This window comes from Gymnoscopelus braueri (assembly GCF_963280865.1).
Source record: "Gymnoscopelus braueri genome assembly, chromosome: 10".
Taxonomy (NCBI): domain Eukaryota; kingdom Metazoa; phylum Chordata; class Actinopteri; order Myctophiformes; family Myctophidae; genus Gymnoscopelus; species Gymnoscopelus braueri.
Window position 1 is genome coordinate 10,467,733 of NC_137611.1, and position 72,089 is coordinate 10,539,821.

The 72,089-nt window shown below is 43.4% G+C and overlaps 4 protein-coding genes and 1 long non-coding RNA gene across 5 annotated transcripts in view; 4 read left to right on the forward strand and 1 right to left on the reverse strand.

Moving 5' to 3' along the window:
* Positions 1-15,053: 15,053 nt before the first annotated feature.
* Positions 15,054-17,870, forward strand: LOC308093351 (integrator complex subunit 7-like; the record flags this gene model as incomplete). The annotated part of the gene is made up of 1 exon (XM_080439686.1): positions 15,054-17,870. The coding sequence occupies one exon, from the start codon at positions 15,054-15,056 to the stop codon at positions 17,868-17,870; it is 2,817 nt and encodes a 938-aa protein (XP_080295812.1).
* A 2,741-nt stretch (positions 17,871-20,611) lies between these two features.
* On the forward strand, positions 20,612-21,307 carry LOC308093352 (E3 ubiquitin-protein ligase RNF185-like; the record flags this gene model as incomplete). The annotated part of the gene is made up of 1 exon (XM_080439687.1): positions 20,612-21,307. The coding sequence occupies one exon, from the start codon at positions 20,612-20,614 to the stop codon at positions 21,305-21,307; it is 696 nt and encodes a 231-aa protein (XP_080295813.1).
* A 7,976-nt stretch (positions 21,308-29,283) lies between these two features.
* On the forward strand, positions 29,284-30,924 carry LOC308094255 (T-complex protein 1 subunit theta-like; the record flags this gene model as incomplete). The annotated part of the gene is made up of 1 exon (XM_080440792.1): positions 29,284-30,924. One exon carries the CDS (start codon positions 29,284-29,286, stop codon positions 30,922-30,924), a length of 1,641 nt encoding a protein of 546 aa, XP_080296918.1.
* A 25,938-nt stretch (positions 30,925-56,862) lies between these two features.
* Positions 56,863-57,378, reverse strand: LOC308093909. Its single transcript, XR_013933910.1, has 2 exons — positions 57,273-57,378; positions 56,863-57,240 (listed from the first exon to the last, which is right to left on the reverse strand). It is a non-coding gene; the product is annotated as an uncharacterized lncRNA (long non-coding RNA).
* Positions 57,234-72,089, forward strand: part of map2k2b (mitogen-activated protein kinase kinase 2b) — a 16,238-nt gene continuing 1,382 nt past the window's right edge. The window contains exons 1-10 of the mRNA XM_080440304.1: positions 57,234-57,426; positions 58,695-58,905; positions 60,634-60,780; positions 64,855-64,932; positions 65,114-65,165; positions 66,271-66,395; positions 68,031-68,253; positions 69,746-69,798; positions 70,129-70,190; positions 70,620-70,665. Of these exons, the coding sequence (XP_080296430.1) occupies positions 57,335-57,426; positions 58,695-58,905; positions 60,634-60,780; positions 64,855-64,932; positions 65,114-65,165; positions 66,271-66,395; positions 68,031-68,253; positions 69,746-69,798; positions 70,129-70,190; positions 70,620-70,665 (1,089 nt within the window). The 5' untranslated portion in view covers positions 57,234-57,334. The remainder of the gene's footprint in view (positions 57,427-58,694; positions 58,906-60,633; positions 60,781-64,854; positions 64,933-65,113; positions 65,166-66,270; positions 66,396-68,030; positions 68,254-69,745; positions 69,799-70,128; positions 70,191-70,619; positions 70,666-72,089) is intronic.

The following is a 72,089-nucleotide window of genomic DNA, read 5'->3' on the forward strand; positions in this document are numbered from 1 at the left end:
TAAGCATATTCCTCTGGTACCACACTTTAAAGAAACAGAACTTGATTCTTACTTTGACACTTTTGAGCGCATTGCAATGTAGCGGACATGGGGTAATAATTATGGGAAACAATAATGATAATTATGAAAATATTGAAAATATTTTCTGAAAAATCAAAATATGAATTTTCACCAAAAATTAAGGAATTGTGCAAATTAAGGGATTAATTTGCACCTCAACACAACCATGAAAAAGGCTACGCAAGAATCTTTGACACAGTATGATGCATGGGTTCTGGTTAGGGAATAATTGGAAATATTTGCTTGAAATCATTTGGAAAAAGGACCTTCGTTTATATCAAAATAATGTGTTTATTAAGATAAATCCTAGGATAGTAAAACAACCAATGAAATGGGGAAAAGAACAATAGATCAGTACTTCATAAGGTGATGAAACCGGTTAAAATCTCAACAATATACAACATAACAGATCTACAATCTGATCAGATCGAATGGCCACATTTTAATATACTAAAGGAGAAGAAGGGATTACAGTCATAAAGAAAAAAGAAAGATCAATGGTTAAAAATAGCTAATCTGCCCTCAAAACTACACTCAGTTGCCACCCCACATGTGAAATGCATTATGCTCGCCTGTCCATTGGGGGAGGGGCGAAGATGATTCTTTGGTCTCTGGTGGAGAGACCATGAGGCTGTGGCTAGCAGGTTTAGCTAGTGTCCAGGCAGTTGTCATCTAGGAGCATCTGGCTTTGGCTGGAGAGCGTCCTCAGTCTCCACTCAACTCGGATTGAGGAGACAGGATGTGTGGCTTTTGGCCCACGTGTTAGAAGGAGCGGAGCAGCTTTTCCGCAGGAGCAGGAGCAGGAGCAGGCATCTGGCTTTGGCTGGACGTAGGCCCGTGGTTCTTCTCGTGGGGTGGACCTGAGGCGTTGGCTAGCATGGATAGCTAGTGTCTGTGCAGTAGTGTAGAACAGGGTGTCACCCGTGTGGAGAGGGGGAAGGGACTTCTCGTCGACCTTCTGTTGTTGCGTTGTCGTCAGGAGAGAAGCGTGGGGGGATTTGGCACCCCGGAGAGAGCAGAAAGAAGGGACTCAGGGATGAGTCGACCCCCTGGTCATCGAGAGCGTGGTGGAAGAGAGCGCGGTGGGAGAGAGAGAGAGAACTGGGTGACCAGTCCTCTTTATAGTTGGAAGGAGGGGTCTTCCTCCTTCTTGGCCCATTGGGGGCGTGTTGAAGGCGGCTGTGTGTGGCAACCTTCCTTACTATTATGAAAAACTAAACTTATCTGCTAACTATCTTGAGGCCCTTCTACTAATACATTTGACCGGATATTTGGAATCCCAATGAATTAAGAATTGCCTAGATATTAAACATGACGGCATTATGTAAAACAGCAAGCAGTTAAACATTGAAGTCTAATTTACCAGAAAAGCATCACATTTAGAAACACCAAAGTTCATATTTTTGTTGTAGTCAGTACAGGACAATAATTATATATTTTAAAGTGACAAAACATGACACGAAAACAGTTTATTTCACATTCGCTTGTTGCTCACTGTCTTGGCTATAGGCAGTTAGTGTGTCACACTGTGGCAGAAGAGCAAGACATTCTTTTCATGTCATAAAAGTTTAAGGTTTCCCTTATCTAGCAAGACAGAGAGAGAGAGAGAGAGAGCATGTGTGTGTCTTCTGGCTGAAGGCATGCCATTGAGTAATAAAGGCTTCCCCCTTTATCTCAAAGCAGGATCCTTTACAGATTGGTGTCCAAAGGGGGAGGGGGGGGGTCTTTGCGATGAGCCAACCCGTCCACTTGGTTATGAACTGGAAACCATATTTAATTTGACTTCTATGTTCATACTTGGTCCGCCATCATCTCTACAGACCTCCCCTAGTTATCAATGTCAGACGAAACGGAACGTTGACGTCACGACCTTTGATAACACAAAAGAAAATGTGAGAGGACAACAGGAACATAGAAATCATAGCATCTGCATTCACATGTCAATGGCAACTCTTTCCTTAAGCTGATCTAGTGACACTGGATCCGACTGTTTGAAAGAAAATTACCTATTAGGCATTGGCAGTCACTGTCTGACTACTATTTTCTGAGAGGGCTTTTAGGATAATCACAAGCACCTAAGAAAACATTATAAATCGGAGAACAAAAAGGGAAAAACTCCTAAACATTCACACAACGATTATATGTAGTTTTGTCTTCACAGGTAGGCTTTGGGTTACCTATAGTGAAATGGGCCTAAGTGTACTGCTCACGATGGTGTGAGTGGAAATGTGGCGGTACAGGTACAGGTTAAAGTTTGTATGTTTTTTAGCTAAGGTTAAGAAGTTGCTGCAGATTTGAGAACCTATATAACAAGGGTCTTGCTCCTCCCCTTAGTCACATCCTGTGTGCAGAGACAAGAATTTCTATATAGCTGAATTGACTGAACAACACTACAAGTCTTAGTTGGTCCAGTTCCTGTTAACTGGGTTCTTGTAGCAACCATCATACATCACTATCAGTGTAATACACTTTTGGTAGGATAAAGAGGGGAAATCACACTAAATGTGGGTGGAGTTACAGTGTACTTTGTTAGTAGCATGCTTTTAATCCACCTAGGGTTAGTAAAATATTCAAGCACACAAACCAGACAGTGTTCATTATCATAGAATGACTGAGGAGGTTAGTTAGGTGAGACACAAAATGAACTTGTTAAGCGTCTTGGGGAGAGGCCATGTTATTTTGAGTAACCTGATCTACCTTTTATGAACACATTTGACTGTTGACTCTTTACTATTTTACCAGTTTGATGGGGTGCATTTATACATTTGTTTGTATGTCAATGCAGTTTTGCTGCATGTCTATAAACATTGCAACCTGTTAACGCCAATGGAATGGAATCAAGCAGTTAACTTGACAAAAAGTTTTAAATTTTGAAAACACAGACATATATATACCGGACCCCCCTGATGTTACAGATGAAACACGAACTGTTGTGAAGTGTTGTCATCTGAAACATACATTGAGAATAGTCACCGTGTTTTTGGTTTTTATCAAGGTGAGCTAAACGCGATTAGGACTTCTCCAATTCTTGTTGTCACGGACTGGGCTTGAATTTTGTGTGGCAGCGTGTGCGCGTGCCTTTCTTTGCCGTCGTGATTGTTTGGGGATCTCAGCTGGGAGCTGTTTTACACACTCAACAGGGTTCTCATGTTTTGTCCCAGAGTTATCCCGTGAGGGAGGGCGACCGCGGTCGTTTGAGGAGGACCGAGCACATCTCCAGGAGGGAGCTTGGTGGTCGTCCCCCCTGTATAAACCATGGTCGTCCTGTCTCTTGGGCTGCCAACTATCGATTTGGGCGTCAACAATTTTATGCGATGCCCTTTGAGGTTCATTGCATTCTCTATCAAAAGCTTGCCGTGCCAGATTGCGTAAATCAGCTGCACGCTTTTTAGAATTGATTCCAATAGGAATGTGCTTTTTAATGGAAGGGTGTAAATTATTCAAGAACAAATCCTTGAAATTCACATTTTCCTCCATATCCGGGACATTTTTGTTACCAAAAAATGCAATCCTCAAACGGTTATAAAAGAGATTAACTTTTTCACCTTCGTGTTGACAGACGGACACGGCGGACAAGAGACCTCCTAAAGCTTGGTGGTCAGCAAATTCTTCAATTATCGCTTGACACAGAACGGGCCAATTTGCTCGGACCTCGTCTGTCTGTCGCCTGATAAAGCCAGTTACCTCGCGGTTTGCGGTTTGATAAATCAATTTAACCTTGGTATCTGTGTCACTTACACCACATTCTGCTAAGTGATAATCTATATCATCTAAGTAAATGTGTGTGTCTTTAGATTCACCGGGCTTTGGGTCGAAATTTGGGATGAATTTCGCAACTTTGGCTAAGTCGGTATTACTCAGCAGATGTGCCGGCTCGCACCCCCCCGTGGTTTGAGGTAGGGGTACTGGTGCATTCAATGCTGCATAACCCCAGGCATATGGCTCGAGGGCAGGTTGCCCGACCGCCGGAGGTATGTTCTGAAAAGATTGGAAAGACGGTAACATGGCGGGCAAGCCATTTGAGGCGTGTCCTTGGACATAGTGTTCAGCTCGAATGGGTGGTCTATCTACCAGAGGCTGCTGCTTTGTCACAGGGTAATGATCAGAGTGAGGCTGACCAGAGAGTGCTTGTGATTGGCCTTGGAGGTCATGGAACCTTTTAGCAAAGTCATTCTCACTGATCCAATCACCCTTCTCGAGGAGCTCAGTTCTATCCTGCAATTGAGTGACACTGTCTTGTGCTATTTGTAACTTCACACTGTTTTGCATGAAGTTTTCTGCGATGAGTAGTTGTAGTTCAATGACAGTGTCTTGCAGTTGACCAATTTGCTGTTTGGCTAAGGTTATCTCACCATTTTGTTGCGTTTTCGCTTGCTCCAATCCTATGTTAAGGTTCTGTAGCATGGTGATGTAGCCTGTTGCCGCATTCAGCATAGCTGTGTGCTGTTGTGTGGCCTGTAAGGCTGCATCCAACATTGCAGTTTGCTGTTTTATTTGGTGTTGTGCCACTTCTAACTGAGTATTTTGCTGGCCTAAATCGGCTCTCAGCATTGTGTTGGTTTGTAGAGCACATCCCGTCTGTTCTATGTCTGTTTGACCTTTAGCTGTTTTAAAAGGTGTAACCAGGTGACATGCTCCAGTCTGACTCATATCTCTATCAAAGTCAAATTGAACAGTGTCTTGCAGTTTAGGGTCAAGGCTGTCTGTTAGAAACTCCAAGGCACGTTTTATTGTGTATACAATTGAGTGTAACACGTGACGTAGCCCTTTTAAAGGATCTACGTATATTAAAACTAACCCCAATATCACTGTAAACAATGTTATTAACTGCCCGATTATATCGGTGTAGCTGGGTGGAGTGGAGGGCTCAGACATCTTGTTGCGTTACTCGCTCTTTCTATGACTAATCAGTCGGACTCGACAGGGAAGTCTCACTTATGGGAAGTAAACTCCAAAAATTAATCCAAAAAAAAACTTCAATAAAATAAAAAAAATTAAATTTTTTTTTTCATTCAAATAATTTTATCCATTTATAAAAACCTCAGAATAAACGTGAACAATCTGCAAACGATCTTTGGAAAGCGAGACATTGAAAAATTAACGCAATTATAACCGAAAATCGTTTGCAATCGCCAGATTTACTGTGTTGTTTCACAAAAGGGGAAATAATTTGTACAATACTACAGGTTAGTCTTAGAATAGAGTTAGAACGAGAAACTATACCCAAACTCAAAGTGTATTAACCTTTAAATAACATCGGCCCTTTACCATAGAAGTGTTTACACTGCCAAAGTATGGACTATTAGTTACTACAAGCCAGTCACTAGTATGAACAAAACAAAGGTGGTCTACTGTTTGTCTCTGCCTGTGGTTTTATGACATGCAAGACAAGGACCAGGCTTCCTCGCCCCCCCCCCTTCTGTTCCTGTTTAAGGGGTGTTCAAAAGGGGATGGGCTAGGTATGTGTGTACCGCTATGTGTCACTAAGTTACAACTGGCGCACAAGTCTGCTTGTATCCAGTTAAAAAAAAAATAAGTGTGACACAGTCTCACTTCTACCTACCAACTTTAGCAGTTTAATTATTGGTAGTTATTGGTTACACTAAGGATTAGTTAGTTAATTTTGTTTTTACTCTACAGGAAGTGAAGAATGCTGTATTTCAAACTTCCTCAACAATGGAGAGGGGCATCCAGTAATTACAATATCAAACTAAATTCAATGCAGATATATTAATCAATGTATCAAATGTAGGATATTTGACATTACTATTCTAGTAACGGATTTGTTCACGCCACTAGGGTATACACACGGAGGGAGACTCCATGGACTTAAATTTAGCTCTTTGTCAGATCGCTATTCCAACAGGCTTGATGATTCCGCAAGACCCCTAACTCACGAGCTTCAGATTATTCTGCAAGTTGGCCACTAGATGATGCCAGCATGAGTTCTCTAAATATCTGTGGGGGTGGAGAGAAGGGGCACGGTTAAAGTGCCCTTTGTTCTCTTATCACCACAGGAATTTAGATGTTTAGGGAGACCTATTTTAAACAAAAGATTTTCTCTGGCAATTTTTCCAAGATTTCCAAATTTTCCAATTATTCTCTAACCAGACATCAGGGACTGTGCCTCACAACGGGGCACCACTTTATGTAGCGGACATGGGGTAATAATTATGGGAAATAATAATGATAATTTATGAAAATATTGAAAATATTTTCTGAAAAATCAAAATATCAATTTTCACCAAAAATTAAGGAATTGTGCAAATTAAGGGATTAATTTGCACCTCAACACAACCATGAAAAAGGCTACGCAAGAATCTTTGACACAGTATGATGCATGGGTTCTGGTTAGGGAATGATTGGAAATATTTGCTTGAAATCATTTGGAAAAAGGACCTTCGTTTATATCAAAATAATGTGTTTATTAAGATAAATCCTAGGATAGTAAAACAACCAATGAAATGGGGAAAAGAACAATAGATCAGTACTTCATAAGGTGATGAAACCGGTTAAAATCTCAACAATATACAACATAACAGATCTACAATCTGATCAGATCGAATGGCCACATTTTAATATACTAAAGGAGAAGAAGGGATTACAGTCATAAAGAAAAAAGAAAGATCAATGGTTAAAAATAGCTAATCTGCCCTCAAAACTACACTCAGTTGCCACCCCACATGTGAAATGCATTATGCTCGCCTGTCCATTGGGGGAGGGGCGAAGATGATTCTTTGGTCTCTGGTGGAGAGACCATGAGGCTGTGGCTAGCAGGTTTAGCTAGTGTCCAGGCAGTTGTCATCTAGGAGCATCTGGCTTTGGCTGGAGAGCGTCCTCAGTCTCCACTCAACTCGGATTGAGGAGACAGGATGTGTGGTTTTTGGCCCACGTGTTAGAAGGAGCGGAGCAGCTTTTCCGCAGGAGCAGGAGCAGGAGCAGGCATCTGGCTTTGGCTGGACGTAGGCCCGTGGTTCTTCTCGTGGGGTGGACCTGAGGCGTTGGCTAGCATGGATAGCTAGTGTCTGTGCAGTAGTGTAGAACAGGGTGTCACCCGTGTGGAGAGGGGGAAGGGACTTCTCGTCGACCTTCTGTTGTTGCGTTGTCGTCAGGAGAGAAGCGTGGGGGGATTTGGCACCCCGGAGAGAGCAGAAAGAAGGGACTCAGGGATGAGTCGACCCCCTGGTCATCGAGAGCGTGGTGGAAGAGAGCGCGGTGGGAGAGAGAGAGAGAACTGGGTGACCAGTCCTCTTTATAGTTGGAAGGAGGGGTCTTCCTCCTTCTTGGCCCATTGGGGGCGTGTTGAAGGCGGCTGTGTGTGGCAACCTTCCTTACTATTATGAAAAACTAAACTTATCTGCTAACTATCTTGAGGCCCTTCTACTAATACATTTGACCGGATATTTGGAATCCCAATGAATTAAGAATTGCCTAGATATTAAACATGACGGCATTATGTAAAACAGCAAGCAGTTAAACATTGAAGTCTAATTTACCAGAAAAGCATCACATTTAGAAACACCAAAGTTCATATTTTTGTTGTAGTCAGTACAGGACAATAATTATATATTTTAAAGTGACAAAACATGACACGAAAACAGTTTATTTCACATTCGCTTGTTGCTCACTGTCTTGGCTATAGGCAGTTAGTGTGTCACACTGTGGCAGAAGAGCAAGACATTCTTTTCATGTCATAAAAGTTTAAGGTTTCCCTTATCTAGCAAGACAGAGAGAGAGAGAGAGAGAGCATGTGTGTGTCTTCTGGCTGAAGGCATGCCATTGAGTAATAAAGGCTTCCCCCTTTATCTCAAAGCAGGATCCTTTACAGATTGGTGTCCAAAGGGGGAGGGGGGGGGTCTTTGCGATGAGCCAACCCGTCCACTTGGTTATGAACTGGAAACCATATTTAATTTGACTTCTATGTTCATACTTGGTCCGCCATCATCTCTACAGCAACCACGGTGAAATGGCCTAAGAATATGTGGAGTCTATTACTGCAATGCAAATTAGTGGGAAAAGCTCGGGATGTGTGTGCAGCCTTAACTGTTGAAGAGAGCCGCAAGTATGACGTTGTAAAAGAAACCATACTACGGGCATATGAGTTAGTGCCGGAGGCGTATCGCCAAAGGTTTAGGTCTTGCGAAAAGACTGCCAACCAAACACATGTGGAATTTTCCAGGGAGAAAAGTGTCTTGTTTGACAAATGGTGCACTGCGAACAAGGTATTGACTATTCACCAGCTTCGTGATTTGGTATTATTAGAGGAATTTAAATCCTGTCTACCTGAGCGTATTGTTGTCTACTTAAACGAGCAGAAGGTAGATAATGTGGTTAAAGCTGCGGTGTGCGCCGATGAGTTTGTTTTGACACACCGATCTGTGTTTTCTGCTCCCTCTGCACGCCGCAATCCTATGGGCGGCAGAGTGGGGGGGAATCAAAAATGTTCTGTGTCAAAAAGCCCACCTCGTTCTGGATCTAATGTTGTCTCTGGTTCGGAGACTCGTGATTGTTTCTATTGTCATGAAAAGGGTCACCTCATTTCGGCATGTCCCACTCTACAGCGAAAAGAAACTCAGAGTCCGAAAAAAGCAAAAGCTGTTGGGTTCATTCAGTCCATTCCTCCTCCACTTTCCTCTGGCACAGGGGCGCCTGTGTCAGACGAAATGGAGGAATGTTTTGGGCCCTTCCTTCTGAAAGGTTCAGTGTCCCTATCAGGTCAGGATATAGATCAGGTGCCGATCACAATTCTACGTGATACGGGAGCGTCACAGTCTCTCATTTTATATGATGTGTTGCCTTTCTCGAATAAGTCCTTTTGTGGATCTGATGCTCTACTGTTGGGGGTGGAGATGAATTCATTACGCGCTCCGTTGCATTCTGTGTTTTTGCGTTCGCCCCTGGTCTCCGTTTTTGTGCATGTGGGTACTCGCGCTCAGTTACCAGTCGGCGGCGTTTCGTTAATTCTCGGCAATGACTTGGCAGGGGAGAGTTTTCCCAACGCCAGAAATTGTCGAGAATCCTGTGATCGATTTGGATCAGTCTATGGGCACCTCGGTATTGTTCCCTGCCTGCGCTGTGACCCGTGCACAGGCAAGGAAGGGCTGTGATGAGAACATTAGTTTGAAGGACACTTTTATGTGTTCTGAGCAACCAGTGAATCTTCCTGCCGCCATGGTTAAGCAGAAGATGGTTGATGTGATGCCAATAAAGACTGAATTTGTGTTTGATGTCGATAAAGATGCTTTCGTTTCGGCACAGCAAAATGATCCATCCCTCACTGTTTGCTGGGGAGCCGCTCATGCGCAGGATGCGCAGAGTGCGTACAGTGTAGTGGATGGCATTTTGATGCGCACTTGGTTCCCGCCCGGCGCTGGCAACCTCGGGTGGAACTCCGTTCAGCAGGTAGTTGTACCTGAACCTTTTCGTTCTCAAGTCCTTAGTCTCGCACATGACAATTTGTCTGGTCATTTAGGTATTCGTAAAACGTATCACCGCATTTTGCGTTATTTTTATTGGCCAGGGTTAAAATCTGATGTGTCAAATTTTTGCCGTTCGTGTCATGTTTGCCAAATGATGGGGAAACCTAATCAGGTTATTCCTCCTGCTCCTTTATTACCTATTCCGGTGATGGGAGAGCCCTTCGAACATATCATTATTGACTGTGTTGGCCCACTTCCCAAAACGAAGTCAGGTCATCAGTATTTGTTGACTTTAATGTGTGCTGCCACTCGTTATCCTGAGGCGATTCCATTGCGCACATTAAAGGCAAAAACTGTGATTAAAGCTCTGGTTAATTTTTTCTCTATTTTCGTTCTACCCAAGTCCATCCAATCGGACAGGGGTACGAATTTCACTTCTAAAGTTTTCGCTCAGGTTATCGCTTCCTTGTCCATCGAACACAAAAAGTCTAGTGCTTATCATCCTGAATCTCAGGGCGCTCTTGAGCGGTTCCATCAAACGCTCAAGTCTATGATGAAAAAGTACTGTTCTGAAACTGGCAAGTCTTGGGATGAGGGTTTACCTTTTCTGCTCATGGCGGTGCGGGAAAGTGTACAAGAATCACTTGGTTTTAGCCCTTCTGAGCTGGTGTTCGGGCATAGTGTACGTGGTCCTCTCCGGGTGCTCCGTGATCGTTTGTTGGTGAAATCCACTGTTCCATCCTCAAATGTGTTGGATTATGTGTCAAAATTTAGAGACCGCCTGCACAAGGCTTGTGACATCGCACGCAGCGCATTGACTGCGTCCCAAGGGAAAATGAAAAAACATTTTGATCGCAAATCGGTTAAACGTGCGTTTAATGTGGGTGATAGGGTGCTAATTTTGCTTCCGTTTCTCACTTCAGCCCTTCAGGCTAAGTTCTGTGGCCCATATGTCATAGAAAAAAAGCTAAGCGAGACTGATTATGTAGTTGCGACCCCAGACCGCCGGAGTAAGACCAGAGTGTGCCATGTTAATATGCTCAAACCCTATTTTGATCGTTCTGAGAGTGTTGCGCCTTCAGTTCTACCCACCTCGGTAGCTTCAGTTGTGTCCATAGCACCTTCTCTATATTCCCCAGAGAGTGATGGCTTGCATTCAAAGAGCTCTGCTGGCTCTCGTCTGCAAAATTCTGAAATTCTGAAAAATCTGCCTGATTATTTGCAGCACTTGGATTCAGTAGCTCAAGCAGACATAGTTAATTTGATTGAAAATAACCCCATTTTATTTTCAGACATACCTTCCCGCACTACTATCCTATCACATGATGTGGAAGTAGGTGTGAATCCTCCTATTAAACAACATGCTTATCGGGTGAATCCTACTAAACGCTCATTGTTTAAAAAGGAGGTTGATTATTTGCTAGATAATGGCCTTGCCATTCCCAGCTCTAGCGCGTGGAGTTCGCCTTGTCTGCTCGTGCCAAAATCAGACGGCAGTCAACGCTTCTGCACAGATTACAGGAAGGTAAATAATGTTACCAAACCTGATTCGTATCCTCTGCCTCGCATGGAGGACTGTGTAGACCGTGTTGGTGCTGCTAAATTCGTTACAAAACTTGATTTACTTAAAGGGTACTGGCAGGTCCCTTTAACTGCTCGTGCTTCAGATATCTCTGCCTTTGTTACCCCCGATGGTCTATATCAGTATACTGTTATGCCATTCGGACTCCGTAATGCACCTGCTACGTTCCAACGGCTTATGCACAATGTGTTGGCTGGGGTGGAAAATTGTGAGGTGTACCTCGATGATGTTGTTGCTTTTTCTGATACGTGGCCTGAGCACATGCACACTCTTGGTTTAATCTTCGGTAGGTTGGCGGGCGCTAATCTAACTCTAAATTTGTCAAAGTGTGAATTTGGTCGTGCCACCGTTACGTATCTAGGCAAAGAGGTAGGTCAGGGTCAAGTTCGGGCCATCGATGCCAAGGTCAAGGCCATAGTGGACTACCCTGTACCTACGTCACGCCGTAGTCTTCGCCGTTTTCTAGGAATGTCGAGCTACTATCGTGCCTTCTGTAAAAATTTCGCTGATGTAGTTGCTCCCCTTACCAGTTTGACCAGTGTGAAAAAGCCTTATGTCTGGTCGCCTGCTTGCCAGCATGCTTTTGAGTCCTGTAAGGCTCTCCTTTGCAGCACTCCTGTCCTGGCTGCCCCAAACTTCAAAATGCCTTTTAAGTTGGAGGTGGATGCGAGTGGAAGTGGAGCCGGAGCAGTACTGCTGCAGGAGGATGGCGCAGGTATTGACCATCCAAACTGTTATTTCTCAAAGAAATTTAATGCACCTCAGACCAATTACAGTACTATTGAAAAAGAGGCTCTCTCTTTATTGCTTGCTCTGCAATTTTTTGAGGTTTACGTGGGATCTAGCCCATTGCCTGTAGTTGTTTATACTGATCATAACCCTTTGGTTTTTCTGAGACAGATGAAAAATTCGAATCAAAGGCTCATGCGATGGTCATTACTGGTACAGGATTTCAACTTAGAGATTCGTCACAAGAAAGGAGTTGATAATGTCTTGGCAGATGCCCTTTCTCGTGTTTATGCCCCAGCTTAAAAAAACTTCTTTTTTTGGGGGGGGAGGTTTTCTTTAAGGAGGGGGGTGTTACGGCCCTAGCCGTATGGTTATGTTATGTGTGGTTATATTTTGGGTATATTTTTGTGCTATGTGTGGCTTGTATTATATTGTTATGTTTCTGTGTTCCATATAAGGTCATGAGTGGTGGTGGAAGCTGTGAGTGAGTCTGGGTGTGGTGCTGGTATGAGTGAGTGAGTGATTGACTTCCAGCTGTCCAGCTTGACAGGTCCAGCCTCTGGCCCTGTTTCCCCTGCTCCCATTCGTCGTCCCTTTGTCTCCGCCCAAGCCAGGGTTGGCTGTTCTCTGAAGCTCACCTACAAAAGCTCATTCTGCCCTGACTGTCATGGGGACTGGTTGCTCTCATTTGAAAGAGCTAGCAGAGATTCAATCCCTCTGTCTCCCCGAACCCATGTAGCCTGTTTTGTTGTGTTTTGTTTTGTTCTTGCTTTGTTCTGTTTGTTCATTTGTCCTTCAGTGACTTTTGATACGATCAGTTATTTTGTTTGCCCTTCAGTTGACTTATTTCAGTTTATTATTTTGAGTTAAGAGTTTTCTGTATATATTTGTCATTTCTATTAAGTATTGTATTTATCTGTTCACTCGCCTTGTAGGGGTGTTTGGTCTTTTTGTTTGGTTCAACCATTTCTCTACTTGTTTTTGTATATTCTTTAGTTAGGTAAGTGAGTTTAGTAAATGTATATTTTTCTTTGGTTAGGTTTAGGTTAGGGGGTAATTTTCTTTATTAGTTAGCCTTTTTACAAATGTAAACCGGCACCCTGAAGTTTCTGGCACTGGTGAAAAAAAGACAAAAAGAGTTTGAGATCTCTGCATAAAAAAAGGAAAATAAAATCAATTCATCTTTGAAAGCGACTTTGTCCTCCATCATTATGTCGCCTCCCCTACCCTAGACAGGGGGTCGTAACAGTGTGTGTGTGTGTGTGTTTTGCAGGCTGTTGTGCATTGTAATCAGAGCATTGTCTAAATTCCTGCACTCTGGCACACTCGGGTGGCTGCTTACAGGCAGTGCACGCATGTGAGTCACATGGGTGCATGCAGCCAATGAGAGCGTGACTGCACACAGAACACAGAGAGACTCACACACAAGCCGAGCACGGTTTCATAGTAAGCTCCACTTCCGCTGCGTTCGCAATAATACAGGTTGTTAAAGGAGGAGTTCACCCAAAAAATGACTTATTTTCTATCAATTGCACACCCTATGAAGCCTTGAATCCATGGATTATTTTTTGTTTTTGTCGCATTCCTAAGCTAATAATTTGATTCCCGTCTCCTACCGGCTAATGTATCCGGTAGGAGACACAAAGTAGATTATTTGTGTCTCCTACCGGAAATACACACGGTCATCAAATTATTGTCTTAGGAATGCCACAAAAACAAAAATAAATCCATGAAATCAAGGCTTCATGGGGTGTGTAATTGATAGAACATAACTAATTTTTTGGGTGAACTCCTCCTTTAACCACTTAAACCCTCTAGTAAACTGGACCTGAGTTGTCTCTGTACTAAAGAAATAGCAGATCTACAAGCGTTTTTTTTTGGCTAATGTTCCCCCCAGAATATGGATGCTGGTGTTCACAGAAACTGTACATAATACAGTATACAGTAAGTCTTTATATGTTTTAGGCGTCCCTGATTCAAGAACAAATCAGGACTTCTCTTAAAGGAGTAGTTCACCCCAATTACACACCCCATGAACCATTGAATTCATGGAGATTTTTTTGTTTTTTGGTCACATTCCTGAGCCAATAATTTGATGATAATAATAAAGATGCCAATGTATCCGGCGGTGTCTCCTACCAGAGTGTACTTTTTCCACCACTGCTTATCAATACAAAAACAATCAATAGTCTGTTGACATTAGACACCGATCAAGGGTGAGTTCTATCATTGAATTGTATGATATTTATTTGTTTTTTTGCATGTTTTCTGTCTCCAGGAATGCAAGGTGATTGTGATGGTGATTATTACGGCTGGTTTGTGGACATACTCCTCGGTAATGTCACGCCTGAAGACCTTGGGTAAGCAACTTGCAAATCTATCTTGTTGTTCTGTACAAGCAAGCCATCTAAAGCAGTGCTTCTCAAGCATTTTAATGTCAAGGACCCCCATATTGATATGTGTTTGGCCGCGGACCCCCATTTGAAAATATGTTGTGCCAAGGGCCCCATAAGAGAAGATTTGTAAGAAATATATACTCTATATTAATCCTAAGCCCTTCAAATTCTTTCAAAAATTGTCAAAAATAGCAGATCTACAAGCTCACAACGTGTTACAACAAAATGAGTTAATGTAGCATCAAAATGTATTTTTTTAAAAATACCCCCCACCCAAATAGCCGATCTACAAGCTCACAACACATCCGTCTGTCTGTGTCTATTTTATGCCCATGTATGGAGGTCCCTGATGTCACCAATATAATGTCATACTGACGTCATAGACTGGCCTCCAAGTGTAAAACAGGTGCAATGGTTACTCTTGACAGCGAGTACAATGGGTACAACGGGTATTGCATAACCGGAGAGCATGTGTTGCCATCGGGCATCATTATAAATGGGTCCGGAATGCTCTTGGTTTGGCCCGGAGTCCAGAGTCCTTCCCATATAAGGTGCTCTAGCAGCAAGAGCTAAGCACCATATATGGGCAGGGATACATCATCAACACGTCATGAAGTGTCACCTCTGCAGTTGTATGGCATCTGGTAAAATACACAACACACAACTCTTTCAACTTAATGACCTAAAATGGACCAGAGTGGTGACTCTTCACCGAGCAGCTATAGCTACAGCACATCATCATATACATATACGGGAAGGCCTACGTCACCATTAGTCTCTGTAAAGAGCCACGTGTTCGCTTTCAGGCCCTTGTAATAAGAATTTACCGAACGGTTTGAGGTACAACTCAGACACACACTAACATTGATGTTGCTTTCAACTCAACAGTCGTTCTTGTCGGAGGCCGGTTATGGACAACAAGAACAGGACGCCAACTCCGCTCTCATGGAGCTGGACAAAGGACTGAGGTCTGGGAACCTCGGACAGCAGTGTGAGGCCGTGGTGCTCTTCCCCAAACTCTTCCAGAAGTACCCGTTCCCCTTCCTCGTCAACTCTGCCTTCCTCAAGCTAGCGGACGTCTTCACGTCTTCACTCGGGAACAACTTCCTGCGCCTCTGCGTGTTGAAGGTCGCCCAGCAGAGCGAGAAGCATTTGGAGAAGATCCTCAACCTGGATGAGTTTGTCAACAGGGTGTTTTCTGTCATCCATAGCAATGACCCCGTGGCCAGAGCCATCACCCTCAGGATGCTCGGTAGTCTGGCCTCCATCATCCCAGACAGGAAGAACGCCCACCATAGCATTCGCCAGAGTCTGGATTCTCACGACAACGTAGAGGTGGAGGCGGCCATATTCGCCGCTGCAAGCTTCTCTGCGCAGTCCAAGGACTTTGCGGCTGCCATCTCCAACAAGGTCAGGGAGATGATCCAAGGTCTGGAAACTCCGGTAGACCTGAAGCTGAAGTTGATCCCTGTGATGCAGCACATGTACCACGACGCCAGCCTGGCTTCCAGCAGCAGAAAGCTTCTACAGCATCTGGTCAACTCGTACCCGTCTACCCCCATGGTCATCGTCATCCTGCACACCCTCACCCAGCTGGCTGCCTCCTCTCTCATCCACATCCCTGAGCAGTTGCAGCTTCTTTTCCACTACTTGAAAGACGACCCGAGAAAAGCCGTGAAGAGGCTGGCAATTCAGGACTTGATGCTCTTGGCCAAGAAGACTCCTCACCTCTGGAGCAGAGAATGCACTCAGACCCTGAGTGAGTGTGCACTGAGTAGCCCCTACATCCGCTTGAAGCTGGGAATGTTGGCTGTCCTCGCCACGCTCTCTGGAACCATTGCCATCAAGCAGTACTCAGTTCCTCCTCAGCTCAATGAGCTCGTTAAGCTGGCACAGGAATGCTGTTACCACAGCAACCTAGCGGTGGTCACACAGGGGGTCGTCATTCTTACCAACATCACCGTTTCCTGTCCAGAGAAAGACATGGTACAACTGGAACAGGACTCACTGTTGGGAGTGCAGAGTCTTCTGGTGCTTTGCAGTCAAGACCACAGCGCTAGAGCACACGCCGCACTCAAGACGGCCCTCACCTGCCTGGTTCAGTTGGTGAAGAGTCGACCACACCTCAGCCAGGCGGCGGTGGAGTTCCTGCTCTGTCAGCTCCACTCTTCCTGTGACTCCTGTCGTGTTTTCATGTGCCACGCTCTGTGTGCCATCGCCACCCATCTGCCGGTGCTCGGGGATGGCTTGCTGGGAGATCTGGTGGACCTGTACAGGGTGGCCAGTCACTCCACGGCGGACAAGCGGCAGCGGGCACCTTTGTCATCTCTGTCGGCCGAAGTGGAGTCAGTCATCAAGCAGCAGCTGGAGAAGGTGGCAAACGGCTGGACGGTGTACCGCATCGCACGCCAAGCCTCACGAATGGGATGCCACGAGTTCTCTGGCGAGCTGTATGGGAGCCTGAAGACCTGCGTGGCTTCGGAGCATTTCTACTTCTGGCTGAACAGCCTGAAGGAGTTCTCCCTGGCCGAGAGTTGCCTGAGTCGCGTGCGGGACGGAGACTACGGCGCTGCCGTGGGCGCCGTCGCAGAGGCCCTGTGCTCGTACCAGAAGGGCATCGCCTCGCTTGCGGCGGCGAGCACCCCTCTGAGCCCCCTGTCCTTCCAGCGGGACTTTGTGAAGCTGCGTATCGACACCCTGCGAGCCCTGTTACAGCTCCTCTGCACATGCAACAGCCTGAAGACCAACCCTCCTCCCGCCATCGCCGCCACCGCCAAGGTCCCCTTGGGAAGCGAGCTGCCGCACTACGGACACATCTCCACGCAGATGAAAGGTTCCATGGAGGAGTTCTGGAACCTCGCCGCTCGCTACGCTGACTTGCATCGGTCATCGTTCAATGCAGACTGCGCCACCCTCCGCAACGTGGAGCTGCAACAGCAGAGCTGCTTGCTTGTCTCTCATGTCATAGAAGCTCTGATACTGGACCCACAGTCGGACGGTTTTCAGGAGTTCGGCGGCACGCTCGGGTCATTCCAGGCAGAGAGCGAGTACGAGAGGCGTATGATGTCAGTATTCAACCGTGTTCTGGAAGAAGTAGAAGGACTGAGCAAGAGGCATCCTCTTGTCTCTTATATAAATACAGGTTGCCTCTGCGACGCTGTCGTAGCTTTGCTCAAGGTGCCACTGTCCTTCCAACGGTATTTCTTCCAAAAGCTCCAGTCGACCAGCGTTAAGCTCACCCTCTCACCGTCCCAGCGGACACCAAGCGAGCCGATCCCAGTTCAGAGCGGCCAACTCTTGACCCTGAAGGTGGAGGGGGTGGTGCACAATGGATCCACCCCACGACTCTTCCGTAAGATCCGGTTGGTCTGCATCACTGTCACTTCCACTCTCCAGGGTAGAACCGGGCCTGACAACAGGACTCCACTGGACACCACCAATGAGATTGAGCAGCGAGTACAACCTCACAGCGACTACTTCAGCACCCGTTTCCTGCTCGGCTTCTCCGACCTAGGAACCCACGTCGTCACCGTCGAGGCGTCGGTGGTGGACGAAAGTGGCGCGGAGTGGAAGACTGGGCCGAAGGTGACTGTGTTGGTCAGGTCCTTAGAAGAGCCGTACTCCCAACAGCAACAGGCCAGAGCCCAGACTGCTTCACAACAGAATGTGTACGGACGCTGTTGACCTAGAGAGACCTGTGTGACTCTTTTCTCTCATTCCGCCCACTTGATTATTATCTGCTGCTCCTAGCCTCGCGTGGCCAGACGATATCACACGACACACTGCGTGGATATTAGTCTGGTCCCTATCAACGATAGATTTTTTTCCAAGGGGCGGTTACAAAAAGATCCAAACGGACTCTATTGGTTAGACCTAAACCAATCAGAGCAGTGCTTCCTTGTACGAACCAATCAGAGCAGTGCTTCCTTGTACGTCATTGCTCCAAATAAGGTGATAAGCCCGCCCACATTTGGATACTGGGCTCTGATTGGTCCCTCACGACTTCGGAGGGAGAGAAATGAAGGGTGCGTTCGGAAATTGCGCACCGGAGCACACTCGCCTATTAGTTTGTATTGGCCAGTGCGCTCAGTGCTGTATTTTCGAACGTACCCGAAATCTCTATTGAGGGGGGCCAGACCTAATCTGCCGAGGGCTAAAGTGCGATGCAATTTTGCAAAGGCAGATTTGTCTGGAACCAGGCTATGCTGCTCCCATAATGGGGTTCAACCCGCAGTTCAACCCGCAGATTATTTTTCACCGCCTGTTCATGCTCGTAGAGTTTGACTACCGCCTGCTCCTGCAATATTTTCATTGGGACCCAAATACAAAGAGAAAGACCGCCTGGGGGAGGGGGGCAGGATTTGACCATTTCAGCACCATAGACAGACACAGCGGGCTGGACCAACTGCTGATTGGTATAATAAATAAAATGTCTATTTGGGTTGCGTTCTCGACATGACCAAAAGAAATGTCTCATTATGCGTCCATTTGGTCAGTGGTTCTCAACCTGTGGGTTGGGCCCATTGGTGGGCCGTGCCCGTGAGGAAACTGCAAGTGGCCCCCCCCCCAAAATTGCCAAAACGCTACAATTTTAATAATATAAATTAATGTAAGAATAAATAAAGTCGTTTTTTTCTTCCAAACCCTTAAAGAAATTAAGGGTAACCATTACATAGGAACTTAATGCGTGCTACGTTAGTTCCATTGATCCAAGCCAGAACACAATCGATTGATTTACTTAACACGACAGCCGAATGGCATGCGGTAAGGCATGCCCCTCCACAGCTGTATCCATTGTACCCGCTGTCAGAGGACCCGTCACACCCAACCGTCTGTGTCTGTTTTATGCCCATATACTATATAAATCTCGGTATATACATTTGGTTTAACCCATTAAAACCGCATATGTGCAACCATTTTCACCATTATTTTATACTTTGGCTTTACAAAAAGAGCAGATATAAAAGCTCATAGCGCGGCACTCGGTGCCGCGCTATGAGCTTGTATATCTGCTATTTATTTTTAATCGTGAACATTTTTGGAAATCTTTGAATATACCGTATATATATTTTTAAAGCGAACATTTGTAACTCAAATATTTGCTTCTGGGGGGTCCCTGGAACAAAACATTTTGAGATGGGGTTCCGCAGTCAAATACATAATCTAAAAATGTTTTCTAAATCCTAACAGTATGTTGCTATATCAGTGGTACTCCAACTCTTTTCATGTCAAGGACCCCCAAAATGATATGTATTTGGCCGCGGACCCCCATCTCAAAATATTTAGTTCCAGGGACCACCCCCCAGAAGCAAACATTTGAGTTACCAATGTCTGCTTTAAAAAATATATATTCAAAGATTTGCAAGCATTTTCATCTAAAATAGCAGATCTAGCTCATAGGGCGGCACTCAGTGCCGCGCTATGAGCTTGTATATTAATGGGTTAAAATAGCTCAGAGTTGTAAACAGACCTGCAGTTTTTCTGGGAGTTTGCTCCAGACATGTGGTGCATACAAACTGAACGTTTAGTTGTGATTCTGGGGACAGAAACAGAAAGCAGACCTGTCCCAGATGACCCGAGAGGTCTGGATGGTTCATGATATATCGCTAAAAGGTCAGAAATTTATTTTTGGCCCTAAGCCATTCAACGCTTTATAAACAAACCAACGGTAGTATTTTTAAATAAATTCTTTGACATATACACAGAGCAAGTGTAAAGGAAAAAAATCTGTTGTTTCCCTTTCGTAAACACTCCTGTTCTGCTTGACGAGTTGTTACTCATTAAGTTGACTACATGTTTGCACCCCTAGGAGCTAGCATGAGGCATACTGTACACATAGCCAGTACAGCCTTCACTGCATGGCTTCCACGATTACATGACCTTTCAACACTTACAGTAGCAAGTCATTTGTTTTGTCAATCACGCCACTGGAATGGGTTATGAAGAGCAGATGGGACCATAATTATTTTACAGAATACAATCAATCAATCAATCAATCAATCAATCAATCAATCAACCATAAAGTCCCAGGCAAACTTCAGAATGCTCCTACATTACATCAGTGATACTCAAGCTATTATAATATAGGCCTTACTGTACATTAGGCGACAGACTTCCTTATGATAAGTTTTTTTATCGTCTCTTGGACCCCGCTTTACACTGCAAAATCCTCAGTGTTAATTTAACTCTGAGAGTGTACCAATGGGACTGGATTGGGCAAGCTTCGCGTGACATCACAATTGACAATATAAGAGGGTAGCGCGCAATAACAGTAACTTCTTCAAACTGCTGCTCTTGTAACTGGATGAATGTGGAATAGTAGCAGGCTCAAATCAATAGCGTACCTGCTTCTGTGATTTAATCAGCTTCGTACATCCAAGCCAGCTGTGTTACCATCAGCCTATACCTCTCGTTTGTGGATCTAAATGGAGAACTCCTCTCTCGCCTCGGGCTCTGCGACCGCCCAGAGCCCGCACCCCTTCTGCCCAAGCTGCGCCTCGTCCGGGCGCGACGACGGCGATGGCGGCCAGGACGGCACCTTCGAATGCAACATCTGCCTGGACACCGCCAGGGACGCGGTGATCAGCCTCTGCGGACACCTGTTCTGTTGGCCCTGCCTGCACCAGTGGCTGGAGACCAGGCCCAACAGACAGGTGTGTCCCGTGTGCACCGCCGGCGTCAACAGAGACAAGGTCATACCCCTGTACGGACGGGGGAGCACGGCGGGCCAGCAGGACCCCAGAGACAAGACGCCGCCGCGACCGCAAGGACTGAGGCCCGAGCCGGAAAGCCAGGGCGGATATCAAGGCTTCGCCTTCGGCGAGGTCCAAATGTCGTTTGGGATCTCCGCCATTCCGTTTCCCGACGGCACTAATCATCCGGACGCCCACGGGGGGGCGTCACGGTTGGGCTTCAGGCAGCGGGATAGGCGGGATTCGTGGGGACCACCGCTTCGACACGTGGAGCAGTGCGGCATGCATATGCCACCGTGGGTGGCCGGGCATGGCACACATGCACGCAGGCCGCCTCGACGCGCGCATGCTCATGCGTGGCAGCGTGACACGCCCGACGCCCCCCAGCGCAGACACACACCACCCTCCTCAGATGAGGACATGTTATGAAGATAATGGCCTGTGTGTTAGCCACCCCCCCCCGCCCCCACAGGACAAAGAGGAAATAGACTCTTTAGATGGTGGAAATGTGGAATGATGGCAAACAGTAGGGCGGACAGGAAGGCTGCACGATATATTGAAAATGTACCTTCATCGCGATGTCATCAGCGATATAAGTATCAAAAACAGGCGGCTTGAACTGCGTTAATTGGTATTGTGTGCCAAAATGCATGCATTCACACTGCATCAATACATCTGGCCGGTCAAGTCGCCTGAGCCCTGTTGCTTTAAAATGGCCTCACAATGGATCACAGGTTTACAGGTGTAAATGGGTGGGTGAAATTAGTTTTTGTTTTTTCCAGAGAAAAGATTAAAAAAAGAGAAAGGGGGGGCGGGAATCAGAAGAAAAACTAAAAGCTATCTACATATTTACATATATCATATCCATCGTATGTGCATGAAGTCTAGACATAAGGTGCATGGGTATAGCAGCAGGTATATTATACTGTAGATGATATAGACATTTAGGTGTGTTGTACACGAGATGCGAGTGGGAGTGTCTGAGGTAAAGCTTCTGAGGGGGGATACCGGTAAAACAAGCAAGAAGAACACGTGTTTAAAATGAAATATAAAAATATTATCTGGCACTATTTTTGGATACAAGAGAAATGATGTGTTACAAACACAGGTACTATGCAAGAACCAAAGGAGAGATGACCAATCTCCATAGCCACAACACTAACACAACCGGAGAACTATCTGAAGAGTTCAAATAACGTCGAACGTTAGGATAACTTACGTTAAGTAGCAGCAAAACAGTCCAACGGACGTCCATTCATCACTTTTGCAAGATTGACTCCCTTTCTAGAAAACCTTCAAGTGCCACAGACAAAGAACAAAGGCCATGGCATTATCATTTGGACATGATGCCTCTGAATACAGTGAGCAGAGAGTCTGATAAACACATTGGACCTACAGTATAAGATTCCAGATTCCATCACGGAATTATGTTTTTCCCCAAGTTAGACTTCAATGTTCAGGCGACTGGCTGCACCTCTTGCCATCAGTGAGTGTTTAAATGGCATGGGGAATAAATTAATCTGGGTGACACTGTAACGTTGTAGGCTGTATTGCAGTTTTATTATAACTTGAATAGGCCGAGTTATTAATTGACAACATGATAATAGATACTATGCCCAGTTCGTAAGGTGTTCTTATTAGCTCATGAGTTTGATTCAGTGAGAGGAGAAGGGAGGACAGGACTGGAGGAGGGTAAAATGTCTAGCATGTCTAGCATGTTATAGCATGTAGCCAATAGATTTTAAGCTCACACGCGCGCACACACACACACACACACACACACACACACACACACACACACACACACACACACACACACACACACACACACACACACACACACACACACACACACACTAGACTAATACACTGTGTGATCACGCTTAACACTAACACTAGTCAACTATAGTTGACTTTAACCAATATTCTGTGCATTGTTCCTCATTCTAGTTTTCATGGCCAGGATATAATGCATTGAATCTCTTTTTATTCAGTGTTTGCATGCTATTCATTGTCTGGGATATATGTCAGCCGTGGACCTAAACGCATGCATTAAAACAATATACTGCAATATCACTTTTTTGTTGTTACTTTTTTTGACTTACCTAGTCATAATGTTATCGAGGAATTCAATGATGTTATGAAATATCGCATGCTTTCCAGCCTTAGTGATCAGTAACTACTGTACGTACATTTTACTTACTAGTCTTTTCCTTTCGGCTGTTCCCTTCAGGGGTTGCCACAGCGAATCATCTGCCTCCATCTCACCCTGTCCTCTGCCTCCTCTTCTCTCACACCAATTTTATGAGTACTGTAAATTTGTGGATGTTTTTTTTTATTAAAAATTTATAAAAAATTCAAGCACTTGACTTTCACTCTACTACTACATCACGCTACATTTCAAATAGAAAAATTGAACTTTTGACTCCACTACATTTTTCTAGGAAGGGACTCTTGGGACTCAAACTTTCAGATTATTTTTTTATGTTCTAAAATTAAATACAGCAATGCAGTAATATTAAAAGAAAAAAAAACATACTTTGTAATTTCTACTTTTGAAAAATGTTGTCCACCGCTGATTGAAGTGCATGGGATGAAGGCAGTTTGTTAGCTATACAGTCTGTTAGCTACGCCACACTAAAAGACCAGGAGCAGTGGTGGGATAATAACATAGTACGGTACATTTCAGTATGGTACATAAGTAGAATCTCTTTTTTTTATAAGATTTTTACTACATTTTAAAGACATAATATATTGTTCTCTTGACTCCTTGGCGTTACTTGTTACTGAAGGGTAAGCATAGTTTTGAAGTCAACTGTAGATTATTATTTACATTTTTTTTCTAAAATGAAATTCAGTCCCTCTCCTAGGTAAATAATAAAGCCTCTGGAACAGGGGTGGGCGACTTTGATGATTGAGAGGGCCACTATATTTCCACACTCACTCCAGAGGGCCACATTGCATATACTGTCGGGCCATTCTATATGTCACACAAAAGTACAAAACTATTTTTGAATTGAAATTCTGATATTTCTTTTTTGCAATTTTTGTATTGGAATCCTAAAAAAATAAATGTTTTATTTATTTCAAATGCATTTAGTTATACTTATGTTAACTTTATGAACTTAAATACAAACTAGAAAAAGTGCTCCTCGGAGCACAGGTCTCCGCCAGGTCAGGTAGGTTATTGTGGCCTCATGGTGGTGCTATAATAGGCCAACGTGAAAAGGGTGCCATTTGTTCTTAGGCCTTTCACGGCAATCGGACATTCATGCATTCATGATTTGAGGCATTTTGTTCCAAAAATATGTTGTGTTAAATTAGACCTGCTGGTGGCGCTATAACAGGCCAATGTGAAAAGGGTGGCATTTCTTCCTCTACCTAGTGGGAATGTGTGTGTAAAAATTCACAGAAATCGCACACTGCGCGCATGATTTGAGGCATTTTGTTGTAAACGGACCTCTCCTGCAAACTTTGGAAGCCATTTTTAGCCAATCAGGATGGAATATGAAAAACCTGAAAGACCCGTTTTGTTTCATGACTATAGAGATACTGTGTACCGATTTGCAAGATTTTTGGACAAAATCTGTGGGAGTACGGTCAAAAAATATGTTTTGCACAAAGCGGCCTCCTGGTGGCGCTATAAAAGACCCATGTGAAAAATTTGGGGCAGAGGTTCTGCTGTGACATCCAGGGAGTGTGTGTGCACAGTTTCGCTGCGATCAAGCCAACGGTGCCGGAGATTAGCTGTACACAGACAGAATGACACACACACGGACGGACACACGGACGGACGGACGGAGGGCAAAACATACTCTCTCGCCATGCCTTTCGGCCTGGCGGAGACAATAATGGACATAAAAAAGACAATAGAATTTTAATACTAGTCATTAAGCTACTAATATAGACTGAAGTAATTAAAGCGGGTCATGTTTTCAAGTTTGCAATTGTAACAACTGAAATCAATAATATATCAGTATTCCGATATTAACCCGTAGGCTATAGCTCCAAACCCCAGTCCTTTGCTGAGCCGCATAAAGGCTATTTCTTTCTTCCCCCCATTTTTTTTACTAAGAAGTTGTATAAGCCTTGTATAACCATATAGAATAATAGCACAAGCGACTGACCAAGCAGCAGGCCGCTAGCTATTTATACTAAAATTGGCCGGTCAAGTCGCCTGAGCCCTGTTGCTTTAAAATGGCCTCACAATGGATCACAGGTTTACAGGTGTAAATGGGTGGGGGAAATTAGTTTTTGTTTTTTCCAGAGAAAAGATTAAAAAAAGAGAAAGGGGGGGCGGGAATCAGAAGAAAAACTAAAAGCTATCTACATATTTACACATATCATATTCATCGTATGTGCATGAAGTCTAGACATAAGGTGCATGGGTATAACAGCAGGTATATTATACTGTAGATGATATAGACATTTAGGTGTGTTGTACACGAGATGCGAGTGGGAGTGTCTAGGGTAAAGCTTCTGGGGGGGGGGATACCGGTAAAACAAGCAAGAACACGTGTTTAAAATGAAATATCAAAATATTATCTGGCACTATTTTTGGATACAAGAGAAATGATGTGTTACAAACACAGGTACTATGCAAGAACCAAAGGAGAGATGACCAATCTCCATAGCCACAACACTAACACAGCCGGAGAACTATCTGAAGAGTTCAAATAACGTCGAACGTTAGGATAACTTACGTTAAGTAGCAGCAAAACAGTCCAACGGACGTCCATTCATCACTTTTGCAAGATTGACTCCCTTTCTAGAAAACCTTCAAGTGCCACAGACAAAGAACAAAGGCCATGGCATTATCATTTGGACATGATGCCTCTGAATACAGTGAGCAGAGAGTCTGATAAACACATTGGACCTACAGTATAAGATTCCAGATTCCATCACGGAATTATGTTTTTCCCCAAGTTAGACTTCAATGTTCAGGCGACTGGCTGCACCTCTTGCCATCAGTGAGTGTTTAAATGGCATGGGGAATAAATTAATCTGGGTGACACTGTAACGTTGTAGGCTGTATTGCAGTTTTATTATAACTTGAATAGGCCGAGTTATTAATTGACAACATGATAATAGATACTATGCCCAGTTCGTAAGGTGTTCTTATTAGCTCATGAGTTTGATTCAGTGAGAGGAGAAGGGAGGACAGGACTGGAGGAGGGTAAAATGTCTAGCATGTCTAGCATGTTATAGCATGTAGCCAATAGATTTTAAGCTCACACGCGCGCACACACACACACACACACACACACACACACACACACACACACACACACACACACACACACACACACACACACACACACACACACACACACACTAGACTAATACACTGTGTGATCACGCTTAACACTAACACTAGTCAACTATAGTTGACTTTAACCAATATTCTGTGCATTGTTCCTCATTCTAGTTTTCATGGCCAGGATATAATGCATTGAATCTCTTTTTATTCAGTGTTTGCATGCTATTCATTGTCTGGGATATATGTCAGCCGTGGACCTAAACGCATGCATTAAAACAATATACTGCAATATCACTTTTTTGTTGTTACTTTTTTTGACTTACCTAGTCATAATGTTATCGAGGAATTCAATGATGTTATGAAATATCGCATGCTTTCCAGCCTTAGTGATCAGTAACTACTGTACGTACATTTTACTTACTAGTCTTTTCCTTTCGGCTGTTCCCTTCAGGGGTTGCCACAGCGAATCATCTGCCTCCATCTCACCCTGTCCTCTGCCTCCTCTTCTCTCACACCAATTTTATGAGTACTGTAAATTTGTGGATGTTTTTTTTTATTAAAAATTTATAAAAAATTCAAGCACTTGACTTTCACTCTACTACTACATCACGCTACATTTCAAATAGAAAAATTGAACTTTTGACTCCACTACATTTTTCTAGGAAGGGACTCTTGGGACTCAAACTTTCAGATTATTTTTTTATGTTCTAAAATTAAATACAGCAATGCAGTAATATTAAAAGAAAAAAAAACATACTTTGTAATTTCTACTTTTGAAAAATGTTGTCCACCGCTGATTGAAGTGCATGGGATGAAGGCAGTTTGTTAGCTATACAGTCTGTTAGCTACGCCACACTAAAAGACCAGGAGCAGTGGTGGGATAATAACATAGTACGGTACATTTCAGTATGGTACATAAGTAGAATCTCTTTTTTTTATAAGATTTTTACTACATTTTAAAGACATAATATATTGTTCTCTTGACTCCTTGGCGTTACTTGTTACTGAAGGGTAAGCATAGTTTTGAAGTCAACTGTAGATTATTATTTACATTTTTTTTCTAAAATGAAATTCAGTCCCTCTCCTAGGTAAATAATAAAGCCTCTGGAACAGGGGTGGGCGACTTTGATGATTGAGAGGGCCACTATATTTCCACACTCACTCCAGAGGGCCACATTGCATATACTGTCGGGCCATTCTATATGTCACACAAAAGTACAAAACTATTTTTGAATTGAAATTCTGATATTTCTTTTTTGCAATTTTTGTATTGGAATCCTAAAAAAATAAATGTTTTATTTATTTCAAATGCATTTAGTTATACTTATGTTAACTTTACGAACTTAAATACAAACTAGAAAAAGTGCTCCTCGGAGCACAGGTCTCCGCCAGGTCAGGTAGGTTATTGTGGCCTCATGGTGGTGCTATAATAGGCCAACGTGAAAAGGGTGCCATTTGTTCTTAGGCCTTTCACGGCAATCGGACATTCATGCATTCATGATTTGAGGCATTTTGTTCCAAAAATATGTTGTGTTAAATTAGACCTGCTGGTGGCGCTATAACAGGCCAATGTGAAAAGGGTGGCATTTCTTCCTCTACCTAGTGGGAATGTGTGTGTAAAAATTCACAGAAATCGCACACTGCGCGCATGATTTGAGGCATTTTGTTGTAAACGGACCTCTCCTGCAAACTTTGGAAGCCATTTTTAGCCAATCAGGATGGAATATGAAAAACCTGAAAGACCCGTTTTGTTTCATGACTATAGAGATACTGTGTACCGATTTGCAAGATTTTTGGACAAAATCTGTGGGAGTACGGTCAAAAAATATGTTTTGCACAAAGCGGCCTCCTGGTGGCGCTATAAAAGACCCATGTGAAAAATTTGGGGCAGAGGTTCTGCTGTGACATCCAGGGAGTGTGTGTGCACAGTTTCGCTGCGATCAAGCCAACGGTGCCGGAGATTAGCTGTACACAGACAGAATGACACACACACGGACGGACACACGGACGGACGGACGGAGGGCAAAACATACTCTCTCGCCATGCCTTTCGGCCTGGCGGAGACAATAATGGACATAAAAAAGACAATAGAATTTTAATACTAGTCATTAAGCTACTAATATAGACTGAAGTAATTAAAGCGGGTCATGTTTTCAAGTTTGCAATTGTAACAACTGAAATCAATAATATATCAGTATTCCGATATTAACCCGTAGGCTATAGCTCCAAACCCCAGTCCTTTGCTGAGCCGCATAAAGGCTATTTCTTTCTTCCCCCCATTTTTTTTACTAAGAAGTTGTATAAGCCTTGTATAACCATATAGAATAATAGCACAAGCGACTGACCAAGCAGCAGGCCGCTAGCTATTTATACTAAAATTGTGAACATCTGATCCCACTCAGTTGTCAAATAAAGCTCACTCATGTCATTTTACTTTCCTCTTCTCGTTCTGTTCTGTTCTCTCTCCCTCTTCCTCCTCGTTTTGTCCCAGGCCCATTACTCTGCAATATGTGTAAACTGGGATGCAGTGGTGTAAAGTAACTAAGTACATTTACTCAAGTAATGTTACTTAAGTACAATTTTGAGGTACTTTTACTTTACTGGAGTATTTCCAATTGTCTATACTTTTACTTCTACTCCACTACATCTCAGAGGCAAATATTGTACTTTTACTCCACTACAATTATTTGAAAACTTTAGTTACTAGTTACTTTGCAGATATAAATTATTACATTAAACATACATTAACCACTTTAGCCCTATTTTATACCTATGCTATTTGAAAATAGCCGATCTACAAGCTCACAACGCGTCGCAATGCGACGCGTTGTGAGCTTGTAGATCTGCTATTTTCAAACATTTTAGTACTTTTACTTTTGGTACTTTAAGTACATTTTGATAGCAATACTTGTGTACTTTTACTCAAGTAAATTTTGAACTGTAAACAAGCTACACTATCTCCAAATACCATATATGGGATGACATACGTCATCTATAAGTCCGATCTGTAGCCTGCAGCCGTATATAAGTGCAAAGATTACAACAGGGGGTAGTTGTATAACTTGTTAAATAGCAGATCTCAGGAGCTTAATACACTACCGATACCTTTTCTCTCTTGTAAACCGAAGCCGAAAAATACCCTAAAATGGCGTTTCACGTACCCAAAGCCCCCGGCTTCTCCCAAATGTTGAAGGATGGAGCTAAGCATTATTCAGGTCTGGAGGACACAGTCTTCCGTAACGTCCATGCCTGCAAGGAGCTGGCTCAGACGACACGCACGTCTTACGGGCCAAACGGCATGAATAAGATGGTGATCAACCACTTGGAGAAGGTATTCGTCACCAACGATGCTGCCACCATTCTGAGGGAACTGGAGGTGCAGCATCCAGCTGCCAAGATGATCGTCATGGCCTCCCACATGCAGGAGCAGGAGGTCGGCGACGGGACTAACTTCGTCCTGGTGTTTGCCGGAGCTCTTCTGGTGCTGGCAGAAGAGCTGCTCAGAATGGGCCTGGCCGTGCCGGAGGTGATCCAAGGCTATGAGATGGCGTGCAAGAAGGCACTGGAGATCCTGCCGGACTGTGTGTGTTCATCGGTCAAGAACCTCCATGACATAAACGAGGCCACGGCCGTGATCCGCCCGGCAGTCATGAGCAAGCAGTACGGCCACGAAGACTTCCTGGCCAACCTCATCGCCCAGGCCTGCGTCTCCATTTACCCTGATTCAGGCAATTTCAATGTGGATAGCGTCAGGGTGTGCAAGATCCTGGGCTCCGGTTTGACGGCCTCCTCCGCGCTGCAGGGCATGGTGTTCAAGAGGGAGGTGGAGGGAGACGTCACGTCTGTGAAAGACGCCAAGATCGCCGTCTTCTCCTGCCCGTTTGACTGTATGTCGACAGAGACAAAGGGCACGGTGTTGATCAAGAGCGCCGAGGAGCTGATGAACTTCAGCAGGGGAGAGGAGGACATGATGGAGGCGCACGTGAAGGCCATCAAAGAGGCCGGGGCCAACGTGGTGGTGGCCGGGGGCAAGGTGGCCGACCTGGCACTGCACTACGCCAACAAGTACCAGATCATGGTGGTCAGGCTGCACTCCAAATGGGACCTCAGACGCTTATGCAAGACCCTGGGGGCCTCTGCGCTGCCCTGGCTGACCACCCCTACTCCAGAGGAGATGGGTCACTGTGACAACGTCTACCGGACGGAGGTGGGAGAGACGCAGGTGGTGGTCTTCAAACACGAGGTGGAGGACGCAGCCGTCTCCACGCTGGTCATCAGAGGCTCCACCGAAAACCTGATGGACGACATCGAGAGGGCCGTAGACGACGGCGTCAACACCTTCAAGGTCCTCGTCAGGGACAAGCGTCTGTTGCCCGGGGCCGGAGCCACCGAGATCGAGTTGGCCAAACAGATCACGTCCTACGGAGAGTCCTGTCCCGGTCTGGAGCAGTACGCCATCAAGAAGTTCGCGGAGGCCTTCGAGGCCTTGCCCCGCGCCCTGGCCGAGAACAACGGCTTCAAGGGCAACGAGCTCATCTCTAAACTGTACGCCGCGCACCACGAGGGAAACAAGAACATGGGCTTGGACATTGAGTCAGACAGTCTTGCTCTGAAGGACATGCTAGAAGCCGGTATCGTGGATCCTTACCTGGTCAAACACTGGGGCATCAAACTGGCGACCAACGCTGCTGTCACAGTGCTGAGGGTTAACCAGATCATCATGGCCAAACCAGCAGGGGGACCCAAAGCGCCCAAGCAGAAGAAGGACTGGGATGATGAGGACTGATTTTTAACCCCTTTGAGGCCCAGCTGTTTCATGTTCTGTTGCTGTGACCATGCAATTTTACAAAGTAAGATATAGTAGTTTAAAAAAAAAGAAATGTAATGATCGCACTGTCTGCTTTATATGTTGTTAGTTCCAAATAAAAGGCAATTGAGATGATAAAAACAAAGTGGGGTCTAATAGCTGCATGTGGCCAGTCTGTGACTGCCTGTGCCTCTTGTTTGACTGTCGGAGTCTCTGCCTCTTTCCCCCTGCCTGTCCATGCCAATGTTTCGGCTGTTTGACCATCTGTGTTCCTGTATAGACTTTGTTGTGCACTGTGCTGCCGTTCATGCCTTGCCTGGCTAACTGTCAGCTGAAGGTCTGCTTCTGTTTCTGTCACACGAGAATAGTTTTTTCTTTGCATCTATTTTTCTGCACTTTGCATGATTGGCCATTCCAATCATGCAAACGCCTTGTAGCTAGGGTGTTTGACTGTCTACCCATGACAGACAAAACAATTCCAACTTCAATAACGTCATCAATAGTCATTCATGCCCACATGTGGGCAATGAAATGCCCGCTGACTTCTATATGTTATTATTATAAAATTAAAGTTAAATATTATAAAATGTATAAAACATGTGGGAAAAGTAAAGGTACCAGGTTTGCCTACAGGCTGTTGTGCACAATAAAGTTGGTGCTGCTCCGTCGAGCAGTTTGAGTTGCAGTATTAACTATGGACTAATGGACGTATACATAATCCAATCCACACAGTCCACCACTGTGTGTGAGCCGGAAGCATAATTGTTGAGGGAAGAGAAGAGCAGAGGTTCTACAAAGATAACCAAGAGGCCCCATGCAGACTACAGTTGTTTTGGCCTTCATTCCGCATTACATTGGTGATGACATTTTTTGAGCAGCATTTCTAGCTGCATATGGATCAACGACGCATGCATGCACATGCCGCAAGCTCCGCGGCGGGATGGACACGTGGACGGCACGCTGGGCAAGACCTGGGCTGTTGGTTGTCTAGGCGGAAGTGGTTGAATTTGGCGGAAGTACCGCCCAAGGAAATGACGTTGATGCTTTACAAATCCGTTAACATTCTCCGTGAATGAAACGAGTGTTGTGATCACTGATTGGTCAAAAAATATCGTTTCCGGGGTAAACACGTATACGACGGAAGTCCTGTCCACATAAGACTTCCGAGACACTCTCTGCTTTAGGTCGTGACCAGACTCTTCTCTTCGCAGATGAGTGAGGCTGGGAACGAGGCTACGTGGACGGTGGTTGAGGTACCGCCTTGCTGAGCTGTGAGCAGTTTCACAGGGCCGGCCACTGGCATCAACTCTTCTATGCAGTTGTCTTGTAGGGGACCGGGCCACATGAGTCACTCTAGTTTTTTGTTTACCTAAATAAAGTTGTTTTATATATTTCAATGATTATGACATTTCATTCCCAATCCCAAAACTACTGTTATTAATTTTACATTGGAATGAAAAGACAATATTTCATTACAGGCCTCGTGATTATTTGATTATTTTATTTTTTTGTTTTTTTTAACTATAACATTTACTTTATATATTATTGAATACTGAATGAAAGACAATATTCCATTACTTCTAAGAGGGATTTCTTTTTAAGCTTTTTTTTTTTTAAAGAAACATACAATTGAATGAGATATAACATTGCAGCGCAGATCACAATCATTGGAAAACCCCACCTGCTTACTGTAAATCGCTCTGGATTAAGAGTGTCTGCTAAACTGCAAACTGTAAACTGCATCATTGAAGTTTACAACTGACATACTTGAACGTATTGAGCACTGGCAGAGCCTTCAGCCAGTGTTGCCCGATTCTGTGAGAGAAACACGCAACCAGGTCTAGGAAAACAAGCCCAAAAGAAGCGACTATGGGCCACATGAGCACTTTAAACATAGTATACATCAGACATATACATCTGCTATTTGAAAATAGCAGATCTACAAACTCAACACGTTGCGATGCGACACGTTGTGAGCTTGTAGATCTGCTATTTTCAAATACAATCTTGGGGAAAATTATAATAAGCAGACCTGGCAACACTGCCTAAAGCAGTGATTCTCAGACTTTCTCATGTCAAGGAGTCAAGGACCCCCAAATTAATGTTTATCTGGCTGCGGGACCCCCCATCTGAAAAGGCTTTGTGCCTCACATACACATGTGTTTCAAACATTTTCCAGATTAACTGGTAATTAAAGCTGTCAAATAATTGCAGTGGGCTACAGTACTTGAGTAAATGTACCTAGTTACTTTCCACAACTGTATGTAAGAAGGGGGGGGCTCCAAGGAAAACAGGTTGTAAACCCCCTGACTTAGTTCTAATGTGCACCGTCTGACCAGTTGTGCTTCAGAACATTGTTTATTGTTCATTAAGGAATCCCTATTAGTCTGGAGACTATTCTTTCTGGGGTCCAGGCAAAAAACAATGGTCAAAGCATGGTCAATGTTAGTGAAATAAACAAAACAAAACATTTGAGAACACGGTTTACATCAAAAAATATAACAAGAATATAAAAAACAGTCTGAAAATACCAATAACAACAATCGAATCTAATTTCCTTTCTGATTATTGCTTACTTAAGTTTATTTTTTAAACCAAATGTATTTCTAGTTAGAGTCAAATGCACATCCAGTTTTAAGTGTTTAAAGTAATACTAGGTAACGTTAAAGTTATACAATGCAGAATCCCAAATAACGATTTTTAGCAACCTCTGCTGGTCACTACCGTCACTGCATACAATTTCCGTAATCCTCGATTACCCAGAATTCCATTCGTTTTCACCGGAAGCCGGAAGCGTTTCAAAAAGCGATCTTTTAATTGTTTTATACTATCTACGGATCGTTTCTCTTAGCCAGTGGAGCATTAGTTACCATGAGCTGTGCTTTCTTTTTCTGTTCTTTTTCGATCTTCCAATCCTACATTATCTTAACATCAGCGTGAGGTTCCTTTTTGTTATAGCGCGGTAGTTCCTGGCCAAACAGGAAACCGTTGCGGTAGTTCCTGGGGACGTCGGCCACGACGTCATGACGTTGGCCAGGAACGTCATTTCCCCGGGAAAGTCCCCCCAGTCCACTTTCAATAGAAAATATATAAATAAAAGGCTTCCGGGGGTGAAATTCACGGAGTGGGTGTTGTGAAACTTTTGCCACTCGCAAAAGATATACAATTTAACTTTAGTTTTGTTGAAAACGTTACCTAGTATTACTTTAAAACAAAAACTAAAGTTAAATTGTATATCTTTTGTGAGTGGCAAAAGTTTCACAACACCCACTCCATGAATTTCACCCCCGGAAGCTTTATTTATATATTTTCTATTGAACGGTGTCGGGGGGGACTTTCCCGGGAAAATGACGTCATCTGGCCGGAAAACGGAGGCGGAAATGCACTGGTTTCCTGTTTGGCCAGGAACTCGCGTTAATAACAAAAAGGAACCTCACGCTGATTTTAAGAGAATGTAGGATTGGAAGATCGAAAAAGAACAGAAAAAGAAAGCACAGCTCATGGTAACTAATGCTCCACTGGCTAAGAGAAACGATCCGCAGATAGTATAAAACAATTAAAAGAACGCTTTTTGAAACGCTTCCGGCTTCCGGTGAAAACAAATGGAATTCTGGGTAATCGAGGACTACGGAAATTGTATGCAGTGACGGTAGTGACCAGCAGAGGTTGCTAAAAATCGTTATTTGTGAATCTGCATTGTACAACTTTAAACTGATTTGGATGTTTTATTAACACATTTTGCTGGGGACCCACTAACGCCTTCAAGGACCCCTGGGGGTCCCCAAACCACATCTTCAAGTGGTGTATTTGAAACAGTTATTATTCAGGGAGTAGCCTATCCATTGAGTACTAATACTCTTATAAGGCACAAAAAACAACATTTATTTATTATTAGGAGCAACAGTACAACTTGTCATCTACAAGAAAATGAACTTTGATTCATTGTCTTATGATAACATTATTTGTAGAGTTATCCAGGTCTTTCAAGCACCTGAAGTTTGCGGTTATTATTATTTGTGTTAGTTTATGAACCAAAGGTATAAATGAAGAGGTGTATATGTAGAATAATACATTGCTATGATGTAACATGGTGTTTGTATTGTCATATTACCTGCACATGTGGCCTTCTAGTAGAATTTACATATTTATCTTATTTGCAGAGGGATATTTACTATTTAGTCATAATAGGTACACATATATACAGATTATAAAGGCCACAGCTCTGACCTGTGGTGTTGGGGTCCACAGCGGGGGACTTCCATGTGTCACATGAGAGTCACATGAGAGTGTTGATTGATTAGGTCAGATGAGGAGCTGGGAAACAGTGGCTATTGTTATAGAACAGTGCTAAAGACTGTGTTTACAATACACAAGTCACATGATTAATCAACAGAAGGTTACACCCACATGGGTAGACCAAACCCATATAAATAGAGATAATGCTCACTAACTGGACAAAGTGTTCTACGCATGCATCAGTGTTACTAGTTACCAGGGTGTTATTGCTACGTTCGTCATTTTCCTTTGCGAGCTCCGAGAGACTGACGGTAAGAATTGAGAGTGTGTTTATACTTGATAAATGGATATAGTTCTGATATGTTTTATAGTTGTGTGTGTATATTTCATGTCAGTAATTTGTCGTTGTGTTGTTGTTTGTGTTACTTTTTCTGGGTTTATAACCTACTGGCCTAAAAGTGTTAGAGTGTGTTTGTATTGTGTGTTAGTATAATAAAACTATCAGTTGTGTCAGCTAACTCGGTTGCTGAAATACCCTGTACATGGGAGATCTATGTATTGCATAGCAAGTGTGATTGGTAGATAATTGTACAATCGATACTCATAATGTTATCGTTGTTTTGTCTTCTAGTATTCCTCTGGTCTAATAGCCTCAGGGAACATTCCATATCAGGGAGCGGCAGACAAAATGGCTTCCTGTGACGACAAAACAGAAAATCACATCGAGGTTCAGGTCAGGAACACAGAGACGATACAACCTCCCCCTGGCCAACTGGGGCGCCTCATGGAGGGGAAAGGAACTGGTGGGAATAACGTGTTTCTTCCACGCGCTACGTCCAACCAGGGAAACTCTCCCCTGTCAGGTGATAAGAAGGTCAGTTGGCTCTCATGCATTGAAGGAGGCATGAGCTCGGCCCTGGCCTCCCTTTGGCAGAGGGAAGGTAGTGCCCAGGATTACATAGACGATTGGTACTGGGTGTAAAAAATAGGGCTACAAAATCGTGGGATAAAAATAAAAATAAAAAAAAATAACAGAGACGCAGATTAAGGAACAGTTTCAGAAACTTTGTCGGGGCCTACTGGAGGAAGAGGAGGTCAGGATCGCCGCTCTGCAGGAGAAAGAGGCTCAGAAGAGTCAGGAGGTGAAGGAGAGGATTGAGGGTCTGAGCAATGCAATCCAAGCTGCTGAGGACCAGCTGAGAGACGACGACCATGGTCTTTCAGATTTTTCATATTCCATCCTGATTGGCTAAAAATTTCTTCCAAAGTTTGCAGGAATGCTCCGTTTTGAACAAAATGCCTCAACAATCAAAACACAGCATGCAATTTCCGTGACATTTTGCATGCACATTCCCACTAGGTATACTAGCTATAACAGGCTGATTCGTGTTTTTACCTATAACTGCACCGATCTGTGTAAAGCTTTGTATGTGCACTCCCTAGAGGCCAACGAAAAACCTTTGCTCTGCCTTTTTCACATCTGCCTTTTATAGCGCCACCAGGATGCCGACTTATGTAAAACATTTTTTGTCATATTAAGCCTTCAGATTTTATCCAAATTTCACACAAATCGGTACACATGATATCTATAGTCATGTGATCAAGACGGATCTGTTTGATTTTTCATATTCCATCCTGATTGGCTAAGATTCACATCTTAAGTTTGCAGTAGTGGCTTGTTTTGAACAAAATGCCGCAAATCATGAACGCAGCGTCCGATTGCGGTTAAACGATTCACACTATGTTGAGGAACAAATGCCACCCTTTTAACATTGGCCTGTTATAGTGCCACCAGCAGCTCTAATTTAGCAAAACAAATTTTTGGAACAAAATGCCTCAAATCATGAATGCAGTGTCAGATTGCCGTGCAAGGCCTAAGAAGAAATGCCACCCTTTTTACATAGGCCTATTATAGCGCCACCAGGAGGCCACAATAACCTACCTGACCTGGCGGAGACCTGTGCTCCGAGGAGCACTTTTTCTAGTTCAGTGTTGAATTGCTTTGGTATTAAAGACAGACAGACAGACAGACAGACAGACAGACAGACAGACAGACAGACAGACCATAAAGTGATTACCGATAACATTTGTTTTGTATAAACGATCAGTTTGTAATTATATTGCAATGGTGACATGTTTGATATGGTTATTGCTGACAACATGTTTTATATTGCAGTGTTTGTCATTTATGGATCAGGTTTTAATTATATAGTTTCTATGTGACAGTGATGATGTCTGTTGATGTATAGATGGGTTTCCTGTTTGTAAACATGAGAGGATGATGCGCGCGCAGTGGAGGGACGAGCCTGTAGAGGGCGCTATTACCCGCAGCAGCTCTGGCCATTGTACATTCATAAAATAAATGGTCTTCACCGGGTTTAATGAAAGTAGATTAAATTATGCAGTTTGTAATATCTTCTTTACTCAATAAAAATGATTTGTCGGAAGTTGGATCTGTTTGTATATAATAGCAGCATTATGCCTATTATGCCTATAATAGCAGCATTATGCCTATCTAAATCCCGAACAAAACAACAGAGTGAAGGGCGCTTCCGGTTCGTTCTACCCCAAGCATGCGCAGATTGCGCACTCTGCTCTGTGATGACGTCGCGCGGAAACCCATCTATTTGATCTTATTAAAGATGATGAGAGAAAAGTTAGTCAGATGTGTGTTTGTGCAACTGTATTCCAGACACACAGGGGGTCCATAGACACTAGATAGAAGGTTTATAAATAAAACACATACAGTAACTAAGTACATTTACTTGAGTACTGTACTTCAGTATATTTTTGGAACATTCCTTTCCTTTTTTTTGCAAGCTCTTGACTTTCATATTTCAAATATAAATATTGTATTTTTTACTCCATTACATTTCTAGGAAGGAAACTTGGGACCCAAACTTAACAAAATACATTATGAATTAACCACTTAAGCCCTGTTTCAAATCTAGTGAAAATAGCAGATCTACAAGCTCAACCTTAACCTAACCTGAAAACCACGCCCATGGGCGAAACACCTGGGAAAGAGAGAGTCTGTGTTGAGTCCATTCCTCTCTGAACTAGATGTTTTCATTGTCAAGCGTCCGTCCTAAGAGAAGGATGCTTTTCTAGATCAGGGCCCACCCATCTCTCCACTTAACACAGCAGCCAAACAGTGCGATCTCATGCAGAGCGTGTTTATTTTAACGATCAAATCGAATCAGATTTTGATAAACACACAACACATAAATATTGCACGTTGATCGTCTTTCGAGTTGGATCCAACGTATTGGTGTACTTTAAATTACTATTCATAGGTTTTAATGAATGTGATTGTGTTTCTACATTCCATTAATGTTATTTTATCATCAAAATCTTTTAAAGGGTTTTTGCCAATGATTGGCAGGTCCACTTGCAATACCCTCACGACCCACCAGTCGGCCTCGACCTGGCTAGAGCAAAGCACCATATATGGGCATGCATACGTCATCACTTACGTCATGGCAAGTGGGATCTGTAGCTTGCAGCTGTATATAAGTCTGCTGAGGGGTCCTGCTGAACACACACACACACACACACACACACACACGTGACAGCCTCTTCAATTTGTTAGTTTTGAACCCAAGCACTCTGGACAATATGGACGACAGCGACGAGTCGTCCCAGAGCGGCATAGCACCGTCTCCGCTCATCCCTATCCGCGGTAGGCCTACGTGGCGTACGAACGCGGTTGACGATGGTCAACCGCGTACTGATGCCCAATTTAGCCTACTCCGCCGCGCGGCGTCGAGCTGATGTCAAAGTCAACGTGTGTCACCGTGACACATTGTTGGTTTGTAAATCGGTGACCGTTCAGAATCATGTTTTGGCCGAGAAGCTCCTGTCTGCAGAGCTGCTGATGATGAAGGAGATGGAGGAGGTTGAACAGAAGCAGGAGGAGGAGGTTGTTGCCCAAGAGGAGATCGCAGCCCTGGATGAGGAGGTGGAGGTTGGAGGGGAGCAAGACCACGTGATCTCCCTTCAGTCACGTCTCAGCTCTCGTGGAGAGGAGGAGGAGGAGGAGGAGGAGGAGGAGGAACACCAGCAGGGTGATTATGAGAAGCAGCTTCAAGAAAAGGAAGAAGAGTGTAGCAGCACTGAAACTTCTTTCACAAAGGCTACGACGACAAGGACTGAAGAGAGACAGGAGGAGGCAGAGCTGGAAGATATCGTGGAGAAAGAGAGCGATGAAGAGGCTAAAGCCCTGCCTCCGTCCGTTGAAAGCTGGAGGAAGAGGTTTTGGAAAACTACGAGACGTTCGTTGTGGCGCTTCACCACTTAGACAGACTTCTCAATTGATTAGGAAGGCTGCACTAACTCACTGAACCGAGATGTTATTGCTTTAGTCGCCCTTATACCTTCGCACCTACTGCATATCTTTCCTGTTACACTTGAATTCCCCATACATGGATAATCTATCTACCTATCAGAAGGGAGCAGGTTTTTTTTTCACATTCAGGGTGAATTGGGAAGTAGGTTTCTATTATTCAAGCCAAGTGAAGCCCATGTGGAGAGATAGATTTTAGAAATCCCTGTTTGGAGGAAGATGACGAAGAAGCAGCGCAGAAGCACGTTCTGGTGTAACAATGTAACTGTGGTTAAATGCAGTTTAAACACTGCACTCATACCGAGCAAACAGACTCCAGTTTGCCTGTTCTCAATTCCTCCAGTTTGCTGTGAAGTCGAAGTTTGAACCTGTTCACTTCCATCCCGAGGCATCCCGAGGCCAACGGAAAGGCAGAAGCTGCAGTCAGAATCACAAAGCACCTATCCAAGAAAGAACTTCAGGATGGCAACGATCCCTGGAGAACACCAACAACAAACAGAGTTTTTTTTTTTTTTAAACAGCATGGCTATATGAGGAAGAGCCGTCTAGAAGAGGGTCTCTGTGTTTGTTTCTCTGTCAGGATAATCTCACAAACCACTGTTCCAACCGGCCCAGATTTACACATAGGCTCTCGAGGGCAGGGGCCCACCAACCTCTTTTTTTTCCGCACTGCAAACGGCGTGTGCGTGTGTGTGTGCAGTGCGAAAATTTAATTTGTTCTTCAGCAATCAGCCTATAAATGAAATACGCCTATAGTCCAAGGGAATGAGCTTAAACAATCTGTAAGGGAAACATTTACACAAGCTCATAAGGAAAATCATGACTTGTTAAGGGAACTAACTGGACTTCAGTGTTGTTATTGTGGACCTCTCAGCTCCAAAAGCAAGAACAGAGAGCTTCCGAGAAGGGTTGAGATCCTGATCCAACATTGAGGAACCGGAATGTGTTCCGTCACATTTGGAACCGTTTCCGGAACCGGTTTTATCACATTGTCAGAGCTGGGTATGTGGACTTCACGTCTGCTATGCAGCGGCTCTCAAATGTCCACCATCACTCTGAGAGTGTGCAAATGGAATCAAATGGACCCGTGAGGGTCCATTTGGTTCGATTTGTACACTTTCAGAGTTACAGATCTGCAAGAGTCCATTTGGAACCCCCAATAGGAAATGTTAAAGAGAACCGTTATGAGGGAATCGTCAAGGAACCGGAATCGTTAAAATCCTAAAGGATCCCAACCCTACTTCTGAGTAACCTAAGCAGTTTCTCTCGTCTCAGCTCAAAAACCAAGAAGAGAAAAACGGATTTGAGTATTATAATTTTATCATGAGGGTTGTTGCATTTAATGACTGAATGGTTGGATTCTATGTGATAAAAATAGGCCTATAAAAACAGACTGTTCTGTGTTTGGATAAAATTAAGCCACTGTCTATGGTGCTGAAACACTGTCGTGTTTTCTTCAGGGTCTACATAGTCTTAAATCCGGTTCTGGATCACCACCCCATTTCTTGTGCACACTGACTGCCACTAGGCTAATGGAGGAACTTCCCACATTTCCTTCACATATTAATACAGTTTTTTTAAATATTTAACTTATATTTTATAATGGAAGTCAGTGACAGTCGGAACTGGATGAAATCCAGGAACGATGCAAGTTGGGAATGCATGCCCCACCTGGTTATACAGTACCCATTGGACCCATCTGTCCGTCTCTTTTATGCCCATATATGGAGATTTATCAATCTGTCTGTCTGTGCCTCTTTTATGCCCTCTTTTATATGGAGTTCCGTGTGAGCCATGACCAAATGTGGAGTCCAGGTCTCCATATACAGTATGGGAATTTGTGGATTTATCAATAATGTTCGGTGCATCACTCCCTCAGCTCCTCGGTGATATAGTATAGTAAAGTATATTCATGCTGAGTTTCAAGTCGACGATCGGTCGGTCGGGTGGTTATGGAGATGCGCTGGTGGTGACACTCACACCCACGCACGCACACACACATGCAGAGATTCTATAAATGTGTTGACGGATAATGGAAGTCGCATTGGGCCGAAACCTTGCCCAGATATGGCGCCACTATAGGTCCTATGTCGCACTGCCAATCCGACCGAGTCATTGTGTCGGGGGCTTTGTCATAGTACCCTTTGTACCCGTTTGTCTGTCTGTTTCTGTCTGTCTGTCTGTCTACCTGTATCCCTTTTATGCCCATATATGGAGATATCTGTATCTGTCAGTCCTTGTCCCTTATCGTGGTTTGTTTATGGTTATGTTGTCATAGTGACGTGGGCTGTGGTTTGTTTATGGCTGAGTCAGAATGGCGTCAGAGCCCTCCCATTAGCCACTTTTAATATATAGGATACTGTACATCATAGATGTGTCACAGACAACCAATCAGAATCGAGTATTCTTTGCCTTTCAGTGATGACGTGCATAATGAAAGTATATAAGCCAGAAACTCTGTACCGTGTGTCACTATGAGGAGGACTTGCATCTGGCATGGAGCATCGGATAGCTCGTTTCGGACGCATCTCTTCCAGTCAGAGTGATGGGACACCGACCTCCGCGCCGGTTGTGAGGACAAGGACAGAGGACCAGGTCTTGTTCAATGCAAAGAGATTGGACAATAATGGTTCTGATCAGAGACTGGGCTTCTGGCCGAACAAGCGGTCCAGCCAAGAGATCTGCCGCAGGACCTATCATCATCAGAGTGAAATGCCACCGTCGTCTCGTTCACAGGTGAGGACAAAGACAACGACAGTGTTTGTCCACGTAACGGAGGACCGGGTCTCGCACAATGAACAGAGATTGGACTACTGGCACCAAAACAGGTCCAAACGTCAGAACTGGCATGAAAAGAGGTCCAACCAGAGGACGGAGTTCTGGCAGGACAAGAGGTCCAAGACGTTGAGGCGATCACTGACGACCTTCTTCGGTGAAGAGCCACCACCATCATCATCATCATCATCTCAGTCACAGACTGTCATACCCAGAGCGGAGGACCAGGACTCGTACAACGAACAGAGATCGGACAACGGGCCCAAAAAGAGGTCCAATCGGCGCAGAAGAAGAAATCGGAAAAAGAAGCCTGCACCTGCACCTGCACCTGCGCCTGAAAATCCATCCAATCGGAGATTCGATGTAGATCTTTCCCGGGCGTTTGCGTCCTTGATGCTGCACTGACGAATCCCCTATACTGGTTGTGACCTACATGTGAGTCTACTGGTATGTGAGGTCCCCAAGCCAACATGGGGTTAAGCAGCAACACCAGGGGGAATTGGCAATGACTATATGTATTTACGCCGTGGCACAGAAGTGGTCAGCCATCTAGAAAAGCGTCTGTCTGTATGTCCTCCCTCTCCCAAATATGGAGATGACTTTTCCACATGATGCCACCAGACTGGCTTCCGAGTACTGACCTGCCTTGCTATTAGAATCTGTCTTGTTTTTTCCTCCCAAGAGGAGGGAATTGACATCAGTCCTAAAAGATGACTGCATGATATCACGGTGATCTGACCACCAAGTGATGGTAATAGATGCAACATACCGCCCAGGTCACCTTTTGTTTGTCTTTTTTAATGCATTTTCTGCTTTGAAACCAAGTCTAATGGTCAAACCACTGGACCGACCGGTGCCATTTTTCTTTTGCACACTTTCTTTTTTCCCCCCACCTGTGTATATGATGACAATGGGCTTGGATAGCCAAAATGGATATCACAGATACTGAGGTTATAACTGAAAAAAAGTGCAGAAAAGTTGAGTGCAGGAAGAAAACAAAATTCTCGCATGACAGAAACAGAGGAAGATGCAGACATTTGGCCACAGCCAGCCAGCCAGCCAGCCAGCCAGCCAGCCACCCAGCCAGCCAGCCAGCCAGACAGCTGTGCCAACAAAATATTAGTCAACAAGACCAGGAGACCTGGTTCTGCCAGACCCAGACTTCACATGACGTGTCAGCCTGTGTCTATGCCCATGTATGGATGAAAGGGGGACAGACTTTTATGGCTGGGGCCTAAGGACAAAGTGACCAAAACCTGTTGTTTGCCCATGTATGGAGAAAACAGGTACAAAACATGCCCATGGACGAAAGGGGGACAGACTTTTATGGCTGGGGCCTAAGGACAAAGTGACCAAAACCTGTTGTTTGCCCATGTATGGAGAAAACAGGTACAAAACATGCCCATGTATGGACGAAAGGGGGACAGACTTATGGCTGGGGCCTAAGGACAAAGTAACCAAAACCTGTTTTTTGCCCATGTATGGAGAAAACAGGTACAAAACATGCCCATGTATGGACGAAAGGGGGACAGACTTTTATGGCTGGGGCCTAAGGACAAAGTGACCATGCCCATGTATGGACGAAACAGTTACAAAGCCTCATGTAAGCCAGACCCCCTGGGTCCGGCAAAAACAGACAAATCACGTCGTGGCACTGGCAGCGAGAAACGCAACGGTCAACCAGGCAAACCACGGCTGAGCACAGGCAAGCGAGAACATTGAGCTATATTATATCTGGAGGAGGCACAGAAAACCTCTTTTCGATTAATGTTGCCCACCCATTCTCCCCATCCCACCATAAGCATGCGCACAAGAGGGACGGCGACGGACAATCACACCAACTACAGTGGGGGGACTACAACGGGGGACAGCAGCAAGAAATATTCAACCTTAATTCCATACAAAATTCAATGTCAATGAAAAGTCAATGACAGTGGGATGTTGTAGAACTTAAGTGGCCCAGGCCAGTACAGGCACAGATTCAACAGGTGAAGTGAACACCATATTGTCCATTAACTGCTGTCTGGTCAGAGTTCCATGCTGTGCGTGTTCCAATTGCCACAATATGTCGTTGGCAATATTGTGAAATGCATGAGCTCTAGGTGATTTAGGTTTAGGCTGTTGATTGGGGGGCCAGAGTGTGCTTTTGCAAAGTCATTATTTGTCCCACATGACTACATTTACATCATACAATTATGATTGTAGTGTTGTTAATAATGCTTAACAACACGTAATTAAAGAACACAAATCATAACTGACCCGACGAAGATGTATTCTTGACATGGAAACGTTGACATTCTAGTACTTGCACCTTAAATAAAAAGGTTTTTAGCTTTAATTTGTGAATATGCCCATATCTCTATATGGGCATATTGGTCGGATCGGCGGTGCAACGTATCCCTGATGTAATCAGTATTGCCCGTATATGGGCATGTGACAGGGTTATGTCTGAGTCATAGTGCCAGGCCGCCGGCTAGACTCACTCTATGGTTATGCTGAGTCAAAGGTCTTCTGGCCCTCCCATTAGCCAATTTTAATATACTAGAGGTGACGCGGCCCTCATACCTACGTTGCGCCGCCGATCTCTGTATCTGTCAGTCCTTGTCCCTTTTATGCCCATATATGGAGATTTCTGTATCTGTCAGTCCTTGTCCCGTCCCTTTTATACCCATATATGGAGATCCCTGAGTAGGATTTATTGACACCGCGGATTTGACTGCACATGGGGGATCACAAAAAAGATTTTGGAGTTTATTGAACCTCTCAAGTTGGATCCTTCACTCTGTGTTGGGCTTTGCATCTGTCATGTCGGGGTACAAGGGAGGTGTGCAAGCGCTCCTAAAAGCATAGTTTACGTACACTGCAATTCTCACAGGCTAAATGTATTGCTTTGCACTGTAGCCAAAGCATCTTTGTATGTTAGCAGCTTCTTTGACACTGTAAATCAAATTCACTGGGGCCCAGCAGCATGCTCGATTCACGGAGATAGAAAAGGAGATGGGAGGAGTTCTGTCTATTGAGCTACAACGAGCGTGCGACACCAGATGGAGCTCTAAGTCGGGGTCAGTGCATAAAATATTGTTGTTGCTGGACGAAATACTGGAGGTGCCGAAATATACCGATAGTTGTGGACCAAGTACTGTAGAAGCAGAGAACATGATGCAACAGACTGAAACATTTAGCAAATTGTTTGAGAACAGCGATTATGCCACAAAGGGGTTACAGAGCGCAACGCTATGTGTAACAACCTGCATATCTTTGATTGAACGACTGAAAGCAACGTTTGTGACTTTCCGTGATGATTCAAATGGAGACTACTGACTTTGCCAACGTGCTTAGACTGACAGATGCACTGATGGAAAAGCATGATGTAACTAACTGGGATGTAACTCATTCTCGTCAGCTCAAGCTGCCTGTGAAATGTGATGACTCTACTGTCACAACAACATTGGGGAAAACGTCATGTATCAACTAAGTGCAATGGTTATTTAAGGGCACTATGGAACTGTGTTCTAGACATGAAGATAACTGAGTTAAACTGCCGTTTTAAAGAGGACACATGGAATTATGACAGCGTCGGACTCTCTCCTGCCGGGATCTGTCACTTTTGGCATGAAATAACTTTTAAAGGGACCATGCAATTTGTATGGGATTACTATCACTGACACTGAACATGATCGTTTCATTGAGAACATCACACGGAGAATGGATGAGGAGAAATTGAAACTCCCAACAATAATGGAAGTAGCTAGGCTGCGGGCGTTTTTCCAAATGTTAACCGTCTGTTGAGGGCCATCATAACCCCCCCGCTAACATCCTGCAGTGTTGAGAGACTGTTCTCTGCGACAAATAGAGTTCAGTCACGCTTATGCTTCAAGAAAGTACAAAATTAAAGTCTATATTTGAAAAGTCGTTGTCATGGTTAATCCTTTACCAATTATCTAACTATATTGTCGCCTATATCTAAGCTAAAACATAAATATGTAGGTCGCCTACATATCTCGGTAATTTAAAGAGGTTATTCAACTCTCTCCAGCTGTCTATCAATCTGCTGATGTCTGATGTCATCAGTATGTGCCCATATATGCCCATGCCCCTTTTGTACCCATATATGGAGCTGACTAATTTGTCATGACGACACATTGAGGTTAGGTAACACATTCCATATTTGAATTTAGCTGCATTAAGAACTCCTTATATGGCTGAGTTATTGTGACATGAGCGTGACATAAGAGCTCCGCCCGCCCGCCGCCCGGACGGTCCTCCCTTAATGGTCAAGACCACTTTGGTAGAAGTTTGGGTTGATTTATTGTCCACGAGAAAACGTCAGGATTGCTCAAATACAGAGTTCTTTGCATGCCGTTTGTTCCACTGTATCAATATAAATGGTAGGAGACGCAGTAGGACTACATTATTATTTTACAGGGCATGCAGTGATCAATGTACTAGTTCACTTCTGAAATGTTGCTGCGCTGGACGGTGCATCTCAAAGGAGGACCAAAGAGACCGTTTTCTGCCGCAGAGGCGGTGGGCCACAAGCTGTACTCCTTTGGAGGGTACAGCAGCACCAATAACCGGGGTCAGATGGAGGTGCACGTCTTCAACACAGTGTCTTTGCGCTGGGTGAAGTTACCTCCTACTGTGATGACCGGGACAGGAGAACATCTCACCATGGAAGTTCCCTCCAATTGCGTGTGCCACACGACTGTGCTGATAGAAGACGTCATCTACATCTGGGGGGGTATCGTGGATTTTGAGATAGAGGAGAACGACGACTGGGTTACCATCCAGGGGCGCAACTGCAACATGCTTTATGCGTTCGATGTCAACACCCACAGATGGTTCAAGCCCAACATGTCTGGAACTGTTCCGGAGGGGAGGGACGACCACTCGGCCTGCGTCTTGGGGAAGGTCATGTATATCTATGGAGGATTCAACCGGCTGACTGGACACAAAAATGACATCTACAGGCTGGACAGCACCACAATGTTCTGGTCTTTAATTAACACGGGAGGCACTGCTTCAGAACTTCACTCTGCCACCATCATCGGGACAAAGATGTTTGTATTCGGGGGCCGAGGGGACCAGGAGATCGACAACAACATCAGAGTGTTTGACACAGAGACCGACTGCTGGCTGAGCCCGCCTTCTTCTGCACAGCTTCTGCCGGAACGACGCGAAGGTCACTCAGCCTTTGCCTACAATGGAGAGCTGTACATATTTGGTGGCCACAACTTTATTCTGAATCGGTACTTAAATGATCTGTGGAAGTTCAATCCCCAGACCTTCTCCTGGAAGACGGTTGAGCCCAAGGGGAAAGGCCCTGCTATGATGACTGCTATGTCCTGTTGCATGGTGGGAGATCGTATCGTGTTCTTTAGAGCATACAGACACAGAGACAGTGTCCTGTTCATCTTAGATTTAAGTCCTAGTCTGAAGACGTTATGCAAGCAAGCAGTTATTCAGTATGGTCTGGATCAGTCGGGGCTCCCATACGACACCAGATGGGAAATGGGAGCCATGACAACCAGCAGCAACAGAAACAAATAAGAAAACTTTTTTTTTTGTTGTTGTGAATTTATAACCTCAAATGTACCGTCCCTCCGGACTATGGGATCAGATCAGAGTACATCATTCTTGCCCAAATATGGGGATCTCTCTATCTGTCTGTCCTTGTCCCTTTTATACCCATATATGGAGATCTCTGATGTCATCAGTATATGCCCATAGGTATATCAGTCAGATTGGCAGTTCTGTACAACCGAATCTCCATATATGCCTATATGCCTATATATGGGCATGTTGGCCAGATTAGCGTTTCAGGAATATGGAGATCTCTATCTGTCTGTCCTTGTCCATTTTATATATATATATATAGAGATCCCTGATGTCATCAGTATATGCCCATATATAGGTATAACGGTTAGATTAGCAGTTCTGTACAAACGGGTCTCCATGTATGCCTATATGCCTATATATGGGCATATCCGGCCGACTCGACCTCGGGCACCGCACTCCCTCGGGTCCTCTGCAATGCGCGTGCCAAGTTCGAAGTCGATCGGTCAAACGGTTCTCAAGAAACGTGAACTACAGACAAGCATGCAGAGATTTTGCGCATTTATAGTAGTAGTTTAATTGATATTGATTTATTAGTGCATTAAATGTCCCCATCCACTTTAATGGGAAAATGAAAAAACTCAAATTCAAGTATTTTTTTCTCAGAGACCGTAAAGGGCTAGAGCTACAAGACTTGGAGGGGAGGTTCATAATTTAGTGTGAAATTATTAAAAGAAAAAATATATCATTCAGCCATGGTGGCGCTATAAAATCCCACTTTACGTTTTGGCCTATAACTCTTGAACCGTACGTCGTAGAAAAAATTCTTTCAATTCCTTGGGTCATGACACAACTCTCCATATAGGCCACGCCCATTTGCGTCTGGATAGATTTTTTGATATTGATTTATTAGTGCATTAAATTTCCCCATCCACTTTAATGGGAATTGCAAAATCTCCCATTCAACTCGGAAACCGTAAGGGCTACAGTTACAAGACTTGGAGGGGAGGTTAATTGTTTATTGTAAAATTATTTACAAAATAATTACACCAGTCAGCCACATGGTGGCGCTATAACAGCCCACTTTACGTTTTGGCCTATAACTCTTGAACCGTAGGTCGTATAATAAAAAAATCTGTACCCCTGGATTTCTTGGGTCATGACGCAACTCCCCATATAGGCCACGCCCATTTCCGTCTGGATAGATTTTCCGCCATTTTGAATTTTCTTCAAAACACACTTTTAGCTCCTCCTCCTACAGATTTTGTCCAAATCTCACAAAAATCGGTACACATGATCTATGGACCCATGCGATAAACATATTCTGAATTTTGAGTCTATGCCGTTCGGCCGTAATTGGATTCCAAAGTTAGCGGGAGGGGCCCGTTCTACAAAAAATGCCTAAAAACGCGAACGAAACGTCCAGTCAATCCCAAATTTGAATCACATGTCGAGGATGGTTTACTCAACGAATCCCCAAAAGCATTTCCACTTTGATCCATAGGGGGCGCCACAAATGCGCAAAATGTAACCGTTTGATGCAAAAACCAGATTTTTGGGGGGATCAGGTCTTTCAAAAAGAAAAGCAAGTGATCTCAGGAGTGACATGACGATGTCATTGGCCCGCTAAATGTGTGGGAGGGGCCTGTTTATTTATTGGGAGGGGCCTATTTCCTCAAATCAAAACGGCACGTGTCACGAACGCGGGATCCGATCGGCAACGAATTCGAATCGCATGTCGCGCGGCCTCCGACGGTATTCCTCCAGGCGTATTCCTCGAGTCCCGGCGGCCGCCTGCGACCCGCGACCGGCGTCGGCGCAACCACACTTTGCAATTTCCCAGAATTGCGACGTGTCTAGTTATTATTTACTCTTGTGACTCTAGCCTACTTTTCATTGGTTCAATATTTATAAATGGCAAAACAAATTGCAGATCTACAAGCTCACAACACATGGCATCACGACGTGTTGTGAGCTTGTGGATCGACCCACTGAGCTTGTAGATTGTCACACCGTAATATGACAAGATCATTAAGGGCATTAATTTACAAAAAACTAAAAGACGTTGAAATGTGGAGATAGGAGGTTTCTGCACAACTGTGACAATCATATAAATTACAATAACATGAATGAGATAAGAATAAATCCTCTTTTTCTTGATGACATCCCAAGACATAGTCTAATAATGTATACAGTATAAACTGCATATGTTATGTTTTCTAAAAGACAACACAGCAGCCATCCAGAGTCAGAAATCATCTGCTCTTTGTAGACTGGATGGACGAGGACACCTATTGGTTGTGCCCATGTACTGCGTTATACATATATGATTATGAAAGGATGCTTCATGAATGTTTATGAATGCAGATGGATGGGTAGAACAACAACATTTCTACACATAATTTAGAGTGGATAAAGGCCATGTCAGAAGTAGGCCTAATATCTCAAAACAGCAGAATCTGTCAGCACCACTGCCTTAAAACATCTAGTGTTGTTAGTAGGAATATAAACACAGAAGCACCCGGGACTAAGAAAGGGGAGGAGCCAAACCGAGTTCCTGTCTCTACACAAAATAGGAGGTGGTATTTTAATATTAAAATTGTGGGACATCACAAAGGTGCACAAATGTCACATAGGTAACATAGTGCTTACATCACATAACATACCCATATATATGGAGACCACTGAAAATCTACTTTTGCATATTTTGTGAACTAGAACCTTCCATGTTTGTTGATATCAGGTTGCCATGGTCACCCAGTAGACTAGAAGCCATGTGGAACAACTCTCCATATTTGGTTAACTCTGATGTCATGATGATTCGAGATTTTAGGTACTGTAGCTGTTGGCCTTTAAAAGGCTGACTACACACAGTGAGAGCTGTACGTCAGAGACCACCTCACCCAGGAAACCAACCATTCGTTAGAGCTGAGACAGAAAGACCATAAACATAAAACGTAATATTCAGCTTGTATTCCTGGATCGCAAAGTCAGACGTCATTACTTGAGTTCTTACAAGAGTGAACAGTAGCACCGACTGGAAAACAGAATGCCGCCCAGAGGTAAAGTTGGCACCAAGGGGAAGAGGCAGATCTACGAGGAGAATACGGCTACATTGAAGTTCTACCTAACAGTAATTCAACTAGCTAGTGTAATATATGGTGCCATAAATCTTCTATGGTGCTATGGTTCATCCACATCTTGGACATGGTTGCTGCTCTTGTTTTCCGTGGCGTTGAATTCAGCCTGCTACTACTACATGGCCCTCATCATGGCCAAGCCAACGTTTGCTGCGGACGGCGGTCTGTTGTTCGCGGGAACAGACTTGAACACGACACAGGGCATGGCGGTGAACATGAAGGATGTCATCTTGCTCACGGCCATCTTACAGGTTATCAGCACCATCTCCTGCTACTTCTGGTGTCTTTGGGTGCTGGTCCCTGGCCGTGCAGTGTACCTGCTGGTGAGGTGGTGGATGTCATTTTACTAATATTTGGACATGTCCGTCCATACAGACAGACAGGACGAGACAAGACAGGAGCCGTACTTGGACCAACGCAGAGACACCAGTGTTGGCATTGGTGTACACAGGATAGACTATACAACGTTGTCTATGGGCAGAACTAATGTTCAGAACCAGCGAGTATAAAACAGTTTATACTCCTCAGAGAACGTTTCGCCAGCCCCTTTATTTTTCTTTTTTCCCCCTTTACTTTCTTTTTCTGCCAGGAATGTCTGTCCATGTGTCCGTCTGTCTGTAGTTCACGTATCTTGAGAGCAGTCCGACCGACCGACATCAAACCGCAAATCCCCATATATGGAGTATATACCATGATGTCATCAATATGATGTCATAGTGCTACTGACGTCATAGACTGCCCTAGACGTCATATTTGGGCATGCCTGACATGGAATGGGCATAAAAGGGACAAAGACAGACCCGGACCGCTGACCTAGCGGTTTGGGCACTTATAGGCTCTAATAGCCTGACAGCGCATTGCGGGTTCGAGTACCGTTCCCGGGGAGTCTCTCCCCATCTTTCATGTCCAGCTTCACGTAAAAACTATCAATAAAGGCAGAAAAGACAAAAAACAATAAATAAAAAAAGGGACACAGACAGACATACAGATATTATGTATACTCTGGTGGGGAATGGCATGCATTTCCAACTTGCGTCGTTCCCGAGTAGGGAATGGAATGGGTACTACAGTAGTAGTACAGTAAATAATGACAAAAGTGGGACTACAATGGGTCAAAATAACTGGCTACTCTTTAATAAAGAGACAATGTCATAGCATCATGACTCACATCGTAACTTGTTATAACCTCAGACCCACCATCCCTCCGATCTATGGGATACCCTTTAGGGCGCAAGCTGTCCATCCGGCATATGGGATATACACTAGCCAATTACAATAGACCTTTATTGATCCTCATGTGAGTTGTCATAGCAGCACAGCAGTAGGCATGAAACATGCCAGAGAGAATATAGCTGAGCTTCTAGAGTAAAAAATACAATAAGTCAAATGAAATAAGAATAAACAGTAGTAACATAAAATTCGTTTTTAATCAGCTTTTTACCCTAAGAAGGGTCTTATGTTGTTTGCTGAATGTTTTTTTGTTTTGCCTTTGCTATTTTTATGCCATTGTTTTTAAACCCTGTTGCACTTTGAGATTTGCAAAAATGTTGTGTGTATGTGCGTTATAAATAAAATTTATTATTATGGTATTATTATTATTATTATTATAAATCCTGGCTACACCACTGGCACTGTGTGTCCGTTTTTTGCCAAGGTAAATATAGAATGACATAGCTAATGAGGTTAGTGAAAGGTTAATGGTTATATAAACGGGTAAGATGATATAGTGAGGGTAACGCAACAAGTTGCAACTGCAACCACTTGCAGCAGAATCCTAAAGCTGCACTGACCTGCAACGGGTCAATTCAAACAATTTCAGCTGCAACTGGTTGCAAGTTGCAAGTTCTTGCGTTGCGAATCATTGGTGTGGACTGTGACTGGGCTTTAGCCTAATAGGCTTTCAATGTTGTATATAGTATCCATATTTTGTTGTGGGTTATGATGCTTTATCGGTGTAAATCAAGTGATGGGACCCAATAAGGCCTCACCAATGTTTCGCAATGCAACTAGTTGCAACTTGCAATCAGTTGCAAGACATTGCAGCTGTTGCAAGTTGCGACTAGTTGCGTTGTGAATCATTGGTGCGGACTGAGCTAAGTCAGCACACATTCTGTATGTCATAACAGAGCCTTGTTTAACGTTATGGCTACATAATCTGTTTTGAGCGGCAAAGGCTACTACCATGATAACCTAGTCAACGATGGCTGTTAGAAGTTCATGTTTGGCTCAAGTACAGAAGCAAAAGGCAGCGGCCAAATTGCTCTTTAGCACTGGCAGCTGATTGTCCAATCTATGCTGTTTCCTTCGATCTCTTAAGGCTAATCACAGACACTCAGCAATGAGAGACAATCAGTCAGCATCATCATTATTTTCTGTATCCCACAGTGCAAGCTCTTGGCCAGTTAGAGTAAATACCCCATGACATTTTAGCTGCAGTGAGAACTATTTTACTTTAATTTGTGTTTGTTTTTTATGGTTTGATATTTGTTAGGGATTTTAGGCTGTTTTCATGGTTTTGTATTTTGCGAGTTCATGTGACGTGCTGCATGCTATGTAATTTATGGTGCTATGTAATCTATAATAATAATAATAAACTTTATTTGTATAGCACTTCAGAGTCACAAAGTGCTTGACAGAACAATCCACAATACAAAGAAAACAATACATCAGAATAACAAGAAATAATGGCATACATTCAAATTCAGAGTGCTCGGGGTTGAAGGTCAGTTTTCAGAAGGGATTTAAAACGGGGCAGAGATTCAGCAAGCCTTATCTGCTCGGGCAAGGCATTCCAGAGTGTCGGGGCTGTAAAAGCAAAGGCACGTTCACCTTTTGTTTTCAAGTGGCACTTTGGCAACGTTCAGCAGTGCTTTGTCCGAAGATCTGAGTTTGCGGTGTGGCACATAAGGGTCGAGTAAATCCGAAATGTAGGAAGGTGCAAGACCAGATCTGGCCTTGTAGATGATGAGTACAATTTTAAACTCAATTCTAAAAGAAATGGGCAACCAACCAGTCCAAGGAAGCTAGAATGTGTGTAATGTGATCAAACTTTCTGGACTGGAGCCAGTTAAAAGCCACGCAGCTGCATTCTGAACGAGCTGCAGGCAGTGAATAGATTTTTGGAGAGGCAGGAATAGAGTAATATTGGTGCTATGTACGTTTTTTGGACTATTTTCATATGTTTTTTTAATGTTGCAGGACCACATTGGAAACAAGTGTTTCATAACGCTTTTATATATCCTGGATTGTGATTACTTGTATTTCTTTTACCAAAATCAAATCAAATCAAATCAACTCTATATATGGTTATGTCTGAGTCAAAGTGAACTCTATACAGTATATCATTATGTCTGAGTCATAGTGAACTCTATAGGGGCCGGGCATAGCGACGTAACAGGGTCGAGACGCCGTTAAATCAGCCCACTTTCGCCGCCATAGTGAGTGAGTAGATTGACAGCTGCCACAAGTGCAGAGTAGTGTAGTGTAGTCTGTAGTCCTGTGTTTGTTGTCCAGCAAGTAGACGTTGTACATTATTATCTATCTCTAACTTGTCTGTTGCTCTAATTTAGCAATGGTACGACAGTGCTGCATTATCGGATGCAATGCCAAGGTTTCAGACGTTAAATTAAAAAAGTTAAATTGCACACATTTCCAACCTGGAAGAAAAGCTGGAGGCGAGGGCGAGGCGAGCATCAGCGTTGCCATGTCGGCTTATTATAAGCGACTTTGGGCTTCTTTTTCTGTAAAGTTGCTTGTAAAATTTGTAGTTTTGTGTGGCTTATTTATAAAGTGTACTTGCTTATTTAGGCTTATTTAGGTACTTGCTTATTTAGGCTTTAAAAAAAAAAATTTAAACCAGTGGTTCTCAAATCTTTTCATGAAAATGTTTTGTGCCAGGGAGCATTTGTGTTGTTAGAATGTTTTAAAAAATATTCCAAATATTCTTTATTTTATTGCAAGAGTTTTTTTTAATAGCCTATGTACAAGCTCACGTGAGCTTGTAGATCGGCTATTTTCAAGTAGCCGATGTCACTAAGCCACTTCTTTTGGGCTTGTTTTCATAGACCTGGTTGCTTATTTCTCTCGCAAAATATGGCAACACTGATCGCAACAGGTCCGTTGTGCACTTTCTCAATGATCAATGAACAATATAAAATTAATAATAATACTTCGCTATAATAATATTATAAATATATATATAAATAATCAGTACTCAAGATGACTATATTTTATTTCGGTTACACAACTAAGCAACAAAACGTTGTTCTTTTCAGGTAAAATTAATGATTGTGACTGACTGGGCACTGTCATTACATCTGGTCTAGGGCACAGATGTAATGACTTTTTTCCAGGTAGCGTGCCGTCTGCGTTCAGCTTCTCTCTGTATGGTATCTCTCTGTCACGCATTGCCCGGTCCATCTACTGTCCTTTACCAATAAATTTGCTGTAGTTCAGGACACGTCGTGACTCGTGAGTAACTGTCAATGTTGTTGATACGAGCTGTTGTTATGGAGCTCACCTAATATGGCCACCGGAACTACTTCCGCCTAAGCTTGGCCACGCCTTTTGCCCGTTCTCTATATATGGTTATGTCTGGGTCATAGTGTCGGGGGCCCATATGGGCCCCCCAAGGGCTGCGGTGGTCCACCGAACGACCGAACGACCGGCCCATTACCCATTAGGCCATTTTAATATAGGATTCAGATACACAATATCTAGGATATAGATACAAGTGGGTGTCTTATTTAATATTATATATATACTATTTACTATGCACATATACGTATTTATACTAAAGCACCAACATGACAAAAGTGCAAGATACCTTGTATCTATATCCTATATTACATAAGATACCTTGTATATCTCTATTCATATATATATGAATAGAGAGAGAGAGAGACAGAGAGAGAGAGAGAGAGAGAGAGAGAGAGAGAGAGAGAGAGAGAGAGAGAGAGAGAGAGAGAGAGAGAGAGAGAGAGAGAGAGAGATTTATTATTATTATTATTATTATTATTATTATTATTATTATTATTATTATTATTATTATTATTATTATTGTTCTTGTTGTCGCAGTCTTATACCTGTAACTATGAGATAGTAGTGAGTGTGACTGTGAGTGACAACAAATACAATCTTTGATTCTCTTGCATCAACGGCTGCTTGGCAACCACCTCAACCAACCAATCACAGCGCGTCCGTCCCCTCCAGACAATGGGATCAGGACTCCAACCAGAAGAAGCCGCGCCCCCCCCACCCGCCCCGCCCAGCCCCTGCCCTGGGACCACCAGAGGAGAGAGGAGAGGACCGACCTGTGTCTACAACTGTAGCCGCACACACACACCTGCCAGCCGGCCAGGACCACGCAGAGCAGAACCTCCTCCACACCACCGGGTCCCGGGTTGAGGAGCCTACGTCAAGGCGGTAGATAGACTCACAGACAGACATCTGTGGAAGTTGAGGACTATAGTAGCACGACTGCTAAACGCTGCTAGCCGTGTTGGCTAATGGACCGTTACAATACATGCAACAGCTAGCTAACAGTTAGCTTAGCTTAGCTAGACGGTGGTGGTGGTGGTCAGCTGATGATGAAGGCTGCTGTGCTGTGGTGCCTCTGGGATCCAGATGTAGCTTCTTAACTAGCTCACGATGCTAACTAGACTGCTAGCCAGGTTAGATGTGGTTTACCAGTGCGTCTCATTCAACGTAGGAGTTCCCAACTAGCGTTTTGTGCGTTAGCCACCTAAGCTAATGGTTGCTAACTTATTTTTTTTTGTTTTGTTTTGTTGCTATCTAACACTTGGTGGTGTTCTTGTTGATGGTGGTGACCTGATTCCACTTTGTGTCCACTTGTACTTTAAAAAAAAAAGTCTTAAATTTGAACTTTAGAAAGTCATATCTGACTTTAATAACGACACAGGAAGTGTGGTCACATTGATCCTTTAGTTAAGTGTCAGGTTAGCTAGCAAGCATCCCTGTCCCCCAGGCAGATATAATAACTCTTTGCCTGAGTGCTATTGGATAACATCATAGGAAACCACAGTTGTTATTGTTGGGTTCCTTTGGGTCATCATCACAGCTGTGTGGATAAACTGCCCTCTGTCCAGTGTGGGTGTCACTCAACCAGGTAGTAGTGTTTTAAGATAGGCAATCACTAGGTTACACATCATCCATCATCTGCAGCCTGGAGGCAGAGAAACCTCTGTGTTTAAGTTACACATAATCATCATCATTATCTGTAGCCTGGAGGCAGAGAAACCATCATCATCTGTAGCCTGGAGGCAGAGAAACCTCTCTGTGAAGAAGATCTGCTGTCGTCTTCACGGTTTAAAACACCATGGCCCCCAAGAGGAGACCGGTTCCCTTAAACATCGCTCCCACCAGCGATGGGGTGTCCACCGGCTCCATCAGCATCGATGCTTCATCTGAGTAAGTACAGAGCGTGTGTGACTGTGTGTCAATGTTATAGCATTTATCTAGTCCAGGGGTCTTCGACAGGGGGTCCTCAATATTTGTGTGATAGGAACTTTATTGATTTTTGTTTTACATGGACTACTTGAACCTTCGCATCCCTTTTCAAGGGGGAACATTCGCCGAAAATAGACGATCGACGCGCTGTGAGCTTGTAGATCGGCTATTTTCGGCAGGTTTAGAGGTTTGGTGTAGAGGAAAAAAGTGTACAAATTTAGGGTTTAAGTGGTTAGATGACTATGCAATTACACATTTAACATGAATGAAATATGTAGTGGGGGGGTCCCTGCTTCATCTCTCTCTCAGCTAAGGGGTCCTTGGCCTGAAAAACGTTGAAGACCCCTGATCTAGACAGCAATGTCATAGTTACTTGCATGAGGTAACCACTTTTAACCTAGCCGGCTTCCTTATTTTGGGCATGACATTATAGGCCAGTAGTAGTTCTCCAAAAGTGGGATCCATTCCTGGGACCCTTAGGGTTCATTTAGGGGGGAATACAAGAACGCTCGCCCGAAAACACGCTGGCCCCAGGTCAAATCCGGCGACCTCGCAATGGTCGCCACCAGGTATTCCTAAACGTAACTTCAATAAAACTATGCCTAACCCTAAACGTATTCCTAACCTATCCTCAGTAAAATGAATACAAGAACTGCTGGGGGCGGGTGTGTTTTGCGGGCGAGCGTTCCGGTTACCGTAGGGGGTTCTAAAAGGGTATACAAATTGTATGAGTATACAAATGGAAACCAATCTCCTTGGGTAGGTACCCTCACAAAAACATGCAGTAATCCTGGTCACTATAACGCCTCCCCCATGACAGCCGGGGCGCCTGATGGAGGGGAAAGGAACTGGTTGGAATAACGTGTTCCTTCCACGCGCTACGTCCAACCAGGGAAACTCCCCCCTGTCAGGTGACAAGAAGGTCAGTTGGCTCTCATGCATTGAAGGAGGCATGAGCTCGGCCCTGGCCTCCCTAGGCTGGTGAGGGGAGTGTAGTGCCCAGGATCCCTTAGAAAATTGGTACCGGTTAAAAATAAGGGTTACAAAATCGTGGGATAAAATGTTAAAAAAAAAAAAAAGAGTATACAAATGGAACCAAATGGACCCTTACAGGGTGACAATAGCATATTAATAAGCTCACAACCTCTGCTATTTTTGCTGTTTGTCGTGCGACCAAAGTGCATGTTTTCGTGTTCTTTTGTCTCCTCATTGCTCCTCGTTATTTCCAGGGCCAACTTGGAAGCGTTACAGAAGAAGCTGGAAGAACTGGACCTAGACGACCAGCAGAAGAAGAGGCTGGAGGCCTTCCTCACCCAGAAGGCCAAGGTGGGCGAGCTGAAAGAGGACGACTTCCACCGCATCTGTGAGCTGGGGGCCGGAAACGGAGGAGTCGTCAACAAAGTGTGCCACAAGCCGTCGGGCTATGTTATGGCCAGAAAGGTAAGCCACCATTAATGGACTGTTTTGAAATCAGGTATTCACAAAGTGAAGTTACACCAGCTCAGCCTTTCGGTGTTAGAGTGTCCACCCTGAGATTGGGAGGTCAGGGTTCGATCCCCAGCCGGGTCATACCAAATGGGACCTAATGCCTCCTTGCTTGGCACTCAGCATCAAGGGTTGGATTGTGTGGGCAGTGTTGATTTCGTCGACTAAAACCATGACAAAAAATGTTCTTCGACTACCCTTTTTCACTGACAAACTAAATAAAAACTAAATAAAAATTAAACTACGATGACTAAAACTAAAACTAAATAAATTGACAATTTCGTCAACAAATAAAAACTAGAGTAAAATGTTAGTGAGGCACGAGTGGAGAAGAGATCCAGTAGAACGAAAAGACAAGTCATTTTATGTTTCGTCGCACTCGGGTGTTTCTGAAAATAGGCGATCTACAAGCTCACAACGATCGGCTATTTTCAGCAATGCAACCAAGTGTAAAATCAGCCATTTACGACACCATCAAGGCACCGCCAAAATACATTTTAGTCGACTAAATCAACTGTAGATTTAGTCGACTATTATATGACTAAAACTAAATGGAATTTTATTCAAAAGACTGACTAAAACTCATACTAGCGTCATATCCAAGGGGTGTACTTGTACATCAAGCTGCCTCACGCTACAGAAACGGGAGATAAGCTCCTGCCTTATGGCCCTCATGGCTCTGCAAGGCTTACTTTATTCACAAGCTACACCATTAGTGACCGGGAAAAAAACGGGTATGTCATTTTGCACCAGAAAACTTTGCTAACCACGCCCGCCCCCATTGCTGTGAAATTGGACACCAAGGCAAGGCGTGCCGACAGCGAGGCCTAGCAGCTCGTGAGGCGTGCCCGAGCAGGCCGGTAGGCGAGTCTGTGCCCGCACTGAGCAGCCGAAGGCCTGGCTGGCACATCAGCAAACGCGTATTGATGTATCACCCGTTTACTGGATTTCACACTTTTAGCAGGCTAGCTAGCTACGTAATGTAAACAGGCTGGCTACAAGTGAGCATACAGCAGAACTTCCACCCAGCCAAAAGGGAGTACAGCGTAGTCAATAAAAATGATGATGGCCGTGGTTTGAGAAAAGTGCGAAAGGCATAGACATGACCCATGAAACTTTTAAAAACACTGGCAGCCTCTCATCTCTCTTATCTCACTGGATTAAATAAACCACCCGAAGTCTGAGGGTGTGGATTTTGATTTATCCTGGATCACAACTCATGAGGTGCATGCACCATTCGAGGCTGAGTCAACATCCTGTTTCCACACTTTTTCTTTCTTTCGTTTTAGTTTTTTTCATTTTCTTCTTTGCTTCTTTTTAATTCTCCCCTTTCTTCTTTTTATTTTTCCTTTTCCCTTCTTCATTGTTTTTTTTAGGCGTGGGTGGGAAGGTGGGGACTGGGGAGGGGGTATTTGGGAGCAGGGGGAGAACCGGAGGGGATAATTTAAAAAATAAAAAAACCCACAAAAAAAGCACTGGCCAACTTGAGATTGCTGGTAAATCTACCGGTAAATGTATTTACGCGATGTACTATATATTCATATATATGTGATGTATCACTGCAAAACTGTGGAATACAATTTAAATATAAATAAAGATGACCCGTAACGTTAATGTATTCTGTGATTGTCTATGAAAACACTGACCCAATGACCAAACCGTGCTTTCCTCCAAACCACCCAGCTGATTCATCTAGAGATCAAACCTGCCATCAGGAACCAGATCATCAGAGAGCTGCAGGTGCTGCACGAGTGCAACTCGCCCTACATCGTGGGCTTCTACGGGGCCTTCTACAGCGACGGGGAGATCAGCATCTGCATGGAGCACATGGTGAGAGGATGATGCTAAGAGAGAAACAAAGGCTCCCATTACAACCTTTTAATGAAGCAATAAATCGTCTCTGTCGGGTGGAAACCTCATACGTCCAAAGCTATTACTGTTCAGGATTTTAAATAAAAAAAACGGCAAAAGTTAGAATATGGAGATAAGAGGTTCCTGCCCAACAGCAACAGTGGTTCTCAAACTTTTTCATGTCAAGGACCCCCAAAATGATTGATGATCTATTTGGCTGCGGACCTCCATCTCAAAATATTGTCTTCCAGGGACCCCCAGAAGCAAAGGTTTGAGTTACAAATGTTCGCTTTAAAAATATATCTAAGATTTGCAAAAATTATCAAGATTTTTCAAAAATAGCAGAAATGACTCAGAAAGACAGACCCTGATGAGACCTTTCTAGGTCGATACGCGTTGGTCATAAATTGTTGCCTTGCTCAAAATAAATCCTATATATTTTTTCCATCAAAGACAGAGTGCCTGTTAATTATTTCTTTGCAAGTCTGCAGTCCACACCATTTGGGAGTTAAGCAGTACTTCTTTGAAACACCCTTTTTTGTTCAACTCATAAATAATGTCAATTATAAAAGATGTTGTATGTATTTGTAATTCATACAAGACTAAGCAGTGTTAACACGCTAGTTCTGTTTTTCAAAGTGACTGTTTTTAGCAGTTCTGAGACTGGATTTGATTAGTGCTTCATTCTTAGCGGTATACGCACGCACGGTCTGATGAGCACCACGAGTAGAGACAGCTGAACCAACCTGCTTGTCCCTGTGGGATTTTTATCTGATGTATCGTATATCCAGTGTTTCTGGCTGCCACAAAATCTGTTTATATATTAACATCAAAAACAAGCAGCACGCACTCCTCCTACGGGCTGGGGGCGACTACCTGTCATCAAGGGAGTGTTGGGGCGGGTGGGAGGAGTAGGACGAAGGCTTTATTTCCTCCTCATGCTGGCAGGTGAGCCAGTAGAACTACAACGGCAGTGACAACACAGAAATGTGTGTGGGGAGGAATTAATTGGCAGAACTAACGACTTCATTGGGGCAGTGTTGCAGTCACCTGAAATGTTTTAGTTTTTGTCTAGTTTTAGTCGACTAAATATCATAAGATTTTAGTCGACTAAATATACAGTTGATTTAGTCGACACAAATGTATTGTGGTGGCGTCGTAATGGCTGATTTTACACTCGTTTGCATCGCTGAAAATAGCCGATCTACAAGCTCACAATGTGTCGCTGTGCGACGCGTTGTGAGCTTGTAGATCTGCTATCTTCAGAGCGCAACACCCGAGCGCAACCAAACATAAAATGACTTGTCTTTTAGTTCTACTGGATCTCTTCTCCACTAGTCCCTCACTAACATTTTTGTCTAGTTTGTATTTGTTGACGAAATTGTCAATATATTTAGTCTTAGTTTTAGTCATCATAGCTTACTTTTTATTTAGTTTTCGTCATTGAAAAATGGTAGTCGACCAACATTTTTCGTCATAGTTTTAGTCGACGAAATCAACACTGCATTGGGGTAAAAAGAAGGAATAAAAGCAAGCAGGGGGGAAAGGTAGCTTTATATTCTGTAAACCCCAGGTACGTTTCACTTTAGTTTTTTAATGGCTTTGTGTCTTTTTAAATGAATGAAAGGATTTGCTCTGAAACTCTTAGCTGATGAAGAGACGTCTGGGAAACGATAAGGCAGCTGTGGGAGACATTTCCAGAAAGGCCGATGATGACTGTTTAACTTTAATTGGACGCTGTTTGTTCACCTTAGTAAGCTCTGTCTGTAAGGAGACGGCTGGCTTCGGTCGCTACGTTAAAGCACTGGTTCTCAACCTTTTCAGCCCGCGAACTGTGAACCCCCCAAAATAATCATATTTGAACTGTGAACCCCCCAAAATAATCATATTTGAACTGGGGGACCCCCCATCCTGACAAGCACTTGGAATCGTAGGAGTTGAGGCATTACATTTAGTTTGACTCGGTTCCACAGATAAATATTGTGAAAATAGCAGATCTACACCGCTTTTCAACGCGACTTGTTGTGAGCTTGTAGATCTGCTATTTTCTTATATTGACAATTTGGCCAATGTTTGACCGGTTTGTATAGGATATAGTTTGTTGATTACTTTTGATGCAGTAATAGTCTTTTTTCCATTTCATTTCTTATTTTAATTTTGTTATTAAAAAGGTCTTAAATTGTCACTTAATTGTCATCTGGGGACCCCCACCCAAAATCATGTGGGGACCCGCCCCACAGGTTGAGAACCACTACGTTAAAGTACTGCCATTGGTTGTGCTACATGTACAATATACAGCATGATACACCTGCTGTGTCCAAGGCTGGTGATGTGCACTGCACTGTTCATCCTCCTATAATTTGACAAACCTCTGTAGTGCGTGGTGTAGTGGCCATTAACCATTACCATGTGCACCTAACGGTGAAGCCCGTTTTCCGATTACACGAAATCTCAGCTGTTTATTAGCGTTTTTGTGTTCGCTGGCTCCTGGGTTGCCAGATCATGTGCGCATATCCCCCCACGGGTATGGTCTAGTAAGTTTGTATAATTTCCTAGGGGTCCTTGAGGGAGTTCCAGGGGGTCCCCAATCCCCAGCTAAATGATAGATAGTTAGGAACCAAATGGACCCGTAAGGGTTCCATTTGTAAACTCTCAGAGTTAAATTGGCATTGATTTTACAAAATAAATTGGGGTCCCAGAGATAGAAATGCCATTAAACGGGGGTCCGTATGCCTAATGCATGTCGATGGGGGTTCTTGAATTAAAATGGTTGAGAATCACTGTTATGCTGTAAAAAATCTTCTCTTATGGGGGTCCCTGGCATATCTTTTCAAATGGGGGTCCGCGGGCTAATAAGTGTCAATTTGGGGGTCCTTGACATGAAAAAGTTTGATAAACCACTGCTCTAGAGTGTCCTCCAGTGTCTCCTCCCATCATGACAGCCGAACTTATGTCCATGTTTGACATGCTGAGTTCCTGCAGCAGTGACATCACACGTAGTGACAGTTGAGCATGCGGTTGCATTTCAGCTTGTGCTGACCCGACCAGCCAGTCTTTTAATCACCCCACCAACCCACCCACCCACCCAGGACAGATGCCCTGCCCTGGGCATCTGCTGTTGTTAATCACTTAAGCCTTAAATACCTCATCGTACGACAAATAGCAAAATGTAGCAGATCACAAGCTTGTTGTGAGGCGTTGTGAGCTTGTAGATCTGCTGTTTCTGGAACATTTTTGGAACATTTTGAGCCTATAAATGACATGCGTTAAAATAGGGACACCAGGTTGAACGTGGTTAACACAGGCACTAGGTTTTGTTTCTTAGGCACTGTTATTGACGGGTCCAAATATAATTTCTTCACTCTTTTAGTAGATTTTTCAAAATCTCTGTTGTTATTCATGTCTTCACTGTTTTGCTAATGCCATTATTTTTTACATTATTTTGATGCCATTATTTTAAATTATTTTAATGTTTTTGCTTTTGTTCTTCTTGCTTTATTGTTAAAATTATTATTGCTTTTTTTGTTTTGTAAAGCACTTGTGCTTTATTAAAAAAAAATTGCTCTGTAAAGCACTTTGAGCTGCATATATTTATATAGTCATGAAAGGTGCTATATAAATAAAGTTTTATTATTATTATTAAATAGGTGAATGTCCTTTGAAAAGTAAGATCTGGACACAGAATGGACTCTACTGACTGACCATGGATCCTATGAGCCAGTAAAAATAAATCTTAAAAAAAATTAAAGGCTGAAAAGCCAAAAAAAAAAAAAAAAAGACATTGTGAAAATATTTTTCTATATGTCTGGGAAAAGAAGCACTATATCAGACTCGCTCAGTGATTCTCAATGTTATCCGGATGGTGTAGTTCCAGACTCTGTATATATAGCATTCGGAGATTGTTGTGGAATAGTTTGTCTGGCTAGTAGCTACACGAGACTTAAGAACTACTGGACTAGATAAATGAGGTGTTGCTTTTCTCCTGGTGTCAGCTGACCTCTTCTCTTCTCCTCTGGTCCGTGTGTGTGTGTGTGTGTGTGTTGTCGTCTGTAGGACGGAGGTTCTCTGGACCAGGTGCTGAAAGAGGCCAGAAGAATCCCAGAGGAGATTCTGGGCAAAGTCAGCATTGCTGTAAGTATACATTTTTACTATATCTACACAATGTTAGAATAAATAACGTTGGGTGATTTTTTTTTACACCGATTTGGCTGTATTTTAGGCCTTACTCTGCATGTATTAAACAGCCGTGTTGCAGATTGTAAGAGAGTTGCTTTCTTTTTTTCTGCCATCTCTCTCTCTCTCTCTGAAACAGGTTTTGAGAGGTCTTGCTTATCTAAGAGAAAAACACCAGATCATGCATAGAGGTACATATTTGTTTTCTTCATGGTGATGTATTTGTATTTTTATTGCATCTTTATTCTCAAGGCGTTCATCACTTTTCAACCCAGCATGTCTATTTTGGGCATGTCATAGGCAACAACGACAAAAAAAAAAAAAACGTTTTAACTAAAATCAATACAGAAGTCCTGACGTCACTTGTTCATCCCCTGGTTCGTACGGTAATTTCTCAATGGAGAATAACATTGGGTCATCTTAGAATCGTCTCATATAAGAATTGTGGTCCAAAAATAAACAAACTGTCTCGGCGATATTGTCAGGGAGGTGGCTCTGTATCGTTTATGATAGTCAGTCACTTATATTTGATACAGCCTGTTTCTGGCGAAAATGTAACTAATTCGGCGGAAGTAACATTAGCGTTTTCTCACCGTCAGTTCATGCTTCATATCCATAAGAGTCAAACCGCCGGGATCATTCGTTTATTTTTGGAACACAGTTCTTAATTGACGCGATATTAAACACGTCTATGGGAATTCAGAACGGGGGTGGAAAACAGCGAGCCAGGTAGGATGTGTAAATTACGTCAGACTTCGGTGCTCTATAAAGTTAAGTTATCGTTCTTACATCACACCCATTTTAAAGTCACTCCACTGGTGCCTGTTAGTTTTAGAATTTTAAGGTCCTTTTATTGGTTTTTAAATCACTAAATGGAAATGCCTATTTATCTGCAATGCTCTCTGGTTATGTGCCTGGTAGAGCTCTCAGGTCCTCAGGAACTCTGGCATCTCTTGAATGTTCCAGAGGATAAAACTAGAACTAAAAGGCACAGAGAAGCGGCCTTCTTCAGCTACTATGGTCCTACAAAGTTGAACAGCCTGCCTGTGTGTGAACCTGCGGCTCTCTGAATCCATAGACGGTTTCAAAAGAAATCTTAAGACACACTTTTTTAGGATGGCCTTTACCTAGGTTTTAGCATTACTCCTTTTTTATTTCTATTTTATTTTATTCCCCGTTGTGTTTTCTTTAAAAATGTATTGTCCTTTTTACTTTAATTAATGTTTTTAATGGGCTGTACACATCACGAATGTATGTCTAATCTGTTTTTCAACATTTGTACTTGTGTACACACAGATGTGAAGCCATCCAACATCCTGGTGAACTCGCGTGGGGAGATCAAGCTGTGTGACTTTGGCGTCAGTGGCCAGCTCATAGACTCCATGGCCAACTCCTTTGTGGGAACCAGATCCTACATGTCGGTACGTTCTGTACCTCTCAGTAGTAATAATAATAATAATAAACTTTATTTGTATAACACCTTTCATGACATGAAGTGCCTTACACAGTAACACAGCATTAAAAACAGAATAAGAATAAAGCACGAGTGCTTTACAGAAAAGGCTTTTTTTTTTAGAAACAAAGCAAAAAAAGAGAAGCAAAAGCATAAAACTACATCAAAATAATAAAAAAGATGAGATAAAAAAAATCTACTTAAAGCAAGAGTGAAAAAATAGGTCTTGAGCTGTATTTTAAAGCTATCTACAGAGGCTGCCCGTCTTAGGTGTAATGGGAGTTTATTCCAAGCCGTCGGCCTGTAGAAGCAGAATGCTGCTTCACCGTGTTTTTTTATTTGCCATTTTAGGCACTTCAAGCAGGTCAGCACTAGAAGACCTGAGGGGGTGAAAATAGCATATGTAATGCAACCGTCAACTGTCCCTGTTTTGGGCTTGTTATAGGCAAAACGTTCTTTAAAAAAAAAAGGCAAACAATTGCCCATCTGCAAGCTTGCTTTGTGATGCGTTGTGAGCTTGTAGATCAGCTATTTTTGCTATTTGTTGTACAACAAAGTATGTTAGGGCTTAAGTGGTTATAGTTTTCAATTCATATCCTCATGTTCGTTAACCAAAAGTGTAGTAACTTAACAAAAGCAGATTCACTGTTTACCCATCAACATTTTTTATCAAATATGTTATTATCAAGGATGTATACAAACGAAGGACTGAAATCAGACAGTTTTAGAGAATAGGATAATCATAAATGTATAATTGACTTTAGTAGTCATTGACTCGAATAGCAATTTTACCAAGGTATGGTAAAAGGTAAAAAAAAATACATCGTTTTTTTTTACATCTGCGTTGAAAGAAAATGTCTAAAGTCTAAACCAGGGGTGGGCAACTTTGATGATGGAGAGGGCCACTATATTTCCACTCTCACTCCAGAGGGCCACATTGCTTATACTGTCGGGCAGACACGTCTTATTTTAACTCGTATTTTAACTTTTTTTCGTAAATCAATGCCGTACTTCGCCATTCTTTGTCACACAAAAGTAGCAAAAATAGCCGATCTACAAGCTCAAAACGCGTCGCAGTGCGACGCGTTTTGAGCTTGTAGATCGGCTATTTTTGCAATTTTTTTTATTGGAATCCCGTTTTTCTTTTTGCTATTTTTGAATTGGAATCCTGAAAAGTAACATTTTTATTTAATTTCAAATGCATTTAGTTATGCTTATGTTAACTTCATGAACTTAAATACAAATACATTGGACATAAAAAAGACAATAGAATTTTTATACTAGTCATTAAGATACTATAATATAGACTTAAGTAATTAAAGCGGGTCATGTTTGCATGTTTGGAATTGTAACAGCTGAAAACAATAATATGTCAGTATTCCGATATTAACCTAAGGGCCGCATTAAGTGAAGGTGGGGGCCGCATGTGGCCCCCGGGCCGCCAGTTGCCCATGTATGGTCTAAACAATATAATATCAAAAATAAGTGAGGGGGCGCGGGGGTTTTAGGGTTGGATCAGGCTTTGAAGGTATGGGGGTGCCATACCTTTTTTTGGTTGCTTCAAATTATAATCGGTTAACGCCCCAATGTGTTGACGTTCCAGCCCGAGAGGTTGCAGGGCACCCACTACTCGGTGCAGTCTGACGTGTGGAGCATGGGGCTGTCTCTGGTGGAGCTGTCCGTGGGACGCTTCCCCATCCCGCCTCCGGACGCCAAGGAGCTGGAGGCCATATTCGGGAGACCCATCCACATGGACGGAGCCGAGGGAGAGACACAGCACAGCACCTCGCCCAGACCCAGACCTCCAGGCAGGCCTGTCAGTGGTGGTGAGGAACACACACACACACACACACACACACACACACACACACACACATTTCACTCTTCCTATATTATATTCGAAGACCTTGCTAGGTCGAAACGTTGGTTTCTCATACGAATAAATCCTGCATGGTGGCTATGAGTGTGCAGCCTTTTCTTTACTCTCATACTTATTTAACAAGGTCAGCAGCAGGTTACCCAACCCGACGTTTTCGGGCTGGGCCGGGCCCAAAATCTATGCTAATTAGTCGGGTCGAGCCTCGGGTTCCGTGAAAAAAAAGGAAAAAATAATCTATCACCCACAAAAAAGAAGTTTCAACTGCCCCTAGAGGCCTAACGGTAAGGCCGAGGGCAATGGCAGTGGATGTGTTGGATGCAGCTCAAAGTGAACTTATACTCAGGTATTTAGTTTGCCGCCGTCCGACCTTCCTAGCCCGTGTTATTAAAGAAAAACGGGCGACAATGGCCAAAACTCAATCGAAAATCGGCGAAAGTGGCCGTTTTCAAGTAGCCTGGTAAACCCTCCCTCCGGAAATCTTATTTGTAATTTATTTCAGGAGTGAGTCTGGCATGATCGCCCATTCTGCAATTTTGGCTGTGGGCTGGAGTTGGGCGGGAGTAATACCGTTGACTGACAACCCCTTCAGCCAATCAGCAGTGTCCCACTTCAGCCAGTGCATTTTTACCACCTCCAGACTAATGTGACGCAACGGGACTTTTGAGACGGCCATGCCCAAAATAGGTTGCCTTATTCGGACACATGCGTGTCACTGCCCGCCCCTGCCGGTTCTCTAATTTTTTTTTTTTAAATAGGCTCTGTCATGATTAATTGACCACATATATGAAGTTACAACAAACAACAAAATTCTATCCAAACGATATCTTAAAAGTAAATTCCGTGCCTCAAAAAAGAAGTTTGAGAGCGTTTTAAAACCGAAAGTAAAAAGTTTAACTGCCCACCGAAAACAATGGCAGCTCGTTCCATTTTTGTCGGCTGCACTCGGTCCGATCCGGGCTCACTCGAACTCGCCACCTGATTGGCCAACTTTCGCTGTCAATCACAGAACGATGAGCGACGACGCTGATAGGCTCGGCTTTTTGGTAATGCGCTAGAAACGCCCATACAAGCCTTCATGCCAGACTCCTTCCTGAAATCAAATGGAAATGAGATTTTCCGGAGGGAGGGGCTTTACCAGGCTAGTTTTCAAGATGTTTTGGCCATTATCTCTGGAAGAGAAGGTCCAATCTGTTCAGTTCTAAGCTTGTTGGATGCGTGACTTTGAGGATATTAAGCACATAACGACGGCTTTTCAGGCCTAAAAGTATGGTAATTGTTCAGGCCGGGCCGAGCCTGGGGTCAGTAGGGCCCAGTTAGGGCTGGGCCTTAATTTTCAGGCCCGTTGAAAACTCTAATTACAGTATGCAGGGGCAAGTGAGTGTGAGTCTTTCACTTCCAATTGACCATTCAGCTGACCTCCTCTCCTGTCTCTGCTCCAGGTCACGGTCCAGCCATGGCTATCTTTGAGCTGCTTGACTACATAGTCAATGAGGTAAGATTCATGCCTTACTTGCTAGTGCATGTTAATCTGTATACTGTATTTAAAACACTGGTGACAATATTGGAAATGAAAAGTACCGTGTCATTTTGAGTTCTGACACAATTTAAAATGAACAGTGTAGTAGGCAGACACTCGTATCCAGAGTGACTTACAGTAAGCAAGGTGATATCATACATAGAAGGCAGAGAGACAGTGTAGTGCCTCAAGAAAAGTAGGATCCAAGAACCTATAGCATCTGTCTAAACAATATACTCTTCATGACTCTAGACATCGTATGATCCCCCCCTTCACACCAAATGAACTTCTCTTCTTGCATTTCAGCCCCCTCCCAAACTGCCACATGGAGTGTTCACCTCTGATTTCCAGGATTTTGTGACCAAGTGGTGAGTTTTTGGCGTTGTTATATATTACAGGGCCGAAGTGTCCTTGGGCAAGACACTGAACCCTACATTGCCTCCATTGACTCGGTCGGCGCTAGCTTGCTACCGTTGGTGTGTGAATGTGGGAAATGTGAGGACGCTGGCGTCGACTGTTCGCCGCTTCACCTCCCAATGCCCCCCCCCCTGTATGAATGAATGAACCATTTAACATGTAAAGCGCTTTGAGCTCTTGGAAAGGCGCTATAAAAATGCAATTCATTATTATTACACACACACACACACACACACACACACACCACACACTATATGGTATTATGAATGATTTGAAGTATTTCTTTATAAACACAAGGGTGGATGATAAGATGTTCAATATATGGAAGTAACTGAACAATTGCTTCATGTTTGTGTGTGTTTCTTTCTTTTTTTTAACAGTCTCATGAAAAACCCAGCAGACCGGGCTGACCTGAAGATGCTGATGGTGAGTGGTGGTATTATTTTAACCACTTTAACCCTTTAAGACCTGAGGCGATTCTTTAAAAAAAATCTAAATCCTAACAGTTTTTTTTTTCCACGATTTTTCAAAAATAGCAGATCTACAAGTTCATGCTTGTATATCTGCTATTTTTGAATAGCCAAAGACATCTAAAGTGACACAGATGCGTTCCAGGTATTAATGGGTTAAACTGCTGTCCCTCTTTTGGTCACGTCATCATAGGCGAGAACTTATAAAGATGTTAAAAAAAAAAAATCAAAACTTTTAGAAATACTTTCAGATAACTTTTAGGCGTGTTCAGTTTTCTTCATAATTATTGTCAAAGATAGCTGCATGAAAAGTGTTCATACTGCATACTTCATACGTAAGTCTTCAAATTATTTGTAAGTAAGTCTTAAGTTGTACAAAGAAGTTTAAATCAGGCTGAAATGGTTAAAACATCACTCTGAACGAAAAACTAAAATAATTACTAACCGGTAATAGAGATTTATAAATGAACTTTTCTGTTCCAGAACAATGTTTTCCTAGTGAAAAAAAAAACAACCCAACAATGTTTGTTTTAGTTCCTTGGAACTATTTTGGAGCCCTATGCTCCAGTTCTCTTTGATACTGCTTTACGGCGCTGTCCAGCAAAGACCCCTACCAGCCTCAACAGGCTGAAAAATAAATATTTCCCACTTTTCCTTTTTGTGTTTATCCACTTTACCCTAACCCATCAAAATACACAAGAACTTTGAATGTCATTCACCGGTTTTGATGGAAGACATGCGTTCGTTCCGAGTGCTGGTTCTACTTAGTGCACCATTTATCTCTTCGTCTACAGACTGGCTTTTTCTAATTCTGTCCTAAATCGTAAAACAACAAATGGTTCCTGAAGTGGTGCACGGCTTCTAATGCAGAGCAGATGTGAATTCTGTAAGGCTTGTAAAAGTTTTGGGGAACGCCCGTTTCAAAAGGCATCACATGACTCTATACTAACTCCCTGCTCACTAAAAAGGATGTGTTCACATCAAGTTAGTCAGAGTGACACAGGTGCAACAATGGAGTTTATTTCAAAAAAGTCAAAGTGTTGTACATTTTGAGGGGACTAAAGATCCTGGGAGTAACACTACGTACATTGAGGAGATAATATGGCCACTAGCAAAGATCTACAAGCTCATAGCGTGGCACCGAGTGCTAGTAGATCTGCTATTTTTGAAAATAAATCTTGAAAATGTGTGCAAATCTTTGAATATAGTTAATAAAACATCAACTGATGCACAAACTTGGACACATCAGCTTCTGGGGGTCCCTGGAAAAAATATGTTGAGATGGCGGACAAATACATATCATTTTGGTTGTCCTTGACATGAAAAACGTTTGAGAACCACTGATATTATAGCAACATATATATATATATATATATATTT